The sequence below is a fragment of the Caretta caretta genome, chromosome 20, assembly GCF_965140235.1.
Source record: "Caretta caretta isolate rCarCar2 chromosome 20, rCarCar1.hap1, whole genome shotgun sequence".
Taxonomy (NCBI): Eukaryota; Metazoa; Chordata; order Testudines; family Cheloniidae; genus Caretta; species Caretta caretta.
The window spans coordinates 8,222,092-8,282,424 of NC_134225.1; the positions used below are offsets into that span (position 1 = coordinate 8,222,092).

The 60,333-nt window shown below is 51.1% G+C and overlaps 1 protein-coding gene across 3 annotated transcripts; it reads left to right on the forward strand.

Annotated features, from left to right (window-relative positions):
* Positions 1-33,612: 33,612 nt before the first annotated feature.
* Positions 33,613-48,530, forward strand: PGLYRP2 (peptidoglycan recognition protein 2). 3 transcript variants are annotated; one of them, XM_048834273.2, is made up of 6 exons: positions 33,613-33,688; positions 38,478-38,605; positions 41,833-42,747; positions 43,622-43,832; positions 47,434-47,728; positions 48,272-48,408. In XM_048834273.2, exons 2-6 carry the CDS (start codon positions 38,536-38,538, stop codon positions 48,272-48,274), a joined length of 1,494 nt encoding a protein of 497 aa, XP_048690230.2. In that variant the 5' UTR covers positions 33,613-33,688; positions 38,478-38,535; the 3' UTR covers positions 48,275-48,408. The 3 variants fall into 3 exon arrangements, with proteins under 3 accessions (XP_048690230.2, XP_048690229.2, XP_048690231.2); XM_048834272.2 differs by lacking the exon at positions 33,613-33,688 and adding an exon at positions 37,831-37,890; XM_048834274.2 differs by lacking the exons at positions 33,613-33,688; positions 47,434-47,728 and adding an exon at positions 37,831-37,890 and having other exon boundaries at positions 48,272-48,530.
* Positions 48,531-60,333: the final 11,803 nt, after the last annotated feature.

Sequence of the window (60,333 nt, forward strand, 5' to 3'; positions counted from 1 at the left end):
GCTTAAATAGAGACTGGGAGTGGCTAAGTCATTATGCAAGGTAGCCTGTTTCCTCTTGTTTTTTCCTACCCCCCCCCCCCAGATGTTCTGGTTTAACTTGGATTTAAACTTGGAGAGTGGTCAGTTTAGATGAGCTATTACCAGCAGGAGAGTGAGTTTGTGTGTGTATGGGGGTGGGGGGGATGTGAGAAAACCTGGATCTATGCAGGAAATAGCCCGACTTGATTATGTAAAGAGTTGTCACTTTGGATGGGCTAGCACCAGCAGGAGAGTGAATTTGTGTGGGGGGGTGGAGGGTGAGAAAACCTGGCTTTGTGCTGGAAATGGCCCACCTGTTGATCTCTTTAGATAAGCTATTACCAGCAGGACAGTGGGGTGGGAGGAGGTATTGTTTCATATTCTCTGTGTGTATATAAAGTCTGCTGCAGTTTCCACGGTATACATCTGATGAAGTGAGCTGTAGCTCACGAAAGCTCATGCTCAAATAAATTGGTTAGTCTCTAAGGTGCCACAAGTACTCCTTTTCTTTTTATAAAAATAGAATAGTACTCCTGACTCGAGAATCGTAAGTATTATACACTATAGACTAGATTCTGAGTCCTGTTATGCCGGTGTAAACACAGATTAACTTCAGTCACCTCAGTCTACCAAACTCTTTTAAAATATTTCCATCATGGTAGTAGAATGGCACTATTTAGAGAAATGGAATTACTTTAGATTTACACTGGTGCAACTGAGACCAGAATCTGGTCCTACGTTTTCCTCACTGATTCTGTAGAGGAGAGAAGCTTGGTACTATTCTTAACTAGGGCCCTTTGAAATCCAGGATTAATTCCAATGTGGAAAGTGAGTGTGTGTGGAACAAAGAAGTACTGTACACCTCTCCTTATCTTTCAGTGCCTGAGACAAGAGTTAAGAAGCTTCTGATTGTGAAGGCAGTGAAATCCACTCTCAGTGATCAGAATGCTACGGTAAGATTGTGTGTGGAACAGTGAACTATTTCAATTTTTTCAGTGTTATGGGATGAATGGATATCTGGGTGGAGCTTTCATTCAGATCCAGATGAGAGACTGCAGAATAGAGAAGGCATGTCATTCTCCTGCCGGTGTTAAATGTATCCATGTTTCTAATCCAAGGAGACAAAATCAAAAGCATAAGGACTCTCATATCATATCCTAGCTCCTATTTCAGGCAGAAGGGCTAACAAGAAGTCCTGTGTGTAATCTCTACCCTTGCAGGTGAGGAAGGCAGCTCTTGATTTCATCAGGATGCTGCTCAGTTCAGGAAGTGTGGAGAATTGTGCAGCGTGGGATCTGGTAGCATATGTTTTCAGCGAGTTCAGTGTGTCCACCAGCAAACTGGTAAGGAGAGTTCTTAACACTTAGGACTCGGTCCTACCATTCTTGCCTGCTAATTGCTCCCCTTGACTTCAGTGGGAGTTTTGACTCCAGGGCAGCTGGATTGAATGAACAGAGCCAGAGTCGGATCCGTTATATTGGTGTAAAGTCAAGGTAACTCCACTGACTTGAGTGGTGTTACTCTGGATTTATACTAGTGTAACAGAGACTAGAATGACAGGTTTCAGAGGAACAGCCGTGTTAGTCTGTATTCGCAAAAAGAAAAGGAGTACTTGTGGCACCTTAGAGACTAACCAATTTATTTGAGCATGAGCTTTCGTGAGCTACAGCTCACTTCATCAGATGCATACTGTGGAAACTGCAGCAGACTTTATATATACACGGAGAATATGAAACAATACCTCCTCCCACCCCACTGTCCTGCTGGTAATAGCTTATCTAAAGTGATCAACAGGTGGGCCATTTCCAGCACAAATCCAGGTTTTCTCACCCTCCACCCCCCCACACAAATTCACTCTCCTGCTGGTGCTAGCCCATCCAAAGTGACAACTCTTTACATAATCAAGTCGGGCTATTTCCTGATGGGCTAGCACCAGCAGGAGAGTGAATTTGTTGATCTCTTTAGATAAGCTATTACCAGCAGGACAGTGGGGTGGGAGGAGGTATTATTTCATATTCTCTGTGTATATATAAAGTCTGCTGCAGTTTCCACGGTATGCATCTGATGAAGTGAGCTGTAGCTCACGAAAGCTCATGCTCAAATAAATTGGTTAGTCTCTAAGGTGCCACAAGTACTCCTTTTTTTTTTTTAGAGACTAGAATCTCACACTGGGTATTTCCATCTAACAGAGTTATCTGTGCTGCTCCAACCTCTGACAAATCATTGAACAGTCAGAAAACACCATTTTCAGTGAAATGTTCTTGTACAAGGAAGCACACCTTTTTGTTTTAAATAGACTCTCCAGAAAACAGAACGATGCCCAGTTCTGTGGCTATCAAAGCAGACCTAGACTATCAGCAAAACACTCGGGTTATACAGGCTGCATCACAGACTGTCTCAGGAGCCTGGAAAAGCTTGCTGCATATTTCACTTACTAACATGCTCTACTCTACATGGACTAGTTTAAAAATATCTTCAATCTGTATTTCTATCCATGGACACAGCCCTGGGCTCCAGACACTTTGTGCTCCATGACTGAATCCATTATATGTATGAACATAAACAGTTCAACCTGACAGTAAGTTGTTGAAGATCATAGCTCTGCCTGGCCCCTTTTCTACAATACTCTCCAAGGGCCTTTTGTCCCACACTCCCCCCCTCCAACTTAAAGAAGGCTGCTTTTTCTCATCAGACCAGTTTTGCACTCCTTTAAACTGAAATCAGTAGAGTCAATCAATATTTAGTCCGTTGTAAGTAAGAGCAGAATTAGGCCCATTGATAGAATCACACTCACCACACACAGAATGACCAATCTGGCTGGGGCATCAGAACAAACAGAGTGGATCCCTCTGGTTCTACATATTTATTTCCACTGGGAGGAGTCTGAATGTTTTTCCTCAGAGATAAAAAGATGAAACAGTATCAGAGGGGTAGCCGTGTTAGTCTGGATCTGTAAAACCGGCAGAGTCCTGTGGCACCTTATTGATGAACAGACAGTTTTGGAGCATAAGCTTTCGTGGGTGAATACCCAGTTTGTCGGATGCATGAAAAATGAAACAGTTTTTGAAATTTAAAAAAATTTAACACTGTTGGGGAAACTCTTTTGTGTTCAGTGAATCATTCCCTTCACTTTAGGGTTTTCCTAAGCCTGGGATCTGACCCACCAGTTAGGAGTTCCTATTATTCTCTTCTCTTCAGACATTTGTGCACTTCCACTGCAGTATAAAAGCAGGCATAGGTCAGTGCTCAAGATGGCTTTGTAAGAGAAGGTCACTGGTTCTATTGCCAGTGCCTTACTACTAGTGAATAAGTTCTATCTAGCTATCTCACAGCAGGGTACAACACTTCTCACCCAGGATGTTCAGGAAGAAAGCACGATCCAAACCCTGTGCATTGACATCCTGCAATGTCTGGACACCTGTCAGTGGAAAGACCCAAGTAAGTGACCTCTTGCTACTGCTTCTTGAAATAGGGACGTTCTTCCTTACGTTCCTTGTACCCCTCCAAAAGGAAGCTTTCTGCACAGTCAGCATAACGGAGGATCAGCATGTCAAATTCATGTCAGGGATGATGTGACCCCTTCATCATGGAGTAAGCGGTTCACATTAGAGAAAAGATATAAAGCAACTTAACTGGAAGGAATCATGTTGCAGAGATCGTCTCTTAATTCTTTCCACTGTCTGAGTGCAACTTCCCCTTAGATCCCCATGAATACTTCTGAAATGTAGAGTTGGTGATCCTGGATTTGAACAGATATTGAGGCTGGGACTGTGCCTTATATAGGTCTGTCAAGTTCTGGGTAAGCTTATGGTACTATCTAAATATCTCCATAATGCTCTAATGCTGGGAAAGAGGATTCATCTCTGGGTGAGAGCCCAATTGCTCACCAAACAAGATAGTGTCTTTAAAAGACAGAGTGAGGGGGCACCGGACAGGTAGAGTGAGATAATGGGGAGAGAGAGATGAGGTGATAGGTTAGGGAAGGGTCCGTGATGAATCAAAGGAGAAGCTACATGACAGGGAGGGATTCAGACAGCAGGATACTGGAGGTGGGGGAACGGAAATAGCTCCGTACTGAACAGTCTCGCTCTTCTCTGTGGGTGTTATGGCCAAGGCTGCTGGAATATATGGTGCCAGCTCAGTACACGGGTACTTTGAAGCCTCTCTGCAGATGCCTGAGGGAACTGGCTGAGAAAAAGCAGCAGGAAGGAGAAGCAGCTGCTTGCCTCGACTACAGTGGACGAGGTTTACAACAGAAACTCTTTCATTTCTTCTCTCCAGACACTATGAAATGAACAGGTTCAGTCTGCTCCAGTTCTCTCATCTGCAATCAGGAGGCTAAAATGAATGAGGGATGGTCTTGTGATTACAACACGGCTATGGGAGGGAGCTAGGAAATGTGGGTTCTGTTCCCAGCTTGCCACCAAAATTCTGATGACCTTGGGGAAATCACTTGATCTTTCTCTCTCAGCTTCCCCACTTGTGAAATGAAGGAGTAATTCATGCCAACCTCACAGAGGTGCTGTGAGGCGGAATTCATTGATGTTTGTAAAGCATTTTGAGATGCTCAGACTGAAAGCACTATGGAAATGCAAATTATTATCAGCTGTATTCAACATTGGTGGGCATGTTGGAAAAGGATAGGTGAAGAACATCAGCAGGACTCTCTGCAAAGCCTGGCATAATTAACGCTATTCTGTTTCTTTCCCTAGTGCAACTCCCTACACCCCAGGGGCTGCTGGCGCGACTCCTGGTGAGTAGACCATGAGAATAGGTTTTCTGTGGAATGGGACAGTTAACTATACAAATTGGTTTTGTAGCTAGATGCTTGACTTAGGCTGAGGAATGTGTATGACTGGGTCTCTCTCTCTCTCTCCGGCCTCTCCTGAGACACACTGTCCTGCATCCTCCTACTAGCTAGAATGCTTTCTTCTTCAGGAAGGCACTGCAGTAGAAGCAACAACTCTCTTGGATTGTCTCCACAATGAGAGTCTCTGAACTATTCCCTCCCCCAGGAACAAACTGGTATTGTGCTGACAAAACTTAGCCTGTTCTTTCTCTCTCATTGACAGGTAGTAGCCTCATCCCCTTATGAAAGAGAAGGACACGGATGTGCTGCCTTGCAGTTACTAAAGGCCCTGCACCAAACTGTCCACGCAGCAGTGGGTGAGATGTGGGTAATAAAGATCCCATCTCTGCTGCAGTACATTGAAGGTAAAGTGTTAGTTAGGAGGAGTGTGGTCCATGGAGAATAGAAGGGAAGCCAGAAAATGCAGCTTCGTATTGACGTGTGTTGTGCCATTCCTGTTGCAATATGTGGGAACAGTGGGGAATTGAAATGGGGCTTCTAGGCCCACACTTTTCCTTCCTCTGGATAACTGTGAACCACTGAGGCCAATTCAAACAGGGCAGAATCAGGCCAGGAAGGTTTCAGCTGAATGGAAATGTCACAGCACTTTCCCCCACACCTTTGCTAGGTTATTTTTTGGGAAGGTCAATACGCATGAAGCTGGAGGTTAGTGAAAGATTTTGGGGTTACATATAGAGTCTGATTTTGCAAATGGACTTTTTCTGAAAATTAAACCCCACGTTTACTTTCAAGGGGGATTCGATTAAAAAACCCAGAGTTTGTCTTTCTGTAAGGAAACCTGAGCCATAAAAGCTAGGCTGGCCAAGTGGGTGCCCTACGGAGAATCTAGGTATTGTGGGCCTAATAATGTCTTTCACCAATTTTACAGTGGTATGAATCTATTGATGTCCATGGAAAAAACCCTTCAGTCAGCGTAGGCTGCGTCTACACGATGGCGTTATGCCAGCAGAGCTCCAGTGACGTAGCTGGGCCAGTCTAGTCTCTGTGGAGTAGGACAGACCTATGTTTCTCATGAACGTCGAACCCCTCAGTGGACAAGTGGATTTGATATTCCAAAAAAGATTTAAAAAAAATGAGCTGTATCTTCCCTCCTTGCTGCAGCTGTACAGAGTCCCCAGCACTACACTGTGCCGACATTAAAGAAGGCTAGGTTAGAGCTAGACACTCAGAAACAGGGCCAGATCCTCAGCCAATGTAAAGCGGTATAATTCCATTGACTTCAGCGAAGCTACACCGATTTACATCCAGTTCGGATCAAGTCCAGAATCTCTGATTCTGCAGGAAAAGTTTCCGTTCATATTAAACCCAGTCTTCTGATGTGCTGAGCACCCTCAGCACCCCTTAAAGTCAAGAGGAATTGGGAGTGCTCAGCATTTCACTCCTGGTCGGTTGACTGACCCTGAATGAAAATGCCAGCAGGGTACGTAACATCTGAGGACATGAGCTGCAGCTCACGAAAGCTTACGCTCAAATTTCTTAGTCTCTAAGGTGCCACAAGTCCTCTTTTTCTTTTTGCGGATACAGGCTGACACAGCTGCTACTCTGAAACAGGACACTTTCTGTTGGTCCAACAAAGAACGTTGGCGCAGGTCCCTGTAACAGTGCAACAACTCACCCCTGCAGCGCCTCCTGCTGGCCATCTGGGAATTAGCTCTTTCCAGCACAGAGCACCCTCTGCAGGCCCGTGTCCCTCTCAGACCCCGGTGCCCTTTTTACCCAGGGTGCTGCCCCCTGGCAGTACCCCCTCAGTCTCTATGGGTCTCCCCTCTCTGGGGAACCCCCAACCCTCTAATCACCACCTTGCCTCAGTCTGGGCTATTGCCAGTCATCATCAAGTCCCCACACCCTGGGGCAGACTGCAGTGTAAGAGCCAGTCACCACAGGCGAGGGGGTTTGGGTCTGCTGCCTTTCCCTGCAACCTAGTACCCCTAGGGGCCTTGGACCAGACCCAATAGCCTAGGGAGTTGCCAGCCTAGAGCTTCCCTGCTCCTCTTGCCTTTCCCCAGCCCTGCCTCATTCCCAGTCCCCTTTCTACAGGCAGGCCCTGCTCCCTCTAAGCCTGGAAAGAGACCTTATCCTGGTGGCCCACTGCCCTCTTATAAGGGCCAGCTGGGCCCTGATTACCCTGGCTACAGCTGTGGCTGCTTTCCCCAGCTGTTGTTAATCCCTTTCCCTCCTCCAGCCCTCGTGCAGGGCTGTTTTAAGCCCCTCAGGACAGGAGTGGGGTGACTCTCCCAGAACTCAATAGGTACAGTTCCATTTAGTCTTGAAAGCTCAGGTATGTTACAGCTTGGCAGACCAGGAGTTTTAGAAGGACTGATTGCAAAGGAGATACCTGGGATGACTCTTCTTGCTAATCTAGGTGACATTATTGTTTTGCCTCCTGATTTATAGGAAACACAGAGAATTCCCTAGACCATGCACGGTGGGAGCACATGCTGCTTCAGGTAGAGGAGGGCTTTCAGATGTATTGTCACAGTCCTCCTTCCCCCCTCCAAATGTATCAGCTGGGGAAAAAATTAATGATAAATTATTCATTATAAGCAGAGCTGGTCAAACCATTTCATTTACAACTTTTGTTCAATGAAAAATGGCCTTTTTTATTTTCATGGGATATTTTCAAATTTTTCAGTATGTGTGTGGGGTTTTTTTGTGTGGGTGTTTTTGTGTTTTTTTTACAAAAAAACAAAACAACCCCAACCCAAATAGAAAATGTTTAGTTTTCTGAAACTGAAGTTGATTTTTTTGGGGGGTTTTTGTTTTTTCACCTTTCATTTGTGTGTTGAAAAATCAAGAAAACAAAAAAATCCCACTTGTTCTGTGAAAATGGACTTACTATTGTTCAACCAGCTCTAGTTATAAATCCCTCTGTATTACCCCTGGGAACAACACAAAACTTAACCAGAAAACCAGCATGCTAATGGTGCTAATGTATCACTAGGGGATGTCTAAAGGATTTTTTTTCTATTTGCCACTCAAAAGAAAACTTGCTCTGAGAAACCCAAAAAGGAAAAGAGAGAAGACAAGGTTTGATGTCTGTATCTCATGGAGAAGCCTTTCTGGTCAGAAAAAGCTCTTTACAGCCTCATGTAAACCTAAACAAGGAACATTTTTATGGCAAGGGCTGAAAATAAAAGGAAAGGAGCTAGTGACAAAGAAGCCCCAGAAGGTTTGGAGTTCCATTTGGGGTTGGATTACACTCTAGAATTTCCCATTCCAGATCCAGCCTCTTTGGGCTAAAAACTCAAAGAAGATTCGGCTCTCTTGTGAGGTTTCTGATATTTCCTGGCTGCTGTTCAAAAGTCGGGCCTGAAACAGCAAAGTGCTGAGAGTTACTAACCTCTGGCTGACTTCAATGGGAGTTGAGGGTGTGACCCTGGGTCCTTTGGGTGCCCACAGGCAGAGGCCACAGGAGTGCATAGGATTACCAGGATTCCCTGGATCTGATCCCTATATAATCAACAGGTGTCATGTAAAGCCTTTACTGAATGCCTGTGCCACACTGCTCCTCATAATCATTGCACAGTGACTGGATGGATAATATATAAGGCGTTATGGTTGTCTACTGAAATTGATGCTTTGAAGGTCTCTGAGTTGGGGCTGGTCACCAGAAGGTGATAAAGAAGTTTCTTTCAGGCAGGAGATGCTTAGCTGCCTGAATGGCTGTATGTAGACTGAGTAATTATTCACAGTGGATGCTAATCAATAGAGCAAAATTCTAATCAAGTGATTGCAAAGTCTCCAGAGGAGATTTGAGACAAGAAAAACAAGCAATAGGGGGTACCCTGTTTACAAGTGGACAATGGATGCTTGGAACTATATCTGGAGGTCCAGAGGTATCCTGCACCAGGTATCCTTCACCTATTGGACGAATTACCAACTGGCTTGTCTTATGAATGGAGGATCACATTTCGTCTGGGTGTTTCCTGCTGGGAGAGAGATTTGGGGGAGCTATCCCTTGTGAGACAGGGGACTGTTTGGTTATTTAAGTTGAAGCTCTAGAAGTGTGTTAGGATTTTATTTTTATGTAACCATTTGTTTACATTAATTTTTCTTGCTGCTTCTCAAATCTCTGATCTTTGTGAATTAAACTCTACTTGTTTTCACTGTCAATGTATCGAAGTGTGTGAAATGGAGCGGTGATGCTGAGGTGAAACTGGTAAGGTGGTGTGTAGCAAACCTCTGAATTCTGTGAGTGTCCAGTGGAACAGGGGCTGGACATTCTGGGGATGCCCAGAGGGCTGGGCTGTTGGAGTGTACCGATTGCTTATCTGTAGAAGGACAGTGAAGCCTGGATGGGGTGAGAAGGGTGTGCTTGTGTTTCCTGTGACTGGCAGAGTCAGGAGCTGACACTTGGCAGGCACAGAGAAGGCTTCCTCATGATAAGGGCAGGTGGTAGTGAGGTTCCTCACAACCCTGGGTACCCTCGGGAGGTGTCATAAAGGGTCCATAGCACTTCAGAGAAGGTGCCTGGTCCTTCGTAGTCCAGGACCCTTTGTTCAAAGTTGACTAGACCCATCCTCCATCCACTCTAAAATCACTCCTCAATGGTCAGATTTCTTGGCTCCGTCTCATTCTCCAATTCACTGTCCATCTGGGTTTGAGGACTGAGAGGAACCATCAGGCAAAGGTTAAAGAACAAGAGGCAGAGGAAGTCTGGGTTGTCGATGTTTATAGTTCTCAATAGGGAAATAATCTTCCCATGACACCTGAATATTGGAAAGTTTACAACAGAACAAGGAAGCAACAAACAAACAAACAAAACCCCTAACCCCACAACAATCCCAAAATTCTTGCAATTAACCATCTGCTTTAACTCCTATTTTACACTTAGTTCCTAAGAACATCTCTGGAGATGATAGACGACAGTGCCTGGAGCAGCCTTGAGTTGAGCTGGCAGATGGCCGGCTATGCCAGCCCCTCCAAACAGGTTTGTTCAAACAAACCGGTTTGTTCTCTGTTAAGGCTTAGTTTCTAGTTACTTTCCCTTGAAATTCTGATTGGAGGGCTGCATAAGGCTTCTCTCAAGGCTTCATTACTTTATATTTTATTCTGCATACAAAATTTGTTTGTACTTATTCCCTGCTCTCTTGCCCCCCTGCCCTTCCAATATTTGCTTGGACAGGCTGTTTGTCTGTACTGCATTGTTGGTTCTCTGGCTGGGCTAGATGATGGCATGTTTCTGCAGCATGGGTGCTTGGACTTGGCTATCTTGTTCCTTCCTGAGTGTTGCTGAGCTGGGTCTGTACTGACAGGCACGTTGTGTTACTGATATCCCAGGGCTGGTCTCTTTCTTTCAGAGTTTCCTGTATAAGGCGCTAGGAACGTCCTTAGCAGCTTGTCAGGACCTGGTCCATGTTAAATCAGATTCATACGCTTCTGAAGACAACAGATTATATGGAAGCCCCTGAGAGACAGGTGAGGCCTCTGTCCCTCTCCCCATTTTACCAAGTAATCCCTGAATGCTCCTTGTGGGGCTCAGCTCTGAGTTGGCCTGGGACAGATGCCATTTTGCTTCATATCCTCTTCATAGCTATTTCACTCAGCCCCCGCTCCCCATGTGTCTCAGGCCTGATTGGCACTTTACACCACTTTGGGTGAAAGGAATGAACTCGTGGGATCTATCAGACACCTGGTTTGATTCTAACCAGTATTTTTCTTGGGTGACGGAGTCATTTCCATCCTCGCAGTCTGTGCTGCGAGCCACTTGGACCTCACCTTGAAGGCACTTCAGGAGTTTGGGGCTGCAATGAGCAAGGTTAAGATTTCTGGGTTCATCAGCCGCCTGAAGGTAAAGGAGCCAGGGGGTTCTCTCAATCTTCCTCTCCCCCTAAAGCAGGGGCAGCAGCCCCACAGTCGTGTCTGCTCTGGTCAGCTAGCATTGTCCCCCAATGTATGCGTTCTACATGATGCCTGCAGTTAAGCAGAGAGGAGCACAATGTGGAGCTGGGGTTCTCTCAAATGATTTTTATCGTCTGATGTCTCATGGCTTGAGCGCCCCTCCCATGCACAATGTGTGGGAACTACATCAGTTGCTTGCATGGAAAAGCATTGAAGGTATTTTTAGCTGTTTTTTATTCCAGGTTGGTAGCTGGAAATGAGGAGGTGTTGCAAGCAACATGTGGCTAACCAACCCGCTTTAGGTAGACCACCAGTGGTCTACAGATGACAATTATGAAACCTCTGATTTAGAGCAGTGGTTCTCAACCTTTCCAGATTAGTGTCCCCCTTTCAGGAGTCTGATTTGTCTTGTGTACCCCAAATTTCACCTCACTTAAAAACTGCTTGCTTACAAAATCAGGCATAAAATTATAAAAGTGTCATAGCACATTATTCCTGAAAAAAGACTGCTTATTTCCCATTTTTACCCTAGAATTAGAAAATAAATCAACTGGAATCTAAATATTGTACCTGCATTTCAATGTGCAGTATATAGAGTAGTCTAAAGAAGCCATTGTATGAAATTTGAGTTAGTAACTTTGCAAGTGCTTTCTTAGTCTGCTGTAAAACTAGGCAAATATCTAGATGAGTTGATATACCCCCTGGAAGACCCCTGCAGACCCTCAGGGGTACACAAGTATCCCTGGTTTAACACCACTGATCTAGAGAATAGAGCAGGAGACTAGGCCTCTGGGCTTCTGCCCCACCCTGAACTCTAGGGTACAGATGTGGGGACCTGCATGAAAAAAACCCTAAGCTTATTTTTACCAGCTTAGGTTAAAACTTCCCCAAGGTACAAACTATTTTACCTTTTTGTCCCTGGACTTTATTGCTGCCACCACCAAGCGTCTAACCAATATAGAACAGGGAAAGAGTCCGCTTTGAAACGTCTTTCCCCCCAAAATCCTCCCAAACCCTACATCACCTTTCCTGGGGAAGGTTTGATAAAAATCCTCAACAATTTGCATAGGTGAACACAGACCCAAACCCTTGGATCTTAAGAACAATGAAAAAGCAATCAGGTTCTTAAAAGAAGAATTTTAATAGAAGAAAAAGTAAAAGAATCACCTCTGTAAAGTCAGGATGGTAAATACCTTACAGGGTAATCAGATTCAAAACATAGAGACTCCCTCTAGGCAAAACCTTTTAGGTACAAAAAGACACACAAACCGGAATATACATTCCCTCCAGCCCAGCTTATTTTATCAGCCATTTAAACAAAACCGAATCTGACTAGATTGCTTATTAACCCTTTAGAGGAGTTCTGACCTGCATTCCTGCTCTGGTCCCAGCAAAAAAAACCACACAGACAGAGAGACCCTTTGTTCCCCCCCACTCTGAAAGTATCTTGTCTCCTCATTGGTCATTTTGGTCAGGTGCCAGCGAGGTTATCTTTAGCTTCTTAACCCTTTACAGGTGAAAGGGTTTTTTCCTCTGGCCAGGAGGGATTTAAAGGTGGTTAGCCTTCCCTTTATATTTATGACAGCTTCCATTGCTGGCCCTGCCATTTAGTCACTGTGCAGCCTTAGGCAAAACATTTAGCGCCTGATCTTGTACCCACCAGTGTCAATGACTAAGCTCCCGTGTACTTCACTGCTGTCGGTTCAGCCTTTTCGTCTCTCTGTGTCAGAGTTACCCAGTGGGAATGATGGCGACGGGGCGGCGAGTTCTATGGGCTCATGGTGCCCGGGCTCCACCAATATTCAGGGCTCAGGGGCCTGGCTCCACCAATGTTTGGGGCCAGGTCTCCCCCCCCGGCTCCATCTGCTGCCCCCATGCACCTCCCCCAGCCCCGCCTGCCTCCCTCGAGTATCCCCCGTCCCCCTCTTGCTGCCCCTGCTCACTGCCCAGAGCCTGCAGCTCATGCTGACTCTGCTCTGCCGGCTTCAGGTATCAACTGCTGCCGCAGGGTCCTAGTGCCCCCTTCTCCCTCCACTGGTGCCAGGGCAGGCTGCCCTTCTGCCCTAGCCCTAAGCCTCTCCAATGCCCCAAGGCCTCATCCCCCACACCCACCCCTGTGCCCTAGCCCTGAGCTCCCTCCCACACCCCAAACCCCTCATCCTCAGCCCCATAGCCCTCACCCCTGCACCCCTCCAATTCCCAAACTCTGTCCCAGAGCCTGCACCCCTCACCCCCTCCTGCAAACCCACCCCCTGGCCCATCCCAGAGCCTGCACCCCAGACCCCCTCCCACACCCAACTCCGTCCCAGAGCCTTAGGCAGGTGGGGGGTGGAGTTGGGGGCAGGCGGGTTCTGGGCACCACCAAAATTTCTACAAACTTGCCACCCCTGGCATGGAGATACTAATACCTCCCTGCCTCACACAGTGATTATATTGCTTTAATACTTTTTGCAAGTGGTTTGAGATCTTTGCCTGAAAAGAGCTTTGCAAGTGCAAGCTGCTCTTGCTGCTGTGAGCAATTCCTCGGTCAGCAGCAGATCAGAATTCCAAGGCCAAATGAATCAGAAGAACTTGTCTCCAGTGATGTTTCTGATTGTCTAGGACTACCACCATGGGACAAGAGGCAAGACTCGCCGCACCCTGATGCTGACATACAGCAACGTGGCTGTCCATGCTCCAAAAGAGCAGCTTCTCTCCCGAGTAGAGGCAGACATCACAGGGAACGTCCTTCACCATTACAGAACCAGTTGTCAGGTAAGAGCTTTTGCGTGACAACTGTGAGGGGTATTACCCTGAAGTTATAGCATTGCCTCTGAGTTTACAGAGAGAGGGCTTGTATTTTCTAAAACTCTCCTTTGAGCAATCATTTGTCACATGTCTCAAATTTAAAACTGTAATGGATGGAGCGTGAGCTGTCACATGTTGTATCATTTTTGTTGCTCTTCTTTGTGTTTTCTCTAGTTTTTCTATATTCTTCTGAAATTCTGTCGAGCACAGCTACACAGTAATTCACATGGAGTCACACTCAGGCTATTCAGAATAACACTCTAACTCCCCTAATATGTATGTGTATCTAGCTCTATCTTTTGCTACCCAAGAGAGAATAGTGCTAGCTTGTATTTAGTTTCTTTGCTGTCACTCTGTTTCTTGGACTCACTACTTCCCTTACCTCTTCTCTGTCGTCTTGTTTGTCTGTGTGCTCATTATTTCTGTTCCCTAGGTGTCCGACTGCTGGTACTGACTCTCCTCTCTGTGCAACCTTGCCACGTCACTTTGCCATTCAATTCTGCCCTGTCTAAGTGAGAATCTTATTTAGCCATTGTCAAAAAAGTTGATCACAGTTGAACCAAACGGATATCTTCCAGGAGTTCACAAATGCAAATATTCTGTAGGATGGCCCCTGATATTGACCTCTGCAAAACATCCCCTCTGGATACATTTCCTGCCTTTTGGAAGATTTAACAATCATGATTTCTCTCTGCTCCATATTCGCCAGCCAGGCCATTTTGAGGATGTGTGTTATGTGGGACTATATACATTGCTAATAGCTGTTTTGCATTTCGTTTTTCAGGTGCTGGGCATCACTGTTACGAACAAGGTAAATTCTAAATAATCTGCCCTCAGCTCTTGCATTTTCTATCCACAAGTTGCTTGTTTAAATTGTACAGAGCTTGATTTCCTTGCTACATCAAGCAGGAGTCCTGGCTGCTCTGGTGTAAGTGGACCTGGATTTCTTTCATGAACCTGGGTTTTCTCTTCCTCTGAGGTTGGTGCAGAGCCGGCGTCCTCTGCCTTCTGGGATCTGTGGACACCTCTCTCCTCTCCTGAGGCTAGATTTAATTCCTGATCTTTATCTTCTGGACTCTGGTTCTTCTCTCCGTTTCTCATCCACATCCTCTTGTTTCTCCTTCTGGATTATGTAGGACATGCACCTAAAATTAACCCTCATCCAGAACGTCACGGAGATTAGCTGTGCCATTTTGGAGACCAGAGACTCCCAGAAGTTCTAATTCTCTTACAAACTGGAGCTCCTTGGCTACATGCTGGTGAGTGATGAGGAGCTTTGAGGACTGAAATACAAAGGAGTTTGTTGTAATGTCATCAGACTGGGTTTCCAGGTAGATGTTGTTTTATCCATTGGCTGTGACTGTACCACTGCAGTCTCATGAGCTACCTGCACGGCACCCAGAATGCTGCTGGGTCCACGCTGAGCTTGGCAGGGATGCCGACCTATTGTGGGCTGTAAGTGACAGGAATGGCTTGTGTCTGGGGAGTTATCTTCTGTCCTCTGTATAGCCTGCAGATGGCCCTACGGTCCATTTCTGAGGCAGAGAGCCTGCCGAGCACGGTGTCTGTTTATTACAGATCTGGCATATGGCCCTCACTGTTTGCAAAGGTGAGCCCACAGCTCTGCTAGTCAGAGATGGAGCCCTTGGGCTCCAGCCCCCCTGTTTTCAGAGGCCGGGGAAGATCAAGCCCCCTCCTCACCTAGGACTCAGGTTCCTGCCAGGTTTGGCTAAACCACAAATGGCAGGGCTATGTGCCCGGCCCATTCCTCCAGGCCCCCGGTCGCGGTTCTACCAGGTAATGTCCCGATTCATACAGAACATGCCCCACCAGCCAAGCCACAGCATTCTCATAAATCAGTGCAGAGCAGTGTCAAACCCGTCCCATCCGTCTTCTCCTTAGCTCACCCCAGCAGGGCACAAAGGACGTTTCCACATGCCCCCATGCTCCTTTGCCACCCCAAAGCTTTTGGGTTTGAAACAGATCAGATCCTACCACTTCCTCCTCCCATTCATCTGCTGTGGGGGAGGTGAACCCCTTCCTCAAGCTGTCAGCCATCTTGGCTGCAGCCTGGGGTGTCCTCTTCCCCGCCCCCCGGTGGGGTAGGAAGTGAGCCCTTAAACAGGTGAGAGAATCCGGATGGGTGTCTCCCCCTGCAGAGCTGGACATAACCCAGCGGTGACTCTTGGGCTCTGGCTTCCAGGGCCAGGGGAGGCAGGGATGTAGGGCCCTCCTCAGCATTGACAGGCCCTCTCCGGGGCTTTGTCTCCACCGCTGGACTGCGCGTACGCAAGGAACCCAATGTGTCTCTTGGTTATCCATTGCCCTTACCCCGGTGAGCTGTGACGCATGATCTCTTGACTAATGGAATCCACCGTATCCAGGGCCACTCTCTCTGAAAAGATTTTACGTGTCTCTGGGGCTTTCCTCGCACCATGGCAGGGCTAAACGCACCTCCTGCCACTGTGCGACAGCCTCACTAGCTCCTTTCCACACCTTTCAGGCCCATCTCCTCACCCCCATGGCTGGTATGCAGCAGTGGGAGTTCTTCCCACACCTTGCTGTGGGGGGATTGTGCAGAAAGAGCAGCCTAACGCCAGGCTCCTTAATCCATATTTGGGCAGCTAAGTAAAGCCTGTGTCAAGGGTGCCTGAGCCCTTGAAGGAAGAGGTCCTCTGTTCACCTGTGACAGAACAGGGGCACTCTGGGTAGGCCTGATTAGGGGTGGGTAGCACCCGCTGTGATGTTTGGGAACCAGGAAGGAGGAATGCTCCCAGTGTCTGGGTTTGGGCTGAGGAGCCAGGGCAGGAAAAGCTGCAGGCCCTCCCTGGGCACAGGGATTAATTGTCCAGAATGGGAAGGCCTGTGAGCTCTTGCAGGGAGGGTTCTCTCGCTTGAGGAATGGAAGGTGGAGGGAGGGGACCTGACCCCTGGAGGCAAGGGGAATGCTACAGGAAAGACTGTGTAAAGCATAAAGGAGGCTGCAGCGCTTTGGCTGCCCATAGTTTCGGTTGTGAATGATCACGGAGAGCCTGTGGCGAAGTCATCAAACAGGACCCAAGGTTCCTGTGCCAGCCCTTCTGAGCTCAAAAACCCTGCTGAATGATGGCAATACTGTGTTTTGCCAGGAGGTGGCACTCTGAGATTTTCACAGCTGCGGAGCACTGGCCTCTCCCAGTGATTTCACTGGTCCTTGTGGATGCTCCGTGTTTCTGAATCACGGAACACTTTTACCAGAATGCCCACACGTGGATTTAGGGGCCTAACTTCAGGCTCCTAGCTTTGCTGCTCTGACCTGGTGCATGTCTGCAGGATGTTGCTGACTGCGAACATCAGTATATCAATGGACATAATAAGAAACTGTAAAGGGAAGTGAAAATACACCCTCTGGGCACCATAACCACAGTAACATTACATCCTGTAACATTACTCCCTTCACCTCTCCATTCCCAAGCCTCTGGGTGAGTCCACTGGGACTTGTTACGTCAGCATAAGGTCTAGTATTTTCACTTCCATTTTCCTTCCTCAGGAATCCAGAGCTGTTCAATCTCCCAAGCACCTTGAGCCTGATCTCTAGGGCCTGGGGAGTTTACAGGTTAAACCACTTCACCACAGAAACCTAGAAGCACCCTAATTTGCTCTGCCAATGATAACAAACTCCGCAGGTGGAAATAGCCGGTGGAGTTTAGAAAGTCCAGGGTGAAAGGTGCAGCTTGTAAGCGCTGCTGGAACAAAGAGTTGGATACAGAAGCTATTTTTGCCTCCGGAGGAAGTTTCTATATAAATATTGCTACAATACTGAGTCATTGAGTTAGTATCATAGATCCCCATAGGCTCCCAGCTTACCAGCATTTACACGTGTTTAACTTTGGCCATGTCTCTGTGTAAATGTGCAGGTGTGCGTGGCCGTCCCTCACTGTCAATCTCCAAGGGCGGCCACACCTCTTTGCTGTCATGCACCTGGAATGGCAGGCTCTACCAGGGGGAAATTAGCTGTCTCCAGGGCTCAAACCCTCAGGCAGGGTACAGCAGGTAAGAGTCTAGGAGCCCAGCCTTCAGGCAGGGGTGAGCAGCAAACACAGTCTAGGGGGCTCTGGCAAGGGGTGAGCGCCCAACACAGTCTAGGGTCCTAGCTCAGCAGATGGGAGACTCACAGGTGAGTAGGGGGACGCAGGCACACCTGACTCCATAGTGTCCCAGCCCAGGACCCTAACAGTGGCGGAATGGTCCGCCACTGGGTCAGCGGGGATCTGCCTGCAACATGCTGATTTAGTATCAGGCCAGCCACCACTCTACCAGACAGTTGTCTAGTTTCCCTGGACCTACTTCCTACTCTCCCCAGGTTTGGTACCTCGGTGCGGTGGGAATCTGGTGTCTCCTCGGGCTACACCGCCCATGGCAACCCCAGGGAGGCCATGCCTCTGTGCGACACAGCACTACAAATTTGTGTCAATGTAAATTACGTTAGCATACAGCCGTCACAGTTATTACAGTGCGTGTGCGTGTGTGTGTGCCCACCGGACTCCTTGAGTCAGCGGTGCGTGTCCTCCCCAGGAGTGCTTGTATCACTGCAGAGTGCACCATGAGTAGCTATCCCTCAGTGCAACTCACTGCCATTCCAGCACAGAGTGATTAGGGAAGGTTTTGAAATGCCTCATGGGGCTGAAATGAGTCACGCTCTGCGAATTCTGCAGGCTCAGGTGCCCTGTGCTCACAATTCTCATGAGAGCCGTGCATGCTCCATACTTCTGTCAGAGATGGCAGACAGTGAGAAGGGACGCACAGGTTTTTGGGGATTTTGAAAAGAGGCGTGAAATATTATGGGATGCAGAACACTGCATTATGGGAAGTCGAACACATGCTCCCAGTCACCCCTGCATGTCCTCACCAGGAGTGCTTGTGTCAATTCAGAGTGCAGTGCAAGTTTGGAGTGGCTCATGATCATGAGTGCCTCACTCAGAGCAGACTGCCAATATCAGGGCAGACACCCCAAGCTGGTGGTGTGTTCTATAATTAGATTTCACCAAGCCAGTAACAACTGAACTCCTGGATCACTATATGAGCCTTACCATGGAGTCATAGACAGTCCCCTTAGACTCTCCAGTCTATCCTGCCCCCCCAGACAAACTGGACTTAGTGATAAATGGTCACTTACACCAAAAATGACACAACATTCAAGTTGCTTCTATTCCCAAGAGACCAGTTACCTACCCCAGATCACTTGGTACCCTCGATCCTGCACCAAAGTGATGCCTGTAGCCAATCCTGTAATAAACTAGCTAAAGATTTATTAACTAGGGAAAAGGACGAAGAGCATCATTTACAAGTCAAAGCAAGTGAACATGTACAACCAATGAGTTACCATCTAACTCCTGAGAGTGACAGAATTGTCATGATCTGTGAATTCACGGTATCTTTCAGGGCACCCCAGGCAGTCCCTGGTATCTCTGGCATCAGTTTCAAGTCTCTGGTCCTTCAAAGTTCAAACAGCCACAAAGGTGCTGTTTCTTCTTGTCAGGGGTTTTTATTCCCTTCCCCCAAAGTTCAAGGTGATGGGAGTAGGGGAAGCAGTCAAAAAAGTCTTTTGTCCTCTGATGTTCCACAATGGTTTGTCTGGTGTCTATGCGCCTTCTTGTGTTGGCCAGAAGATGACAGCTCCTGCAGCAAACTAGTATTTCACACTTGGTAAAGTTTCTTTTCTCACTGTGGGGGCTTCCAGTTTCAGAGCAAACACTGAAACTTACCTTATGAATTGGGATACAGACATTACCAGTGAGATTAATGCAGCAGCAACAAACAAGGCATTTCACAGAGTCCAAACACTGAACACATTCTCATAAAACTAATCCTTATTATGAGCAAAACTAACCTGCTCTGGTCTCCAGCTCTGAGGCCATTCATTCTTAGCTAATGCCTGCAGCCTGGACAACAGCTGTCTCTTGACCTGTCAGCCTCACACTCGGTGCCTAGGAAATCACTTAGGAGTCCTGCACTTAGGACGGAAGAAACCCGTGCACTGCTACAGGCTGGGGACTGACTGGCTAAGCAGCAGTTCTGCAGAAAAGGACCTGGGGATTACCGTGGACGAGAAGCTGGATATGAGTCAGCAGAGTGCCCTTGTCGCCAAGAAGGCGAACGGCATATTGGGCTGTATTAGTAGGAGCATTGCCAGTAGATCGAGTGAAGTGATTATTCCCCTCTATTTGGCACTGGTTAGGCCACATCTGGAGTATTGCGTCCAGTTTTGAGGCCCCCCACTACAGAAAAGATGTGGACAAATTGGAGAGACTCCAGTGGAGGGCAATGAAAATGATTAGGGGGCTCGGGAACATGACTTACGAGGAGAGGCTGAGGGAACTGGGCTTATTTAGTCTGCAGAAGAGAAGAGTGAGGGGGGATTTGATAGCAGCCTTCAACTTCCTGAAGGGGGGGTTCCAAATAGGACGGAGCTCGGCTGTTCTCAGTGGTGGCAGATGACAGAACAAGGAGCAATGGTCTCAAGTTGTAGTGGGGAAGATCTAGGTTGGATATTAGGAAAAAACTATTTCACTAGGTGGGTGTTGAAGCACTGGAATGCGTTACCTAGGGAGGTGGTGGAATCGCCATCCTGAGAGGTTTTTAAAGCCTGGCTAGACAAAGCCCTGGCTGGGATGATTTAGCTGGGGTTGGTCCTGCTTTGAGCAGGGAGTTGGACTAGATGACCGCCTGAGGTCTCTTCCACCCCTGATCTTCTATGATTCTATGTCTCCATCCCATTAATGTCTCCTCACATTGGAAGGACAGTGTGTCAGATCCACAGAGTTGGCGCTATGCCCCGAGCTTTGTGTAAGGGTACTCTTGGCTCCTTACTGAAACTCGGGTGTGTGTGTGTGTGTAGGGGTTGGTTGGCTAGCTCCCAGTACCAAAAGAAAGGAGAAGGGTAGATGGGAAATCAGGACCCTGAGACTGAGAGTCCCCAGAGGCAATGGGGAGAGGCCAGTGCTCCAGGTCAGCCTGATTGACAAGGCAGGGCAGGCTAATGAGAGAGTCAGCAGGCCCCAGGGATCCTTTCCCTGTGAGCTGAAATTGCCTGGAACAGAGTGGGGCTGAGCTAAGGAGAGAGCAGGAGTCTGAGCTGGGGAACAGAGCTGCACCAGCCAGAGCCAGAGAGAATAGAGAAGCAACCCAGGGAGCAGATCTGTACTGGGAGCAGGGCCACAGAAGCCGCCCAGGGAGCAGAACTGTGCTGGGAGCAGAGCTGCAGCAACCAGAGTCAGGGGGGCCGGAAAAGCAGCCCAGGGAGCTGGAGGTAGACCAGCATCAGTGCTAGGGCTGGAGTTGGAGCAGTGAGCACTGTGGGGAGAGAGGGGGGACCCTGGGCAGTGGGCACAGCGCAGGGAGATGCCCCCAGCCAAGAGGCCTTGCAGGCCAGACTTGGAGGGGGATCATAACCCTGATGGGGGTGGGGGTACTGACCCTGGGAAGAAGGGCCCCACACTACAAGAAGGATGTGGATAAATTGGAGAGAGTCCAGCGAAGGGCAACAAAAATGATTAGGGGTCTGGAACACATGAGTTATGAGGAGAGGCTGAGGGAACTGGGATTGTTTAGTCTGCAGAAGAGAAGAATGAGGGGGGATTTGATAGCTGCTTTCAACTACCTGAGAGGTAGTTCCAGAGAGGATGGATCTAGACTATTCTCAGTGGTGGAAGAGGACAGGACAAGGAGTAATGGTCTCAAGTTGCAGTGCGGGAGGTTTAGGTTGGATATTAGGAAAAACTTTTTCACTAGGAGGGTGGTGAAACGCTGGAATGCGTTGCCTAGGGAGGTGGTGGAATCTCCTTCCTTAGAGGTTTTTAAGGTCAGGTTTGACAAAGCCCTGGCTGGGATGATTTAATTGGGTATGGTTCCTGCTTTTGAGCAGGGGGTTGGACTAGATACCTCCTGAGGTCCCTTCCAACCCTGATATTTTATGATTCTAAGGCTCCTGCCACCTAGAGCCAGAGGGCGTGTGGCTACCACCAGAGCAAGTGTCCAACCTGCAGCATCCCTGCAGCACAGCTAGGGCCGGGGCAGGAGACCTGGGAGCATGAGGGACAGACTGTGAACTGCCCTGACATTCCAGAGACGGCTGGTTGTGATGTCACCAAGCCACAGAGCAGAGTTATGTGTTTTCCTTAAACCTTTCCCATTTTATCCTTTTTTTAAAAAATGGATTGATGTTTTAATAAATTGTATTTGCTTCAAACTATATGTGACGATCAGTGGAGTCAGGGAAGTGCCCAGAGCAGAGAGAACACCCTGGAGTGGGGACATCCTAGCCCAGTGGTTTTCAAACTCTTTTTCTCGTGAAAATAATAATAATAATAATTCTCCCTGGGCTGCTTCTGTGGCCCTGCTCCCAGCACAGATCTGCTCCCTGGGTTGCTTCTCTGGTTCTCTCTGGCTCTGGCTGGTGCAGCTCTGCTCCCCAGCTCAGGCTCCTGCTCTCTCCTTAGCTCAGCCCCACTCTGTTCCAGGCAATTTCAGCTCACATGGAAAGGATCCCTGGGGCCTCCTGTCTCCCTAATTAGCCTGCCCTGCTTTGTCAATCAGATGAAGAAAATTGTCGATGCCTGTGACCCATCCTAATGATATCTTTTGACTAGAGTTTTCATAAAATCATAATATTGCAATACATTCCAGCTTAGCCCACTTTACATAACTAACACTAGACAAAGCCATTACTTCTAAACAAAACACTATAAAGGCAATCAGGTTGAGTTTCACTTACTTAATGTGACTGGTGGGCCTGTTTGTTCCTCATGATCTCATTCCAGTCAGGATCACAGGATGAAAGGGCTATCCGCATAGCAGGTCCACTGTTCAGTCAGTTTCTTCCTTTGGTTTTTAATTCTGTCATAGTTGAAAATCCCACTTCACACATGTAGGTTGTTGTGAAAGGCAGCAACAAGAGCACACTAAGGGCTTGGCTACACTTGTGAGTTAGAGCGCATTAAAGCAGCCCTGGGCGCCCTAACTCACGCCGTGTCCACACTGGCAAGGCACGTAGAGCGCCCAGACTCCATGGCTGGAGCACTCCTGGTAATCCACCTCAATGAGACGCATAATGCTTGCTGCTCCCCGGCTGGAGCGCTGCAGTGCCAGTCTGGACACCCTGGTCTATTAATGCGCTCTGATCGGCCTCCAGAAGTGTCCCACAATTCCTGTTCTAGCCACTCTGGTCATCACTTTGAACTCTACTGCCCTGCCTGCAGGTGACCAACCATCAGACCCACCCTTTAAATTCTCTGGGAATTTTGAAAATTCCCCTCCTGTTTGCTCAGCAAGACATGGAGTGCTCTCAGCGAATCTTTCCAGGTGACCATGCCTCCACACACCAGGCGAGCCCCAGTATAGAGCAATGGCGAGGTGCTGGACCTCAGCAGTGTTTGGGGGAGGAAGCTGCCCAATCCCAGCTGCGCTCCAGCTGTAGGAATTACAATACCTTCGGGCAGATATCAAGGGACATGATCGAAAGGGCCTGTGACTGGGACGCACTGCAGTGCAGGGTTAAAGTGAAGGAGCTGCGGAATGCCTACCACAAAGCCTGTGAGGCAAACCGCCGCTCCGGGGCTGCCCCCACAACCTGCTGTTTCTACAAAGAGCTGGATGCAATACTTGGGGGCGACCCCACCTCCACTGTGGACACTTCAGAGCCCAGTTCAACAAGGCAGGAGGAGGAGGAGGAAAGCGGGAGCGAGGGTGCTGAGTAGGAGGGAAACAGCCCTGCATCCCTCGAGCTGTTCTCAAGCCAGGAGGAAGGTAGCCAGTTGCAGCGGCCGGTGCTTGGGGAAGGACAAACACCAGAGGAGGTGCCCGGTAAGCGGCTTTTATTTTGGGAAGGAAGTTATTCGGTGCAGGCTCTTGGGGCAAGGAGGGTTTGGGCTGCATGCATGCCTAGATGTGGAATAGGGCCTTGATGTGCTCTCTCACATCGCAGAAATCGGCCTCAGTGATCTCTTCAAAGGTCTCATCCAGAACCTGGGCAATGCGCTTGCGCAAGTTCCTTGGCAGAGCTACTGTGCTCCTTGTCCCAGTCAGGCTAACATGTCTGTGCCACTGTGCCGTCAGGGGCAGGGGGATCATTGCTGCACAGCGGCAAGCTGCATATGGGCCAGGGCAGAAGCACATTGTAGTAGAAGACCCTCCCTTGCTTCCCAGGTCACCCTCAGCAGCGAGATATCTTCCAGGATGAACTCCTGTGGAAAATGTGGGGACAGTGTTCGGTATAGGGGCCCCCTGCAGCTGTTAGCTTTCCCCAAGGCACTGAACCCCAGAGGACAGTATGGCCGTGAATCAATCAGTCCCCCTTGCCCCTGTGCTTACTCACCATTTTGGGGCTCCTGTGGGTTATGTGCACTCACTTTGGGATGGGAAAATTCTGCTATTGTGTAGACTGTGCTTATCTTTAAGTACGGACAAATCATTGCTCTGTCTGGTGTGAACAATGCTACCTTTGTTAAGTGTTCCATTTTGGCTTTACAGATGCAACCTTGAGATCTCAGCCATCCTTGTTATCACTGGACGAAAGACTCCAAAGAATTAAGAAGCGGCCACGTAGAAGAAAAGAGGACATGCTGCATGAAGTAATGCAGCAGTCCCTTAATGAGAATCAAAAAGCGCAAGGAGTAGCAGGAGAGTGAAAGGAGGGTCTGCCAGCAGAATGCGGATCACCGGCACCAAAGCATGGAGCAGCTGCTAAGCATCATGGAGCGCCAAGCCACGCAGCAACGCAGGCAGAGCACTTCTGCACCTGCCCCCCCCCCGCAACCTTTGTCCCAAAACTCTTTCCCTTGTGCCCCCATGTCACCTCCAACCCACTTTGCCCCACATCCGGGTTCTTATTGCCATCAACTGCCTCCAACACCTGTAGCTTCACGACCCAGCCCTGCAAACTACAACCCTTACCCATTGCACTCAACCCCCATCACTATGCATTTTAGCCAGCCTGAAGTGCAGCACTCATTGCATGGCCCTCCAGACAGGAAGGCTGAGTATGATAACAGGACTTATGCAAATATGTGATTGAACCCCACGACACCCCCTTGCCCTTTCTGTTTCCCAAGCAGTTGTGTTTCTTGTCAATAAATGAATTTTCTTTTCAATAAATGGATTTTTTTGGCTTTGAAAACATTCTTTATTATTGCATTAAGTAAAAGATACCTTAGTCAAGGAAAGCAACAGGCACTGCAAGTCAGTGTAGCAAACACAGATTCCTACTAATATTGGAACCACTGCTCTTCATTCCCATGCAGGGCACCAAACATTACTGGTGGCTTTCAGCCTCAAATTGGTCCCTCAAGGCATCCCTAATCCTTGCAGCCCTGTGCTAAGCCCCTCTAATAGCCCTGCTCTCTGGCTGTTCAAATTCAGCCTCCAGGTATTGAACCTCCAAGTTCCATGCCTGAGTGAATCTTTCACCCTTCTCTTCACAAATGTTATAGAGGGTACAGCACGTGGATATACCTGTGGGGATGTTGTCATGGGCCAGGTCCAGCTTCCCAAACAGACAGCGCCAGCAGCCCTTTAAATGGCCAAAAGTCACACTCCACAGTCATTCTGCACCAATTCATCCTGTTGTTGAACCACTCCTTGCTGCTGTCAAGGCTCCCTGTGTAGGGTTTCATGAGCCACGGCATTAAAGGGTAAGTGGGGTCTCCAAGGATCATAATGGGCATTTCGACTTCCCCTACAGTGTTCTTCTGGTCCGGGAAGAAAGTCCCAGCTTGCAGCTTCCTGAACAGGCCTGTGTTCCAAAAGATGCGTGTGTCATGCACCTTTCCAGGCCAGTCTGCGTTAATGTCAATGAAATGCCCACTGTGATCCACAAGCGCCTTGAGAACCATAAAGAAATACCCCTTCCGATTAACGTTCTCAGAGGCTAGGTGGGCTGGTGCCAGAATTGGAATATGTGTCCCATCTATCACCCCTCCACATTTAGGGAAACCCATTTGTGCAAAGCCAGCCACAATGTCATGCATGTTACCTAAAGTCACGGTTCTTCTGAGCTGGATGCAATTAATGGCCCTGCAAACTTGCATAAACACAATTCCCACAGTCGAATTCCCCACACCAAACTGGTTAGTGACCGACTGGTAGCTGTCTGGAATTGCCAGCTTCCAGACTGTATAGAATCATAGAATATCAGGGTTGGAAGGGACCTCAGGAGGTCATCGAGTCCAACCTCCTACTCAAAGCAGGACCAATCCCAAACTGCAATAGCTACCCACTTCTCCACCGGCAGGGCAGCTCTCAATCTCGTGTCCTTGCGCCGCAGAGTGTGGGGCGAGCTCCTCATACAGTCCCATGAAAGTGGTGTTTCTCATCCAAAATTTCTGCACCCACTGCTTGTCATCCCAGACTTGCATGACGATGTGATCCCACCACTCAGTGCTTGTTTCCCGAGCCCAAAAGTGGCTTTCCACAGTGGTGAGCATGTCTGTGAATGCCACAAGCAAACTCATGTCGTATGCGTTATGTGAGTTGACATCATCATCGGACTCCTCACTGTCAGTTTGTAGCTTAAGGAGTAACTCAACTGCCAAACGTGACATGCTGGCGAGACCCATCAGCATATTCCTCAGCACTTTGGGCTCCATTCCTACAGACCGAAAGGAAGACAGAGCGCACAGTGCAAAAAACTTCGAAAGATGGCGCCAAATGTGGACGGAAGCGCAGGGATTACTGAGATGCGAAGCGATGCATCACAGGGCATTGGGACAGGACCCAGAATCCCCTGCACCCCTCCCCTGCCACCTTCCCACAAGCCACAGGACCAGAATGGGAAGAGGTGCTCTGTGGGATAGCTGCCCATTCTGCACCACTCCCAGTGCCGCTGCAAGTGCCACAAATGTGGCCCCGCCCATGTGCTGTCAGCTGACAGTGTGAACACAGGGCAGCGCTTTCCCTGCTGCGGTCTCCGAGGGCGGGTTTAACTCACAGTCCTCTACAGCTGCAAGTGTAGCCATACCCTCACTTTACTGAGCAGTGGATAGTCTTTGGAAACACCGATCCAAAATGATGACAAGTTTACTGACTTGTGCCGTGTTTTCAGAGTGTTATCACAGGTGAGATGCAGCAATTCATTCTCTTGCTCAGGCATCAGATTTAGCTCCATTGTTGCCTCGGGGTTTTCGAAGGCAAAAGGATCTTTCACACAGCGTTTTTCATTCAAATATTCAAACTTGTTTATTGGGAAATAGCGACTAAAATTGTCAGACAGAGCAGTGAGATGTAACTGTATGATAGTTTTCATTTCATTCACTTTTTCCTCACTGGTGTTGTTCTCCTCAATGTGTTGTAACAGTGTTGGGAACATGTCGTAGCTGGGCTGATTACTGTTCTGATGTGCTGGCCACAGTGCCAATGGCTATCACTTGTATCTCTTCACAATGTCGAAACAAATCATTGCATCTTCTTTGTAACTTAAGTTTGGTTCATTTAAATCAAGAAAATGTCAGCAAGGGATGACAACTTTATTAACCAACTGTCATCGTCAAACAAAGTTGCCAAGTTAGACTCTTTCACCACCAAAAAAACATGAATCTCATTCCTGAGTACATACACCCTGGTAAGCACTCTGCCCCATGACAGCCACCTTACTTCAGTGTGAAACAGTAAATGGATGTGTTCTGCTCCCATGTCTGAGCATAGCACTTCTAAAAGCCTGCGATTAAGTGAGCTCCCTTTAATGAAGTTTACGATTTTGACTGCTTCCTTCAGTATTGCCATAAGATCAGGAGGAATACCCCTGGATGCCAAAGCTTCTCGGTGAATGAAACAATGATTCCAAACAATGTCATTGCCAGCTGCCTCAAAGATTTTTTTCATTACTCCACTGTTCTTTCTGGTCATATTTGCTGCACCATCACTTGTTATTCCTTTGCACTTTCCAACTACACAGTCATTTGGTGCATCAAATATCTGTGCCCCTGTTGCATTTGTTGGTAGGGTCAGACAAGATAGCAAATCCTCCTTAAAAGTCATCTTGCCACATGTACCTTGCATAAACTAACAGTGTTGCACAATCTGGAATATCAGTACTTTCATCAAGTTGTATAGCAAAATCCCCAACTGACTGTAACCACGCTACAAGTTGAGCTTCCAAATTCTCTGCAATATCATGTATTCGCCAAGACACTGTGTTATCACCGAGAGGAATACTTTTCCATTTTTCAGCAGACTTCTCATCAAAAATTGTCCACACCATATCTACAGATGCTGGAAGAATAATTTTTTCAGCAACTGTATGGGCTATTTTCGCTTTTGCCACATGATATGCGACCAAATACGATGCCAGTTGTGCTTTATTGTTCAAGGTGGTTGAGCGGCTGAGAACCTGACCTGATAAGTTAAGTTCCTGTTGCTTCCTTTGAAAATAGTCCAATGGTTTATCCATGAGTCCTGTACGTTTTGTTTCTAAATGTCTGCTCAACTTTGATGGCTTTAAATTCGCAAGCACTTCAGTGCAAATAACACATCGGGGCTTTGGTTTCTTGATTTGCTTTAGCACAATTGATGAAGCCATATTACAAGAAATCAGCACTGTACACAATGCAGGGATTAATGCCCCGACCCCGTAGTTACAGTGACCCTCACACCGTGCTGTCAAAACAGTCAGGTTTATTAGTCACCTGGAACTCAGCACGGGAAGTCCTTAGGTCAGCACAGAGCAGTGACGGTTAAAGCACAGACCATTCTGGTTAGCCCAGATCCCAGCCAAGCTGGAGTGAACCCCATTGTTCATGCTCTATGTCTCGCTCTCAGTCTGTCCTCTTTTCCTCATATCTCTTCCCCCTGTGAGACTGAGCTGAGCAGGGTCCCGTTTACCAGTGCCCTGGGGAAGTGTGGCTTCACAAACGTTCTCCATAGGCACCACAGCATCTTTCCCAGCCCCCTGGTAGCTGTCCTGCCAGGCACGTCCAAGATTCCTACAGCAGTTTCTAATCAATCAAATGTACAGTTTCCAATACACAGGTCAGAGCAGTTTCACTTCCTCCCTTTGGTTTGGTCTGTTAGATGGCACCAGCAGGGCGCACGTCAGGAGTTTTCATGCAGCCCTCTGCCCTTTTGCCACCCTGAAACCTTTGGTGTGAAACTGGAATGGGTCCTGCCACTACCTCCTCCCACCTCCTATGCCAGGGTGCATGGAGTGGAGTGCACCCACATTCCTCCACGTGTCAGCCAGCGTGGCTGCAGCCGGGGGTATCCTGATGCCTAGGTTAGGTTATTGAGTGACCCCTTGAGCATTTGGGAGGCTCAGTGTAGGTTTGTCCCCTGCAAGGTTGGGCTTAATCCAGCCACATCTCTGGGGCTCTGATGTCCCAGAGGCTGGTGAGGCAGGGATGCAGGGTGCTTCCGTGCACTGACAGCACCCCTCTGGAGCTGTGTCCCAACCCCAGGGCTGTGCATATGCAAGGAGACCATCTCCCCTCACACACACACTTCGGGGCTCTCTGGGTTAAAAGAACCTACCCCGGCCATGTCCAGACTCTGACCAGGGGTCTCTGTTACCAGCAGTGGCTTTCTAGTTGCTTTACCTTTCTCTGGGGCTTCTTGCTTCCCTGAACAGGGGAAACACATTTAGCGGCCCCCTTTCCCTGCCTGTGTCTCCCCCATTCAGCTGGGGTCTCAGCTACCACAAGGCTCAGCCCAGCCTTTACTTTCCCAGTAAGGACATACTATGAGCTAGCTCCCAGGATCACAGCATCAGGTTTCAGGGAAGTTACTCCTGAGCCAGGGTGACTCACATCTCCACTGGGTGGGGGCCCCTCCTGTGCCCCACTCAGATCCAGGTGTCTGGTTACAGACAGGAAGGTGTCCTGAACTTAGCAGCTTTTCCCCAGTGTTGCAAGCAAGGGGAAAAAACCCTCCTCGTCCCTGCTAGCAAAGCTATTTGCATTTTCATTCACAACTCTAAGCCTTTTCATGTACTCTAAGCCTTCTGGATTAGGTTCAACTCCTGGGCTGGTACAGACACAAGGACTGTATTTTGTCTTACAGTGATACAGTCATTCCCCAAAGGGTGTCCAAGCTGATATCCTGGGAGAACCCCAACTACCAGTCCACCCCTCTCCCCCAGCTCCTTCCTGTGTCTGCACAGGAACCTGAGCCACAGGCAGGGCAAATGGCTTCACGTTTGGGACCTTCACGCAGGTTACAAAGCCTTTCAGCAGCTGATGGGGTTGCACCATACATGGTTTGACACGGATTCTCTCTGACCCAGAATCTCTCCACCCCATGAATGTCTTCCCATTAGCCAGGACCTTCTGCTCCCACTGGGGTTCAGATGTCTGAGCCCAGGAGAAGACAGCAGGACATGTGTACCTATGCCTGGAGTGGGAGTCCATCTCTCACCACCCCCCGGGCCCCCGAGGAGCTGTCTGTCTGATGGCTTTCCTCCAAACATACAGGCACACTCCTGGAACCCGAGCTCAGGCTACCTTCTTGGCTGCACAGATGGATGAGTTGCTAGCCCCTCTGCCCTGGGCAAGCCTGATTTCATCAGTCCTCAGGCATTTTGCCCACTTATGCCATGTTTTCCTGCAAACCTGATCCCCCTTGGAGGAGCTCTACCTGCATCCACCGTTCCCCCCACTTCGGGTTTACCTGAGTCCCACTTCTGAGGAGCCTCCATTGGTTTCCTTTCCCTGGACCCATGCTTAGGCCAGTCCCTTTGGGTCTCTTTTCACAGCTGGACCTGCTATTCCCAAACTCACCTGCCAAGCAGCCTGCACTGCACAGATCTTGAGGCTTCCTGGCCACTAACCACACTTCAAGCTTTTGAGGGCAGATCTCATAGAGTTGTTCCAACACAACCAGGTTGTACAAATCCTCCAGCGTGGTGACGCCCGCACCCATACACCATTTGTGGAGATATTCTCCCCTCAGGGTGGGGGCTTCCATTTAGGTCACACCCTGGGTCTTTTGCACACTTTAAAACCTTTTCCTATAAGCCCCAGGTGTCCATTCGAACTTAAGCAGCACAGCATTTTGAACTGTTCATAGTCCCCAGTATCAGCTCCATCCACCTGGCTGTCTGTGTATTGCTTTGGGACAGAGTAAGGGGGTGAGATAGCAAAGCCCATCCACAGGGTGAGTCTGGTTCAAACCACAACCCTTTGCCAAGGCAGTGAGGTAGGTATCTATATTCCCCCCCTCCCCACACTTCTTAAGCTGGGGCAACAATTTGGTATTTAGGTTCCCTGCAGAATTGGCATCCCCACTTTCCCCACTTACCGCTTGGTGGGTCCCCTTGCCCCTCCATCTCTCCATCTCCAGTTCATGCGTTCTCTGCTTTTCCTCATGTTTTTGCTGTTCTTCATCATGTTTTCACTGCTTCTCACGGTCAGCTCGTTCCCTCTCATGGTCTGCTAGCCCCTTCACTTTCAGCTCCAACTCTCACCACTTCAAATCCATCGATGGGGACCTGATCATGAAGACACCATGCTCGATGAGGAACCAGATCTCAAGGACACCCTGCTGCTGCCTCTGTCACTGTTGGACCGTCTTGTAACCCCTCCTGGGCCTGGAATCTGCTTCTCGGACTGACCATCCTTCTCCAGCCATTCAACTCAGCTGCTCCTTGTTGAGCTTCCCAACACTTAACCCTCTCTCCTTGCACAGGTTTGTGATATCCGTCTTAGAGAGATGTTTGTATGTAATTTCCTTGATGTTTCTATTGACTGCCCTTTTTTTTCTGCTGCAAGTCACTTATTGCAAAATACTCGTGGTGCATTCAGTATCCCACCACTGCCACCAACTGTCACAGATCCACAGGATTGGTGCTACACCCCCAGCTTTGGAACAGTCTTGTGGAGGAACCCCTCTGATGTGCCACACCCCCAAGGGGTCTCAGTCTTCCTTTAGGGCAGGCCATGCAGCCTCACCACCTTCTGAGGCTGAACTTCTGGGTTTCAGTCCTCCTGCTTCATCCCATGAGCTCTGCTCAGTGAGTCCAACTGAGACAGCCCCTGATAGAGACCAGTCCGTTCCGCAGGGATTAATGCACCTCACCCAGCATTTGCAGTGACAATCTCACACAACGTTGTCAAAACAGCTGGGTTTATTAGCCGACTGGAACACTGCATGGGAAGCCCTTAGGTCAGCACAGAGAACTGAAGGCTAAAACATAGGCTATTCTTGTGAGATCAGCATCCAGCCAAGCATGACTGAACCCCATTTTCAGGCTGTGTCTGTCTCTCAGTCTGACCTCCTTAGTCAGTTCCCAAGTGAGAGAGCCCCAGCGCTTCTTCCAGAGTTCACACTTACCCCACACCTCACACCTTCCAATCATTTGCTCTCAAGCTGGAGTCTTTGCTCAGCTTCCCTGATGAGAGGAAAGGAACTTCATGAGTCATTGGAGCTGGTATTGTCTGTCTGGCCCCCTTGTTGATGTGGGTCAGTTTCAGCCAGTTCCATAATGATTCTTCATTCCATCCAGTCAGGAAGGCGACACACACACCTATAGCTCTTTTTCGGCCCTGAGAGCAAATGTAGCCCTTCCCCACCCCACCAGGTAGCCATGCAAAATATAAGGGAAACTGAGGTACCAATAGGACTCATAAAAATATTACAGAAAATTCCCACTTTGTTACCAACCAGGGCCTTTGCTGGAGGTGGGGGAAAGGGATCTCTGATGCAGATTCGGAGCCTGCTGGGGGCCTGGAGACGAGAGACCCAGCTAGATGGCCAATGGGTGTGTGTGTGTGTGCATCTGCATTAGGAAAGAGATGTGGCCTTCACTTGCATTAGTCAACCCCCAGTGACGTACTCCGGTCGCATCCTAGAGTGGCCCAGGCAGCTGCAGCTTCCACAGTTCCTCCGGGCGAGGTGACACTCTGGGGAAGCCTGGGCTCAGCTCAGCTCATGACCTGGTGTGGAAACTGTATCTGGCTGTGCCACACTAGGATTTACCCTGCAGGCTCTGAACACCCCTATTCCCCAAAGGATGACGGACATCAGGTTAAAGCCCTCTATTCTCTGATGCCAGGCCCCAGAAACAGGTGCTGGCAGAAGGGGCTCTTGGTCATGGGGAAGACACACCGGCTTGCAGCTTGCTCAGAGAGCGGCATAATGGCAGGATTCCACCTGAGACAGGTGAAGACAAAAAGTCTGAGATGGGGCAGCGATGCAGCTCGCCCTGAACCAGCAAACCCCCAGTACACAGACACGTACACACACCTACATGTGTGTGCATGCCTATACACGCCTGCAGGTGCACACACACACCTACACACCCCTGCATGTGACCACACACCTACACACACCTGAATGTGTGCACATGTAACACCGACAGACCCCAATCATCGTTGGGTGGGATTGAACCTGGGACCGCTGGAGCTTAGTGCATGAGCCTCTACCACATGAGCTAAAAGCCAACTGGCTCTTAGCTAAAACTGTAGAGCAAACTTATTAATCTCTCTCTTTAAGTGGTCTCAGTGCCATTTGATGGGACAGAACACCACAACCAGGAGGTGTGTGGGTTACACACACACCTACACACCTCTGCATGTGAACACACACCCGCATACATTCATGCTCATACGCACATGCTTGTACAGACAGTTGCCTGTGGGTGACTACAGATGCATGCACGCACAGGGGCACACGCTGCTCTCACTTTAACTCGCTCCGCTGGAACAAACCAGCCAAGCAAAACCAGCTCTCTCCAGAGCCCCGTGTGTGTCTGATGCTTCCTGCCTGGCCCTGGGCCTTTCATGGCCACAGGGAGAAGTGCCAGCCCCACATCCAGGGCTGAGCTGATCGTCATTCCATAGGAGCATGGCCAAGAGGGTTCCTACTACAGAGAGCAGCTCGAGTGCCCAGGGGAATTCCTGCGGAGTGGGGCTAGTGGGTGCAAGGGAGCTTCCTGGGCAGGTCAGGGAGGGCAGCAGGTCAGCAGGTCAGCAGGTCAGGAATCCCTGGGGAAGTCCCGACTGGGGCAGGGAGCTGGCTGAGATGACATTAGCTGTGCAGTGAATGGGCGACGTGCCGCTGCAGTGAAGTCATTGCAGATTTCTCATGCAATCCTGGCTAATCACAGGATATATAAGAGCCACTGGAGCCTCCTACTGCCCAGGAACACCAGGGGCAGCTGAGCGGAGAGAGTCCGGCTGTGAGGAAAAGCGGCCCGCAGGAGCTCAGCACCAGGTAAGTGCTATTCATCAGAAGGGGTTGATGAAGGCTGGATCAAGTCTCCTTTCTTCTCCTGCCCAGCTCAGACTCTTTTCTGGGACCAAGCGGAGCTGGAGCAGTGATCCCTCCTGGAGGCTGGGCACCCAGGCCTGGGCAAAGTGCCACACACATGGCTTGGTACAATTCCTGGTACAATGCCAGAACCTACCTATGCCCCTAACACCTCGTTCACCACTGGACAGAGTGCTCCCCTCCCCACAGCACAGTTCGGTTGGAATGGGCGCCTGCTGCAGTCCTGAGCTTTCAGTTTTTCTCTGTCACGGTGACCTGGGGTGACCCACTCCCCCATGTTTACCTCAGCTCCCCCGTCTGGGCAATGCACAGTGACGCAGGAACTCAGACCAACGAGGAGGATCCTCTCCTCGGGGCCGTGTGGATTCCTTGGCTAATCTCCACATGGTGCCGTGGCCATGCCAGGAGCTATGTGGACACTAAGAATCGTCACTGCCCAGGAGACCTGAGCTCCATTCCTGGCTCTGCCACCAACTCCTTGGGCAGCCTGGACTGAGTCATTTCCCCTGTCTGGGCTTGGCTGCCCCCCACCCCGATCTGTTACTGGTAGGTGCCGGTACTGACCCAGCCCGCCGAGCACCATGGAGTGAAGAGGCCAATTTTATCAGTAAGTCAGACCCCCTGCTGCCTGGGTCACCTCTTCCCCCAGGTAATGCGAGTCGCCCTCCAGAGGCATTGCTGGGCCTGCGGGGCAGCCACAGGAGCCATGGGGATGGGCAGTGCCCAGGAATCCCCAGGCTGGGGGGTTTTCCCCTAGCACCTGCTCCACGCTTAGGGTCCATCTACACAGCAGCTTCCGCCCAAGTTAGTGCACTAACAGCAGCTGTGTGGCTGTGGCCACGGCCACGGCCATGGCCACACCCACACACACCCCTTCCTCCCTCCCTGGCAAGTCATTGGTTTATCTTCCCCAGGCAGGGAGGATGAACCCGTCTGACCAGGCTGGGTTGATCCGGGGCTAAGGGTGCTGGGTGACAGAGATGGGCGTTGGCTCTGGGGTGGGACTGTCACTGCCCCCTCTGCCCATCCAACAGGATCACAGCAAACAAAACCAGCTCAGCCCGCAGGGGAAGAGTTCAGTCCAGGGCCTGGTGCATTCTGGGAGCAGGGACGGAACAGAGAAAGGGCAGATACAGGGCAGCTCCAAGCACTCTACGCACGACAGCCTGCCCTGACCTGAAACCTCTGCTATCCCATCCCTGAGCACCCCAGTCATCCCGCTGCCGGTGCCCCTCACTCCTGACCTGCAGCCCCTGCTATCCCAGCCCTACACCGCCCCAGCTCTGCCAGTGCCCCTCAATCCCGGCCCGCAGCCCCTGCTATCCCAGCCCTGCCCCCACAGCTCTGCTGGTGCCCCTCAATCCCGGCCCGCAGCCCCTGCTATCCCAGCCCTACACCGCCCCCAGCTCTTCCAGTGCCCCTCAATCCCACCCACAGCCCCTGCTATCCCAGCCCTGCCCCCCCAGCTCTGCCAGTGCCCCTCAATCCCACCCACAGCCCCTGCTATCCCAGCCCTGCCCCCACAGCTCTGCCGGTGCCCCTCAATCCCACCCACAGCCCCTGCTATCCCAGCCCTGCCCCCACAGCTCTGCCGGTGCCCCTCAATCCCACCCACAGCCCCTGCTATCCCAGTCCTGCCCCCCCAGCTCTGTCGGTGCCCCTCATCCCACCCACAACCCCTGCTATCCCAGCTCTACACTGCCCCCACAGCTCTGCCGGTGCCCCTCAATCTCACCCACAGCCCCTGCTATCCCAGCCCTACACTGCCCCCACAGCTCTGCCAGTGCCCCTCAATCCCACCCACAGCCCCTGCTATCCCAGCTCTACACTGCCCCCACAGCTCTACCGGTGCCCCTCCATCAGGACCCTCAGCCCCCTATTATCCCAGCCCTGGGCTCCCACCACAGCTCTGCCAGCTCTCCTCAATCCCAACCCACAGCCCCTGCTATCCCAGCCCTGCCCCCACAGCTCCTCCAGTACCCCTAAGTCCCGACCCGCAGCCCCTGCTAGCTCAATCCTGCCCTCCAGCACAGCTCTGCTGGTGCCCCTCAATCCCACCCACAGCCCCAGCTATCCCAGCCCTGCCCCCCAGCACAGCTTTGCTGGTGCCCGTCACTCCCACCTGCAGCCCCTGATATCCCAGCCCTGGCCCCCAGCACAGCTCTGCCGGCACCCCTCACTCCCAACCTGCAGCCCCCAGCTCTCTCATCTCTGTCCTATTTTGCCCCTTCCCACCTCTGCCCCTGCTGTGCTAAGGCTCCAAAGGCACAGTCTGGCCCTGCTCATTTCCTTCCAGGAGCTGCCATACCACCACACCGAGCCTGGCACGTGGTGAATGGGAAAGTGCCCACCCAGCCCACAGGAAACTCAGCATGTCCTTCCAGCACAGAGAAGAGCTGCAGGGGCAAGGGTGGAGGGGAAAAAACCAAGGCAAGGTTCCTCCTGGGTGGGGCCTGCTGCCCCCACCTGAGGCCCCCTAGGCAAATGTTACCTCTTGCCCTCCCCTGACACCGAGTGCTCAGAGCAGGAAATCGGGGTGAGCTCAGGACAAGGACGATGTGATTTTCCCAGGCCAGGAGATTCAGCTGGAGTTCAAGGTACAAGCTGGACAGGCTGACGATGTTCAGTCAGGGCCTCAAAGACCCTCAGCTCGCCCCCTCCACCCCATGGCGTCATGAGCCAGGAATGTGGGAGAACTGCGGTGTCCTTAGAAGCCAGGCCAGTCTGGGGGTCCCTGGAAAGCCCAGTCCTAGTGGCATAGCAGGGTCAGACCCATGCACCAGGACAGGGAGCAGAGCCCTGCTGAATGGCCACTAATTCAGCGGCACGGTTCAGGGGAGCCTGGCAGAGGTAGCTCCGCAGGCAGCCTGAGGGCTGGCCAGGGCAGGGCTGTTTGCGGGCCCGGCTGCATTTCCAGACCCGAGGGTGTGGGGTGGTGATCAGTCTGTACGCACCCACCTGGGCAGCAGCGATTTATCCCTGGGCCCTTCAGTCCTGCCGAGAGGTGTCAAACAGCAGCCAGAGGCTGGGTTTGGAAGCCAAACAGACCCAGACTGGAAATAAGGTGCAAATTACTAATTTTGGCACAGCCTAGCCGGCTGGGCCACAGGGACTCCCCAGCACCCGGGATTTTCAATCCAGCCTGGCTGGTTTCCAAAGATCTGCTCTAGTCCCAGCCAGAATTGGGACCTGCCCCCCCTCCCCGCCATGGCTACTTGGTGGCCAGGGGTAGATATTTCCTGAAGCCCCAGGTAAAATGCCCCATCTGGCTCTGGCTTGCCTCCATTCCTTGCTCTGCAGAGAGTAAGGGTCACCACCCTGAGGTGACACGCAGGCTCAGCTGGGTACTGCCCCCTCTGGTCTCCTGCCTGGTCTCCAGTGCGGGCTCACTGCACCCCATGGTGCCCTCCTGCCTCCTCTGAGTTACTCCGGGTGTGCAGGCAGCAGGACTGGGGCCTCCAGAGCAACAGGAAGTGATGGCATGGGAGGGGCAGGGAACCCCATGGAAGAGGGACAGGAAAGGCTATGGCAGAGGGACAGGAGGGGGCAGGGAAACAGGAGGGGGCAGGGAGGGATGGGGCAGAGGGACAGGAGGGGGCAGGGAGCCAGGGGGCAGGGGGACAGGAGGGGGCAGGGAGGGATGGGGCGGAGGGACAGGAGGGGGCAGGGAACCAGGGGGCAGGGGGACAGGAGGGGGCAGGGAGGGATGGGGCGGAGGGACAGGAGGGGGCAGGGGGCAGGGAGGGATGGACTGGGGGGCTGCGCGGGAGACGGGGGGGCAATGCACTCTGGACAGGCCTGATTGGCAGCGAGTTCTATGGGCCCGGGGAGCCCGGGCACCAGGAATATTCCTGTCCCAGGGGCCCGGCTCCAGCAAAGTTTCCCACCGCCCCCCGGCCCCACCTGCCGCCCCCGGGCGATTTAAACCAGCCCGGGGCTCCCGCCGCCACCCAGCGGCGCAGCGGGGCTCAGCGGCTTCCCGCGCGCTCGCGCCACGTGGCCGCCGGCGGGTCCTTGCAGCCCGTGCCGCCGCCGCGCGCTGCCCCCGCCCCCAAACGCCCCTGCGGCCAATGGGAAGCTGCAGGGGCGGAGCCTGGAGACAGCCGCGTGAGGAGACCCGCTGCTGCCGGAGGGGGGTGCCCCAGGTCAGCATCCATCCCTCCCATCCACTTCCAGAGCCTGCACCCCCACCCCCTCCGCAAGCACCCCCTCCGGCCCCCAGATTTCCTCCTGCACCCCCACCCCCTCCTGCACCCAAACTCCCTCCCAGAGCCCGACCTCTCACCCCTTCTGCACCCAGATTCCCTTCCAGAGCCTGCACCCTGCACCCCAATCCCCTGCCCAGCCCAGAGCCTGCACCCCAGACCCTGTCCCCCACCAAACTCCTTCTCAGAGCCTGACCCCTCACACCCCCTGCACCCAAACTCCCTCTCAGAGCCTGCACCCCCACCCCCTCCTGCACCCCAATCGCCTGAACCTCAGACTCCCTCCCCGACCCAAACTCCCTCCCAGAGCCTTCGGCAGGTGTGTGTGGGGAGGTTGCCAGGGAGGGAGGTGGGGAGGTGTTCTGGGCACCACCAAAAATTCTACAAACCTGTCGCCCCTGCAGCTCCAAGGTGAAGGGGCAAAGTCTGGGAGTACACAGTGCTGCCCTTCGCCCTCCCCTGGGCGCAGCAGCCCTGGGGATGGAGACTTTGACACCTGTCTATTGATTTTTGCTGTGTCCCTGTAGGGAGCCGTGTGGCTCGCTCCGTCCTAAGATCAGGAGACTGGCGCTGCCCTTGGAGAAGATGTGCCAGACAAAGCTGAGGTTCCTCGCTGTGCTGCTGGGTCTCTGCACCTGGCTGGAGCCTGGCAAAGGTAGGAGCATAGCTGGAGCTGCTCTGCAGTGGGGAGACCTGTGTGGTTGCTCTGTGGGGCCTCACCGTGGGGCCAGCCCTGGGCTAGCCGAGCAGCTCAGGTGAGGTGAGAGGCTGAAAGGGACGGGAGTAAAACCACAGCTTTCCTTTTGGATACCAGCCCAGGTCACAGGGAAGAGGTGGGGAATCTCACCCTGGTGGCTCTTTGCCTGTGCGTTTCATTCAGCTCCTGCACTGGAGCCAGAGGGGTTGGTTTCATGCTAGCTTAGAGCTGCCCTGATGAATGCCACCAGCCACAGGGAGTGTTTATGTGACTGGGGAGTGAAATCGCATCTGTCCTTTCCTGATCGTCCCTTGGGGCTCAGGGCGAGCGAGAGGGCTGGGGGCCAGGAGGTCAGGACCTGGGCCAGGCTTCTGACAGGTTCACTTTGCTTCTAATCCACTTCTAGTCAATTTATCTCCTAGGCTCTCATGTACCCCCAGATGCAATGTCTGGACTGGGAAGGCTGCAGGAGAATCACACAGCCACCCCCACACGGTCAGAAATCATGAGTCTGACCACCCCCCCCCCCCCCAAATCATGAGATTAGAAGAAACAATACATTCTGAAAAAAAGAAAAGGAATACTTGTGGCACCTTAGAGACTAACAAATAAATTTTGCCACAAGTACTCCTTTTCTTTTTGCGAATACAGACTAACACAGCTGCTACTCTGAAACAAAACATTCTGAGTGCTCATTCTTTGTGTTCTGGTTTTGGAGCCATTGGGGTCATGCTGGGGGTCACCTCTGTTGGCAGGAGAGCTAGAAACTCATCTTTTTTTATAATGTCAGCTGAGATTCGGGCCTAATCCCAGGACTGCTGAAGTTAGGTCTTTAAGTAAAAGTTCCGCTCTCAGCAGGCTCTGGGCAGGACCCCAAGCATGGGAACGCTCGCTGGGGAGTGTTTGAATGGCCCCTATCAACATGAAATATAATCAATTTAAGCCCAATTTGTGAAGATCTAGCTACCTCGCTCGCTGAGGCACTTCTGGCGGCCCCGTTACTGGGGTGTCTGAGCACCTCTCCATCTTTAACACCTGAACGCTTACGCACCATGGGGCCGGGCAGAGCTATTGCCCAGTTTGAGAGATGGAAACTGAGACTAAGGGTATGCCTACACTGGGGCTGGACGAGCAGACCTCCTGTTCCGCCCCCCCCCAAAAAAATACCCAACCAACTAGCAAGGGGAAAGTGACCCTACGGGGCACAGAGTGAAAGTGATTCGCTGCAACCTGCTGCCTAAAGATCAAAGGAGCCAGTTGGGAAAGAGAGGAAGTCTGGTGGGAGTGGCTGGGGTGGGATTTATTCCCTCCAGTCTCTCTCAGTGAGTGGGATCTCAGGGGTCACCTGGGACAATAGCAGGGGATGCCAGGCGTACAGGAGTGGGGGGCTCACATTGTCCCGTCTCTCTTAAGTTTTACGTTTCTTCAAACTATTTTACAAAACAACCCTAAATCTTCAACCTCAGAGTTGGGCAGCGACAGTGTCTGCACTCTCTACACAGCATTAGCAATACAGGGACCCCACACTGGCAGAGCAGGATCCCAAACGGGCATGTGTGTTAATGGTGTACGAACATATGTGCCGGGCTGCTTGGGCAGGGGTCTGGCTGGCTTCTGCAACCTAAAGACAGGGATGCCACTAGAGGGCTCCAAACTATTAAAGGGGCATTACTCAATTCCTGTACACTGCATACAGTATATAATGTCTTTTGTCTGGCGAAAAAAATTCCCTGGAACCTAAGCCCCACCCCCAATTTACATTAATTCTTATGGGGAAATTGGTTTCGCTTAACATCGTTTTGCATAAAGTCACATTTTTCAGGAACATAACTACAACGTTAAGTGAGGCGTTTACTGTACTCTTCCTCCTTTAGTGTGAAAGGGCAGGCCAGAAAGAATTATCAGTGTATTACTATCAATAATACACTCCATGCTACCAATTCCTGCCACCTGCAAAGGAATCCAAATAACACTTCAGGTCTTGTCTTCTAAGCCCCAGGGGAGGTACTCCAGCATCCTCAGTGCACTCCACATTGCCATCAGCAAGCTGAATCGGAAATCACCTGATGCTGCCCTTGCCACTGGGGGCAGCATGTTTTGCCCTGACCAGCCCATCTTCTGTGTGTGCCCCAATTTTCTTGCAATTCCAGCAAAGTGTGTCCTTGAGCCAATCACTTGTATGGCAAGACAGTTTGTGACAGCGAAAGCAAACATCTTTTCAGTGGGCTCTGAGTTGTGCTCTCTGCTTGACCCCCTGCTTGGCACAGATCACATGATGCTGTTGAAACTCTGTGGCATTTTTAGTAGCCGCCTCCATTGACGCAGCAATTTCTTGTGCACATCCTACAGCCAAATCAGTCTGTGAATATCCGGGTTTGGTTTGCTTCATTTTGCAGACCACACACTGATCAGTCCCGTGTTGCCTCATTTCAACTGCCTCCAAACTGGCAGAACTCTGTTAATTTCCTTAACCCAGCCACACAGTCAGGAACGGTTTCATTTGCTTTTGGATTCCATCTCAAAACGTGGAGATGCCCTGGCTGCAGCCACCACCAGCCTGGGGGAGAGCTGGTTTGGTAGGATTCCCACAATCTCTGCCTGGGGTGTCTGATGGTTTGTAGGGGCTGTTGGGCTGCACAGCGCATTATCAGCTTGAACCCCCATTATACCCAGGGCTTGTTTTCACGGTGCTGCAGTCCGGACTCCAGGGGTGTAACCTGCAGAGGACTCTGCTGTGTAGTGCTCTCAATGCCTGTGTAGACGCTGCTGGCATGAACAAAAGGGTATCAAGCGCACATTAATGTAGCCCTGTTTAAATGGGCCTAGGTCAGCATGAGCTTTACCTTAGAGCATGCCAGCAGGTCACATGGGACAGCTGGAGCACAACACGTTAGAGCAGATCACACCCCTCAGTCCGGACCCCAGCGCCATGTGGACAAGCCCTCAGTAAACTGCCATGTCCTCCTCACCGATAGCACCAGTTGTTCTGTACTGGTCCAGTCCCTCAGCCCGGGTGGCCCAGAGCGTGACTGAGCACTTAGATTTTCCCGTTTTCCCCAATAGCACCCGTCCCTGGGAGTGCAGAACTTGCCAACTTGGGCTGCCCTTGCTCAACCCGGTGAGCAGTGCAAGGGGTGGGCAGACAGGCAGGGATCTGATAGTATCTCCTGCTCCTCCCCTCCCAGGCTCCCTCCCGTTTCACATGAACTCCGTGATCCAAGTCGTAGAAGTGCTGGAATCTTACCACCTGGACGGACGCCTCAACCTGACCGTGACGGAGCTCGCCCGGGGCCTGGGATGCTGTGATAGCGAGTTCTACCAGCTTCTGCTGGGGGCGGCGCCCGTCGTGCCCCCAGACCTGCCCTTCCTGAGCCAGGAGCAGAGATCCTTCCTCATGCGTGTCTTGAAGCACAAAGTCCAGGCCTCCTCTACTGAGCAGGGGGTGGTGCTGCTCCCTGATGGCACCACAGTGGCTGTAAGCCCCTTGGTGGCTGGGATTGAAGCAGGGCTGAAGGGGAGGCGGGAGATGCCGCTGCCCCCCGAGGCTTTGGAGCCTTCGCTAGTTACAACTGAGCCCTCGAACCAGACACATCCGGGCCCGCCCCTGACTATAGATGCCCTCTACGCAGTGACCATTGCCAAGGCACTGGGCATGGCCTTTCTCCTGGCCCAGGCCAACGAGAGCCAGGTGCCCATGGGGCCGAATGGCTGCTGGGACAGCGTGTCCGAGCCCCAAAACTTCACCCTCCTGGGCCGCCCCTCACACCTCACTGATGCCTTCGTCAATGGGGCGCTGGACGGGGCGATACTGGGGGCACACCTGGCAGGGCAAGGCATGTCCGCGGCCCCGATGAGCACCCTGCTGAGAGAGTACTACACTGGGGATGGCCTGGCCGGGGATGGCCAGACCAGGAGCAACTTCAGGCGCCAGAACTTTGTGCAGCTCACCAAGGCCAGGCAGCTAGAGGAGCAGGTGATGCGCTCCCTCCAGCTGCTGCGGGTGCTGCCCCGGATGGTGCCACTGCTTAGCGGGGTTGGGGATGAGGAGCTGCGGGCCACTGCGAGCCGGGCGGTGCAGGAGTTCACGGAGGCCTACCTGGGTAGGTGCTTATTTCTCTCCCCTCACCAGCCAGGGCCATGCTACACTAACAGGGCTACATGGTTCTAGAAATGAGCCCGGAGCAAACACCACCCCCTGGCCCACATGGGGCTTACAGCACCACCTGCTGAATCCCAGCTCCCGGGCTGTGGGGAGTTCCCATTCAGATCCAGACTCTGGAACCCCAGATCTGCACTTCAGGGTCTGCCCATCGCAGGAGACTGTGCAGCTCTGGGCCTCCGGTCCAGTTCTGCCCATTCAGGGAGACTGTGCAGCTCTGGGCCTCGGGTCCGGTTCTGCCCATTGCAGGTCATGGTGCGGCTCTGGGCCTCGGGTCCGGTTCTGCCCGTTGCAGGGAGACAGTGCGGCTCGGGTCCGGTTCTGTGTTTGGGCCCCTCTTTCATTCAAAACAGACCCCTTTGGGGGTGGGTTCCCCCCATTGTTCCCTTCTCCTGAAGGGGGAGGGGAACCTGCCAATAAACGTTTGTTTCAAATCATTTTGTTGAAAACTTGTGGAGGAAAAAACCCCAAACTGCTGGAAGGGACTGAATGTTTCTCTGCTAGGGGGACACATGTTCCGAGCAGCCCGGCGAGGCCTCCCCTCCTGGCAGCATGTTCCCTACCTTGGCCCCACAGTATCCTGGGGTTGGCAGGGGGCAGCATTACACAACTGTATCATGGGGGAAACTGAGGCACATGGGGTTGGGGACTTGTGGAATACAGCGAGAACTGTGGTCAGACCCAGAGTTCCCAGCACTCAGCCATTCCCCTTGGTCTGGCACGTAGACTGCAATGCCAGGCAACTGTGTTGACAGCATGAGGGGCTTGGGTTCAAGGGGCTCGTGTCTCACCCTGCTGTGTGCATTTGCCTCCAGAATGCCCGGCCATCATCCCCCGCTGCATGTGGGGGGCCAAGCCCTACAAGGGGACCCCCACGCAGCTCAAGCTGCCCCTGGGCTTCGTGTATATCCACCATACCAGCTCACCCAGCCAGCCCTGCCGGACCTTCCCTGAATGCGCTGCTGACATGAGGGCCATGCAGCACTTCCACCAGGTCGACCGTGGCTGGGACGACATCGGCTACAGGTGAGCAGGGGCATGGCCTACCCAGAATGCACTGGGCTCAGCTAGTGCCCATCAGGTGGTTTGGGACTGGGCAGCCCATGAGAAAGCCTGGGGGGAGGGGCCTTGCCGTCTGGAGCCTTGAATCCCTGAAATATAGTACTGATGGTGTGCAGCGTCTGCTGTGTCCTGGCTCAGCTCCAGGCCTCCCACCCAGCCCTGCAGCAGATCCTGGGCCAGCTTGAGCCTTTACAGTCCTGGCTACAATGCACACTGTGATCATGGGGGGCCTCAGTCCCGGGAAGTGTGGGCTCTGACTCCTTGACATAAAGGCAACTCTCCTTTGCCTGCTGGAGGAATAGGGGCTATGACACATAGGTGAGCCACTTTCATTCCACCCTGACAAGGGCAGTGAGTGCCATCCTCCCCAACTCACTTCTCCCTTCCCATCCCCTCCCTAGTCTGGATGCCTGTCCCCACCTTAGAGCCACTCTCTGCTCCACAAAGGCCACTAACCTCCTATGGCTCAAACACAGCCCCCAACATGAGAGTACAGGACAGGCCCTGAGGCAGGATTCTGACCCCAGGAGCTGGCCCTACATACACTGCAATATACAATCTTGGTGCTTCGACAGGTCTAGCTTCCCCAAACTGAGGGAGAGGATGAGCCAAACTGATGGGGAGGAAACATTTGGACAGAAAAAAAGTGAATGAAAATTGGGAGTTTTTTAAGAATCATTTATTAGGTGGCCAAAACACCATGAATCCACAATCCAGAAAGAGAGTGACTGTGGCTAAAAGCCCAACCTAGCAACAATTAGAAATAAAAAAGCAACATATAACAAACAGAAAAAAGAGAAATGGATGGCAATCAATATAAATGAGAAGTTATGAATGGTAGGAAATTGATAGGGGAAGCTTAAGACACCAGAGAAAAATCCATGGCTGGCAGGGCTAAGGACAATAAGAAGTTTTTAAAGTATATTAGGAATAAAAATAATCCCAACAATAACATAGGCCCATCACTAGACAGATGTAAGAGGAAGACTGGTCTAGGCATTAGCATAGCCCCTGAGAGATGGGGGTTCAATTCCCTGCTCTATTGCATGCTTCCTGAGTGGTTTTGGGCAAATCACTTAGGACCAGATTTTTTGGGGGGGAGGGATAGCTCAAGTGGTTTGAGCATTGGCCTGCTAAACCCAGGGTCCTTGAGGGGGCCATTTAGGGATCTGGGGCAAAAATTGGGGATTGGTCCTGCTTTGAGCAGGGGGTTAGCATAATAGAATATCAGGGTTTGGAAGGGACCTCAGGAGGTCATCTAGTCCAACCCCCTGCTCCAAGCAGGACCAATCCCCAATTTTTGCCCCCAGTCCCTAAATGGCCCCCTCAAGGATTGAACTCACAACCCTGGGTTTAAGCAGGCCAATGCTCAAACCACTAACTATCCCTCCCCCTAAGTGACTAGATGACCTCCTGAGGTCCCTTCCAACCCTGATATTCTATGATTCTATGAAATGGTAAAATAGTTCATAATGATGCAAATAAGGCAGAAGTATTAAACATTAAAGATTTCTGTTCTGTATTTGGAAAGAAGCAGGATGATCTTGAATCACATGAGGATGATGAAGAAGGATTTTAGGCAACAGCTACTAGGGTAAACATTTTAACTTAGCAGACCCTGATAATTTGCATCCAAGAATCCTAAAAGAGTTGGCTGAGGAGATCTCCAGCCCAATGATGTTCATTTTTAATAAATTATGGGGTATTGAGGAAATTCCAGAAGACTGGAAGAGTGCTAATGTGCCAATATTCAAAAATGGTAAGCAGGCTGATCTGGGTATCTATGGGCCAGTTAGCCCAACATCATCCTCAGGCAAACTAAGGAAAAACCTGATACAGGATTCATTTGATAAGAATTTAACAATAGGAATATAATTAATGCCAGTTAACGTGGTTATATCGAAAATAGGTCTTGTCAAACAAACCAGATTTTATCCTTTGAGAATATTACAAGTTCAGTTGACAAAGGTAGCTATGTAGACGTAATAGATTTTTGAAAGACATTTTACTTAGTACCACATGGCATTCTGATTACAAAATCAGCACTATACCATATTAATAAAGCACATGTTAAATGGATCAGGCACTGGCTAAATGACAGAGCTCAAAAATGAGTTGTCAATGGGGAATCATCATTAAATAGAAATGTTTCGAAGGGGGCTTCACAGGAATTGGTTCTGGGCCTGACGCTATTCAACGTTTTCATCAATCCGGATCGGAAGTAAATAAAAAATCACTGCTAATAAAAGATTAGCAGGGTGAGAAATAATGATGAGGACAGAGCAGTCATACAGAACAATCTGGTTTGCTTGGAAACCTGGGTCCATTCAAACAAAATGCATTGTAATGCAGTCACATGCAAAGGTCTCCAGTCTAGTACCAAGGTCAAAACTACAGAGTGGGGGCCTGTATCCTGGAGAGCAGGGGCCAAAAAGCATTTTGCGGTCATAACAGACAAACAACTTAACATGAGCTTCCCAGTGGAATGTTGTGGCACAAAAAAAGGGGTGACTGCGACCCTTGGATGTGTAAACAGGGGAATTGAGAGCAGGTGTAGGGGACGATTTTCCCTCTGTCTACGGCACTGGGGAGACCGACACTGGCATGCAGCGCCCCCTTCAGGTGTCCATGGTTTTAAAAGGATGTGGGAAAATAGGAGAAGGTGCAGGAAAGAGCCACAGAAATGACATGTGGGATGGAGAATGTGCCTGACAGCGAGACACTTGAAGAGCTCAATCGGTTTAATTTATCACAAAGAAGTTAGAGCAGGGCCTTGTTGACAGTATATAAGAGAACACTGGGTACTGCCGGGCTGTTGCGGAGAATGGCGCAACGAGACCGTGTCTGGAAGCTAAAGCCAGACAAATTCAAATGAGAAATCAGGCACAAGTATTTCCCAGGGAGGGGGATGAACCACTGGCACAAACTCCCAGGGGAAGTGGTGGATTCTCCATCTCTTGATGGCTCCAAAGCCAGGCTGGGCGCCTGGCTGGTGGATGCTTTAGCCAAACACAAGTTACTGGGCTCCAGGCGGGGGTAAGTGGTGAAATTCTCTGGCCTGGCTTATACAGAATGATTGAATGGTCCCCTATGGTCTTAAATGCTATGAATCCTGATGTCCCGAGGGCAGGGACATGCCCAGTACAGGGCTCTGTCCCCAGGCTCTGCCAAGCTTGTGCAGACAGCCAGACTTGCTCTGGTCTCATGAGCACGACCCCATTCAGTCCCAAGTGCTGGGAGAGCCCTGCTGAAGGGAGTGTTGTAGGACTTGTAGGTGACATATGCAGGGCAGCAGGCCAGTGCCACCCAAAAAAGGGCCAGGAGGGGGCAAATGAATTTGTGCAAACCCCTTATAAAGGCCTGGCTGCAAATTAAAGCTGCCTTCCCCCAGCCCTGTGGGCACCCAGGAGGGCATGGGGAATCCCATCCACCCTCCCTGGGTTGGACTGGCACCCCTGTTTGGCAGCCAACCCACGTCTCTCTAGTGGGCTGAAAGCCCAGATCCAAACTGCAAGGGAAACAGGATCTGTCTCCTCAGCTTCTGTCTGCTCTTGCCCTGCTGTAGCTTCGTGGTCGGATCAGATGGGTACATGTACCAGGGCCGGGGTTGGCACTGGGTTGGCGCTCACACCCGTGGCTACAACAGTAAAGGCTACGGCGTGGGTTTCATCGGGGACTACATGGACACGCTGCCGGAGGCATTTGCCCTCACACTGGTGCGTGACAACTTCCTGCTGTGCGCAGTGAAGGGCGCCAAGATCTGGGCCAACTACACAGTGCATGGTCACCGGCAGATGGTGCACACCGCGTGCCCGGGGAACACACTCTACCGGGAGATCCAAACATGGCAGGGCTTCAAGGTGAGACCTCTCCCACATGCTCCGCAGCACTCCCTCTCCACTAGGGGACACTCTGCTAATGGGGCTGTGGGAGTGTGAAGAAGCTTTGAAGGCTTCCAAGCCAGTCTTGTGCTCCCTCCGCCCCAGCAGCAAGGGCTTCCATCAGGGATTGCCCACCGCAGTCTCCAGGGGAGTCCAGCCCCCAAAGTCATGAGGCTGGCTCAGACAGCACAAGATGTCTCCAGCTGATCAGTGCTGGGTTCTGGCTCCTCACCTTATGGTTCCTGAGCTGTTTGGGGTCACGGTTTCCCGCTTTTCTCTCCAGCCCCCAGGGCTTTCTAACTGGAAGCCGAGATTTGCTCATTGCCACCTGATGCTGGGGATGGTGAAATGGTGTGATCCAGTTGCCCTGGGCAGTTCCGGGGAGCTGGCTCTTCTGGCCTTGCTCATGCCCTGGGCAGGCTCTCCGGAGCTCAGTGTGTTGGGGTGGGGGAGGCTAGAAGGAATTGGGCATTTCCTGGACACTCTGGATCAAACCCGTGTTTTCTTTCTTTGCTTTTGCAGTGAGAACTCCCGACCCTGGGTCATGATCCAGGAAATGACCCAGTTCACGACACATCCCACCAGGACCCAGGACCAGGCCCTCAGACTGCCCAGGGAGCAGGCTGCAGCGGCTTGTGCCCAGGAGGGTGGCTCAGCAGAGACCATTCTGTCGGGGGGGTGGCTCGCTAGCCCCCGTAGTTACAATGTGCTGCTCTGCTCCTGTACGGAAAATCCCCCTCCAATAAAGCTGGTCATGGGAACGTGATTCAGTGTCACTGCAGCCTGGCTCCCCTTTGAGTGTCCCACCGCCATCACCCGGCTGAGCAGAGCAAAGTGCTTCTCAAGGGCCCCCTCATTACCCTCCCATCCCCACTTTGACTGAGGTGCGGAAACTGAGGCACAGAGCAGGGGTGTGACTTGCCTATGGTCACCCAGCAGGGTAGGGGTGGATTAAATAAAGAACTGAATCCAGGAGTCCTTGCTCAGACTCTTGTCCCCAGCCCTTCATGATTGCAACCCTCAGACAGGGGACTGGATAGTCTCTGGGTCACTGGCTTGAATGTGACCCCAGCTCAGCAGGCACCAGGAACCATGACAATCTGATGCGAAGTCACTGGCTGGGATGACGTGTGCCATCCCCTGTCAGGATCGTTAAGTGCTCATCTCCCCGACCAGCTTTTCCCCCTTATATGTAAATGTATTTCCAGTGTTTGCAGCACTGCGGTTCCCAGGACTGCAAGGTTGGGGAGGTGGCACGTCACAAAGAGAACAAGAAGGGGCCCTCCTCTGGCAAGGAGCAGTGGGCGTGCAACGTGTATGCATGTGCATGTGTGCAGTGTGTGTGCCTGTGCACACAGGTTTTCAGTGTGTTGTGTGTGTGCGCACGTGTGTAAGTATGTGTGCTTGTGTGACATCTTGCTCAGGTCACCCAGAGTTGCAAGCCACTGTGATATCGCTCTGCCTCAGCAAGGGTGAGCGCTGCAGCTGCTAAGCTGTGGGTCATACCAGCCCATCAGCCTTGCCAGCAAACTCTCCAGGACTCTGCCAGTCCAAGCCTTGCCTTGCAGGTACCAGTCATTGAGCCCCAACTCCCGCGTTCCCCAGAGATGGCTCCCTGCAGTGTGCAGTGTCTCTCACTGTGACGCTCACAGAAGTTGTTACGTTCACTGCCTCCAGAGAGCCCACGCCAGCCAGTCAGGTTAGCTGAGGACTCACACTTCGCTTTAATGCACAGCACTGAGATGGTTTGTAATAAAGCAGAAATTAGATTATTACCAAAGAACAGAGGCTTAAGTGATTTCAAGTCAGAGTGAAAGCGACAGGAAAGGTTACAAACCAAACATGAATGCATCCGATGAAGTGAGCTGTAGCTCACGAAAGCTTATGCTCAAATAAATTGGTTAGTCTCTAAGGTGCCACAAGTCCTCCTTTTCTTTTTGCGAATACAGACTAACACGGCTGCTACTCTGAAGCCAAACATGCTGTCTAGTGCCTAAAACTTAACTTCAGCAAGTTATGCTCTGTCTAAGCAGCTTTCTCACCTCAAGTCAGTTCTAAGAGACATCAGCCCCTCGTTCGAAGGATCCACCTGTCTCAGATTTCAAGAGTTCTGGCCTCTTGTGGCCTCCGCATGCTGGATGCCCACCCGCCTCCTGATGAAGCTCTCCAAGCTCCTGTACTGGCTGGCTGTGTGTAGTGCCTCCTACCTGGCGGGGGCTGCCTACTGCCTGAGGATGCCGTGGCTGGTGCTGACCCAGGAGGCCGTGTCGGGCCTTCCGCTGGAGGGTGCGGGAGATGCCACCACCATGCCTTACCAATGCCTCCTATCGGGAGCTCCGGTACCTGCAGGTTAAGGTGCTTTGGGGTGTGGGGGAGGGGGGACAGTGGGGCTGGGTCAATCCCTGGACAGAGCCTCCTGCAGCTCAGAGTCTTTGGGGGGAAATGGCCTGCGGAGACCAGTCTCCAGGCTGCAGCTCTTACCCCCGTGATGGTTCTTGGGGTGTCCAGGTCTGAGTCACTTTGGAACCCCCCGGCCTCCAGCCAGAAGAAGTTTTGTGCTTAACTGGGTGTCAACTCCGTGCCACCTACATTCGGTTAGCCCCCAGACAGCCAGGGCTGGATTAAAGTTCTGAGGGGCCTAAGTCTAATGGGAGGGAAGGGCCTAAGTATGAATTACATATTGCAAAAAAATTATGATGTCATCAAACATTTATCTACATACATATTTACATATTATTTATTTATGTAAAATTAACAAGCTCATTGCCACCTGATGCTGGGGATGGTGAAATGGTGTGATCCAGTTGCCCTGGGCAGTTCCGGGGAGCTGGCTCTTCTGGCCTTGCTCATGCCCTGGGCAGGCTCTCCGGAGCTCAGTGTGTTGGGGTGGGGGAGGCTAGAAGGAATTATACTCTCACTACGCTCAATTCTTCAAATAAACACATTTTTCCCCGTAGCTTTAGCTGTGGCAAAGTAATGAATGATGTCATCATAATTCAAAGACCTGATGATTTCATGCTCAGTGCTCACGAGGGACAAAGCACTGAGATGCTCTTGAGTCATGGTGGATCGAGGACATTTTTGACCCGTGTTAGAAGAGAGCAGGAACATTCTCCATTACAGTTCGTGATCATTATTGACAAATACAGCTCCAAGGCAGTTTCAACATTCGGGAAACATTCAATCACATTGGGTTCAGTGATAACTCGGTACATCCAAATAGATTTGCTTTCGTCATCTTTTCTCTCTATATCTGAGGGTGATGTGAATTCAACAAATTGAAGAAATTCTTTAATAAAATCTATTGGGAGATTGTCTGGGTACTTCTGACACAGACGTCTGATACCTTCACTGACTTCAGAACTTGAAATGTTAGGCGAAAAATTTGTCAGGACACTAAAGATTTTGTCAATATTTTCATAACCCTCAATCCGATGTTCTAATGAACTCTTCAGTTTGTTGTTGATTGTGATGAAGGTATTAACTGTGAAGGCCTCCTTGTCACTGAAGGAGTGGGCAATTGCATTGTCGCATGTCTTCTGTCTTTTGCAGCCTTTGGCTGACTTATACTCATGGTTAGCAGTCCTTGCAGACCCGTGAATTTCATAGTCATCAAAACTATCCCTCATTTGTTGAAGAACAGTTCCAAGACTCCTCATTAGGTTTACAGAAATGGAAAGGTCAATTTGAGCATTTTGCAAGCTCAGACTGCACCTGCTGAATGGCTGAAGTAAAGGGACTTTTCAGCTTGGAAAAGAGACAGCTATGGGGAGATATGATTGAGGTCTATAAAATCATGACTGGTGTAGAGAAAGTAGATAAGGAAGTGTTGTTTACTACTTCTCATAACACAAGAACTAGGGGTCACCAAATGAAACTAATAGGCAGCAGGCTTAAAACAAATAAAAGGAAGTATTTCTTCACACAGCGCTCAGTCAACCTGTGGAACTCCTTGCCGGAGGATGTTGTGAAGGCCAAGACCATAACAGGGTTCAAAAAATAACTAGATAAGTTCATGGAAGACAGGTCCATCAATGGCTATTAGCCAGGATGGGCAGGAATGGTGTCCCTAGCCTCTATTTGCCAGAAGCTAGGAATGAGCTACAGGGAATGGATCACTTGATGATTGCCTGTTCTGTTCCTTCCCTCTGGGGCACCTGGCACTGGCCACTGTTGGAAGACAGGGTACTGGGCTAGAAGGAGCCTTGGTCTGACCCAGTAGGGCCATTCTTGTGTTCTTATCATTCCAGACCTCACACAAAATACCAGTTTCCAAAGTGCGCATTGCATCACTCAGGATCTTCTCATCTTTTCTTGTTGCTGATTTTTGAGATTCATCATTCTCTATGCTCTCCAGTGCTTCAATTATGTTGGGGTATCCCAGAACAACTGCATTCACAGCTTCTGCGTTGGCACTCCGTCCTGTCCCTGAGAGTGATTTGAGCACTGGGCATCCCTTTGGTAGTGAATCTCTAAGGGTATGTCTACACTACGAAATTAGGTCGAATTTATAGAAGTCGGTTTTTTAGAAAGCGATTTTATACAGTCAATTGTGTGTGTCCCCACTTAAGACCATTAAGACCATTAAGTCGGGAGAGTGTGTCCATAGTACTGAGGCTAGTGTCGACTTCCAGAGCGTTGCATTGTGGGTAGCTATCCCAGAGTTCCCGCAGTCTCCGCTGCCCATTGGAATTCTGGGTTGAGATCCCAGTGCCTGATGGGGCAAAAAACATTGTCACTGGTGGTTCTGGGTACGTGTCATCAGGCCCCTCCCTCCCTCCGTGAAAGCAATGGCAGACAATCGTTTCACACCTTTTTTCCTGGGTTACCCGTGCAGATGCCATACAGCTCACCGTCACCGTACGTCTCCTGGGTGCTGGCAGACGCGGGACTGCATTGCTACACAACAGCAGCTCATTGCCTTGTGGCAGCAGATGGTGCATTATGACTGGTAGCCGTCCTCGTCATCTCCTGGGTGCTTTTGGCCCGCCTCGGGGAGGTCTGTCAGGGGTGCCTGGGCAGACATGGGTGCTCCTGGCAGATCTCGGTGAGGTCTGTCAGGGGCACCTGGACATAAATGGGAGTGACTCAGGTCATTCTCTTCTTAGAGTTTTGTCTAATGGAAATTCAGTCCTGCCTGGAATATTGGCAGAGGGATAGCTCAGTGGTTTGAGCATTGGCCTGCTAAACCCAGGGTTGTGAGCTCAATCCTTGAGGGGGCCATTCTGCCTCAGGCTGCTCTCCCAGCCAGCAGCACCGCGAGCACCCAGGAGACGATGACAGCTAGCAGTCATACTGCACTGTCTGCTGGCGAGCACCCAGGAGACGACGACGGCTAGCAGTCGTACTGCACCGTCTGCTGCCAGCCTACCCCTTGCTCCTCCCTTCATGAAAGCAATGGCCAACAATAGTTTCGTGCCTTTTTCCATGCGGGCGCCATATTGCTGTCAGCATCATCATCCACCCGCCACTTCCACTACCACTCTGCTCTCCTGCTCACGCCATACCACGGCAAGCATGGAGCCCGCTCAGATTGCTGCGGCAGTTGTGACCACTCTAAACACCACGCACATTATCCAGCAGTATATGCAGAACCAGAACCAGAACCTGCAAAAGCAGGCAAGTAGGCGACGGCAGCGCGGTGAGGAGAGTGATGAGGAAGGACATGGACACAGACTTCTCTCAAAGTACCGGGCCCGGCAATTTGATCATCCTGGTGGCAGTGGGGCAGGCTTATGCCATGGAATGCCGATTCTGGGCCCGGGAAACAAGCACAGACTGGTGGGACTGCATAGTGTTGCAGGTCTGGGATGATTCCCAATGGCTGTGAAACTTTCGCATGCATAAGGCCACTTTCCTTGAACTTTGTCACTTGCTGTCCCCTGCCCTGAAGCGCAAGAATACCAAGATGAGAACAGCCCTCACAGTTCACAAGCGAGTGGTGATAGCCCTCTGGAAGCTTGCAATGCCAGACAGCTACCGGTCAGTCGGGAATCAGTTTGGAGTGGGCAAATCTACTGTGGGGGCTGCTGTGATCCAAGTAGCCAATGCGATCACTGAGCTGCTGCTATCAAGGGTAGTGACTCTGGGAAATGTGCAGGTCATAGTGGATGGTTTTGCTGCAATGGGATTCCCTAACTGTGGTGGGGCGATAGACGGAACCCATATCCCTATCTTGGCACCGGACCAACAAGGCAGCCAATACATAAACCGCAAGGGGTACTTTTCAATAGTGCTGCAAGCACTGGTGGATCACAAGGGACATTTCACTAACATCAGCGTGGGATGGCCGGGAAAGGTACACGACGCTTGCATCTTCAGGAACTCTGGTCTGTGGGAACGGCTGCAGCAAGGGACTTACTTTCCAGACCAAAAAATAACTGTTGGGGATGTTGAAATGCCTATAGCTATCCTCAGGGACCCAGCCTACCCCTTAATGCCATGGCTCATGAAGCCGTACACAGGCAGCCTGGACAGTAGTCAGGAGCTGTTCAACTACAGGCTGAGCAAGTGCAGAATGGTGGTAGAATGTGCATTTGGACGTTTAAAGGCGCGCTGGCGCAGTTTACTGACTCGGTTAGACCTCAGCAAAACCAATATTCCCATCGTTATTACTGCTTGCTGTGCGCTCCACAATATCTGTGAGAGTAAGGGGGAGACGTTTATGGCAGGGTGGGAGGTTGAGGCAAATCGCCTGGCTGCTGCGCTGCGCATCAGAGAAGCTTTGAAAACCAGTTTCATGACTGGCCAGACTACGGTGTGACAGTTCTGTTTGTTTCTCCTTGATGAAAACCTGCCCCCTTGGTTCACTCTACTTCCCTGTAAGCCAACCGCCCTTCCCTCCCCCCTTTGATCACCACTTGCAGAGGCAATAAAATCATTGTTGTTTCAAATTCATGCATTCTTTATTAATTCGTCACACAAATGGGGTAGCCCGGGAGGGGTGGTGGAGGAGGGAAGGATGGAAGGACAAGGCCACACTGCACTTCAAAACTTATTGAATGACAGCTTTCTGTTGCTTGGGCAGTAGTCTGGGGTGGAGTGGTTGGGTGCCTGGAGGCCCCCCCCCACCCCCACGTCCTTGGGCATCTGGGTGAGGAGGCTATGGAACTTGGGGAGGAGGGCGGTTGGTTACACAGGGGCTGCAGCGGTGGTCTGTGCTCCTGCTGCCTTTCCTGCAGCTCAACCATACGCCGGAGCATATCAGTTTGATCCTCCAGTAGCCTCAGCATTGCCTCCTGCCTCCTCTCATCACACTGACGCCACCTCTCCTCTCGCTCGTCCTGCCTCTCCTCGCATTCATTTTGTGCTTTCCTGGACTCTGACATTGTCTCCCTCCACGCATTGTGCTGGGCTGTTTCAGTGTGGGAGGCCTGCATGAGCTCAGAGAACATTTCATTGCGAGTGTGTTTTTTTCGGCTTCTAATCTTTGATAGCCTCTGGGACGGAGATGATACATGGAGTGATGAAACATTTGCAGCTGCGGGAGGGAAAAAATGGAGAGTAGTCTTTAAAAAGAGACATTTTAGGGAACAATGGGTAGACTCTTTCACGGTGAACCAAGCTGTTAACATTACATAGCACATGTGCTTTCTTTACAAAGTCGCATTTTGCCTCTTATATCGAGGGCCTGCCAGTATGGTGTGAGAGATCACACACACAGGGCTGGCGGGCAACAGAATTCGGCTTGCAGGCAGACATGGTAAGCCACAGTCTTTTGGCTTCTTTAACCTTCCTAACATGTGGGAATGGTTTCAAACAGCAGTGCCCTCATTTCACATACCAAGCACCCGTTGGGTTGGCCCTTTAAAATGGGTTGGCCATTTAAAAGGAGGGACTGCAGTTTTCGGGTTAACGTGCAGCACAAACCCAACTAAGCCCCCCTTCCCCCCACACACACATGCATCCAATTCTCTGGGATGATCACTTCACCCCTCCCCCCACTGCGTGGTTAACTGCGGGGATGATTTCTGTTCAACCACAGGCAAACAGCCCAGCAGGAACAGACACCTCTGAATGTCCCCTTAATACAATTCCCCTATTTCAACCAGGTGACCATGAATGATATCACTCTCCTGAGGATAACACAGAGAGATAAAGAACGGATGTTGCTTGAATGCCAGCAAACACCGGGACCATACGCTGCCATGTGTTGTTATGCAATGATTCCAGATTACGTGCTACTGGCCTGCCATGGTAAAGTGTCCTACCATTGAGGTCGGAATAAGGCTGCCCTGCCCAGAAACCTTTTGCAAAGGCTTTGGAAGTACAACCAGGAGAGCTTCATTGAGATGTCCCTGGAGGATTTCCGCTCCATCCCCAGACACGTTAACAGGCTTTTCCAGTAGCTGTACTGGCCACGAATGCATCCCAAGTCTTCAGGGCAAATTAATCATTAAACATGCTTGCTTTTAAACCGTGTATTATATTTACAAAGGTACACTCACCAGAGGTCCCTTCTCGGCCTTCTAGGTCCAGGAGCCCGCCTTTGGTGGGTTGGGGGGATACTAGATCCAGGGTGAAAAACAGTTCCTGGCTGTCGGGGAATACGGTTTCCCCACTTGCTTGCTGTGCTTCAACCTTCTCCTCCTCCTCATCTTCCTCGTCCCCAAAATCCGCATCCCTGTTGCGTGAGAGTTCATTGACGGAGTCCACGCACAGGGCTGGGGTAGTTGTAGGGGCACCCCTAGAATTGCATGCAGCTCATCATAGAAGCGGCATGTCTGGGGCTCTGACTTGGAGCAGCCATTTGCCTCTCTGGTTCTTTGGTAGCCTTGCCTGAGCTCCTTAAGGTTCATGTGGCACTGCTGCGGGTCCCTGTTGGAGCTTCATGCCCTTGGAGATTTTTTCAAATATTCTGGCATTTCGTCTTTTTGAACGGAGTTCTGATAGCACAGATTTGTCTCCCCATACAGCGATCAGATCCAGTACCTCTCATTTGGTCCATGCTGGAGCTCTTTTGCAATTCTGGGACTGCATGGTCACCTCTGCGGATGAGCTCTGCATGATCACCTGTGCTGATCAGCTCGCCACACTGGCCAAACAGGAATTGAAATTCAAAAGTTCACGGGGCTTTTCCCGTCTACCTGGCCAGTGCATCTGAGTTGAGAGTGCTGTCCAGAGCGGTCACAATGGAGCACTCTGGGATAGCTCCCGGAGGCCAATACCGTCAAATTGCGTCCACACTACCCCAAATTGGACCCAGCAAGGTCGATTTCAGCTCTAATCCACTCATCGGGGAGGAGTACAGAAACCAGTTTTAAGAGCCTTTAAAGTCGGAAAAAATGGCTTTGTAGTGTGGACGGATGCAGGGCTAAACCGATCTAACCCTGCCAAATCCGACCTCAACTCGTAATGTAGACCAGGGCTAAGAATCATCCAATGACTGGTTGATGCCGAGAAAAAATTGTACAATTCTTGGATGAATCCAAAAAAAGAAACTGCTTCAACACAACAATCCCCGACAGCCTGGCCAACAAGGTTGGGTGAGTGGGCAGCACACAGTATGTAATCAGCCAAAGCATTGCACTCTTTTATCTTTCCCTGCGTCCCTGAATATTTGCCACTCATATTACTTGCATTGTCATAGCTTTGGCCACGACAAAGGCTGATGTTAATCCCATCTTCGGTGAGGAAATCGAGTAGGTACAAGGCAAGTTTCTTCCCTGTGTGGCTGGTGATGTTTGTGAAGGTCACGAAATGCTCAACCGGTCTGCTGGGCAGCACATAACGCAGTATGACAGTCAGCTGATCTACCTGTGACACATCCGGTGCTGAGTCGATGGACACTGAAAAATATCCCACATCTTTGATCTAATCTAAAATGGCTGGTAGCGTCTTCTTTGCCAGCAGTGGAACGAATTCATCACAAATCGTCTTTGATAGATATTATGTATGGCCTTTTCCACGATTTGCATGTTCATTGATGTGCTAAGCTAAGGAAGGGTCCAACTTAGCCATTAGCTCTAGAATGCCAAGATAATTGCCATTGTATTTCGATTGAACAGTCTCATCTGAGCCGTAGAACGGCAGACCACGCTCAGCAAGAAAAATTATGGTTTTAACTACGCGTCTGAGATCGTTCTTCCAATAAGCACGAGCTTCCAAAAACCGGTTTTCCATTTTGGTATCAATTCTGCCACTAACTTTCTTTCAGGCATGGTAGCTGCTGACTGACAATGTGTGCGGCTCACTCATTGCATGATTGGTAATGTAGAGAGTATTCTTCCAACCACTGAAGACTTTGCAGAACATTCCCCACTTTTTGGTATCAGAAAACAGGCGGCAATAAAAACAGTTCACTTTCTTCTTAGAAGGCGAACAGATGAGCCGTTCTCGCTTGCCAATCTGTTTGCAGGCTTCACATATTCAAACATGGCTTTGGTCAGACAACGATTCTGATTGGTGTACTCTCGCTTTGTCAATGAAAAGTCAGCATCTCGATCAGTGTTTCTCAAATGCGGTCACCATGGCCACATGCGGCCACCAGGGGCTTTCCTTGTGGCCACAGCCTTCCGGGCTCTGATTGGGGAGGAGAAAAGGGCAAAGTAGCTGCCCCTCCTCCTCCCTGTTGCTCCTGGATGTACTTCCTTGGTGTTGGTTGCTCGGGCCGCCAACAGGGGTTGGGACGACAGACACCTGGGGCACAACGCTGGAGGAGCTGGCAGCCGGGGAATTCCCCACCTTTCCGGGGTGGTGGGGCTCAGGCTTTGGGCTTCAGCCCTGAGCCCTGGCTGTGTGGTGGCAGGCCCCAGCCTCCAGATGCAGGGTTTCAGGCTCTAGCCCCTCCCTGCCTTCCATCCAGGGCTTAATTTGTCCCCAGGCTTGGCAGGGCTAAGTATGTCTGTTGTGAAAAGTGATACTTGTGTGTTGGTTAATATCACTGTTCACAGCAGACTTACTAGCTAGAAATGAATAAATGACAGTGATTTGGGTGTGTCTATGTGCATATTTATTTGGTTTTCCTAAAGCTAATTAAGTACCTCAGGAAAAAGTGTGAGAGCGGCCACCAGCAAAAGTTGGTGGCCGCACTCTGAGGCCACCAAAAAAATTGTCCTGAGAACCCCTTCTAGATCCTGGCATTTCTGTGGGCCCTCCTCAGTCCAATACGCCATGAAAAGTCATGTCCCACTCGCCTGGATGGCTGGAGAAGGATGTGTTTTTGTATTACTGTCACTGGGAAAGTCTTCAGCGGAGTGGGGTGAGGCTGCAGCCAGAGAAGTCACAGGAGGCTGCTCCTTTTCATCGAGCGCAGGGGCAGCAGGTTCACAGGCTGGTCTTCGGCGGGACTTCCTCACCACCAGGCTGAGCAGGAGGAAAAAACGTTAGGAGAGAAGGAGCTCCTTTCAGCCCTACATCTTGTCTTTGCCGTCTTTCTTTGGCCTCCTTCAATTTCTGCCATCCTCCTTTCCTCGACATGGTTTCTATGGTCCACTGTAGGCCTGCTGTGTACAAAGTTCAGTGTTGCTTGAGCCCACAAACACTTACTTAGCCCACAAAGACAAAATCACCACCACCATTAATAGAATTCACAATCTTGATGGATTAATTTGTACAAAGCAATATCTAATGAGACAAAAAAATTCTGATGGCCCTGCTACCGTCGCTCAGCTGTTACTTCAATATGGAATGGAGGACTTAAATTAGGGTTTAAAGTAGGGCCTAAATATAGGAGGGCCTAAGACTATAGCCTTATTAGCCTATGGGTTAATCCCGCCCTGTAGACAGCCATTCCTTTGCCTTGCAAGTTAACAATAGGTGCACCCCAGTCCTGGAACATCTGTGAAGCGTTCCCCTGTAGTGCCTACTCCCTGTCCACTGAACACGGAGACTTGGCAGGTCAGCTGTCCAAGGGACAGCGCACACCAGCTGGGAGGGTTCAGCGTCGTGTCTAACACCACAGGGCTGAGTTCCAGTTCGGGTGAGAACAGGTATACGGGTTGTATCGAAGAGCGATAGCTAAGAGCTAGTGAGTGAGGATGATGGAAATGGGAAGGTGACACAAGACAAAAGCATAACACAATGCTTAGAGACTAAACTTCACTCGTCAGACACGTGGGCCCATCCATCTCCCCGAAACGTCCATGGCAGTGGTTCCAGCCAAGGCTGGCTGGGACCTTGTGTTCACACATGTAAACGTGCTGTGCCTTTACTTCCTGAGTGCAGGACACGGGGCATCTCTTTGCCTCTGCTTATATCCCCAAAGTTCACTCCCTTTGCTCAGTACTGGGTTTACCATGGCGCCGGGCCCATGCTCCAAAGGGGCCCCAGCCCGGCCTGCTCTTCTCCACCCCCCGCCCACTGCTCTCTCCTGTGGGGGCAGCGGGCGGAAGCTCGGTCCTGTTCTGCCGGCTCCTGCGGCTCCTGCTGCAGCAGGACAGGCTCCACTGGCAGCCAAACTTCTCCCCCGCCTCTTCCCCCAGCATGCTGCATTCCCGCCCCTCCCCCTCCCTGCCGCTGAACAGCTGTTTGCCGGCACGAGGGAGGGGGAGGAGCGGAGCCGCAGAGTGCTTGCCACTTGGGGGAGGAGGCGGAGAAGAGGCGAGGGCAGGGCCTTGGGGAAGGGGGTAGAATTGGGGCATACC

Bases quoted from the DNA above. Each gene is read 5' to 3' on its own strand.
- PGLYRP2 (XM_048834273.2), top strand. From the start codon at position 38,536: ATGTGCCAGACAAAGCTGAGGTTCCTCGCTGTGCTGCTGGGTCTCTGC. The intron at 38,606-41,832 runs GTAGGAGCATAG...CTCCCCTCCCAG, and splicing joins CTGGCTGGAGCCTGGCAAAG to GCTCCCTCCCGTTTCACATG. The intron at 42,748-43,621 runs GTAGGTGCTTAT...ATTTGCCTCCAG, and splicing joins GTTCACGGAGGCCTACCTGG to AATGCCCGGCCATCATCCCC.